Genomic DNA, 72,089 nt, shown 5'->3' with positions numbered 1-72,089 from the left:
TGTTTTCAAAGGAAACTTTCTTGTGGAGTTTATTTATTCATCTGAATTCTTTATTTCTTTTTCAACATAAAAAACTACACAACAATGAGCAGGTTTAAGAAAGGATTCATTTTGGTAGTTGCAAAATGTGCACAAATAAACATCATTGACAAAACAAATCATTTTTCATTCAAAATAATTTTGAGAAAGGAAATAATTTAGTTCCTCCTCCAAAAGATAAAAGCTTGCTGTGGTAGTTTATTAATTAATAAACTATGTTTTTAAAGTGGAAAAATAATCTCACTGTTGATGGATTTAGGTAACTTCACTTTACAAGTATTTGAAACAACAGTTAATTTCAAGATCAATACCTAGAACCACCCCCACCCCCCAAACTAATTTTTGTGCCTGTATGGAAATGTTTTAATTTTGTGTAAGTATAAATACCTGTTGTTGTCATAGTGTCCACACCCTAGATTCTTCCCTACTGTTTCCCACAGGTATTATCCCCACAAAATTTATAAGGCCTTAAACCAAAGTGTCTAATAGCAAATTGGTCATCAGGGCACCCCCTCTCCTTCTGTGGCTCATTTCTTTCTGTATGGGGCTGCTTTATAGGCATAACATAATTGTGTTTTGCACATTATCTACTCTTTTATTTAAAACTCGAAGAGGAGCGAACAAAAAGAAAAGCAAAGGACCTTTAAAGATGAATAATGCAGGCAGGTTCTTTGCTCACAGCCACATTTGTAGCTTGCCTAACAGGATTCTGTATTATAATGAAAACTTTCTGAAGTGCATTTAGTTTCTCATCACTGTATTCATTGTGGCTTCTGTTTCTTGAGAGAAAAGCCTAATTTTTGTCTTTTAGCAGAATTACCTAATTGCACAGTCATTTTCAACCACACAATAGGCAACATTAAAATGAGCTGATGGAAATAATTGCAACTTGCAGACTGGGAATAGGTAAATGATCTGATGTGAAGTTCTTGTGCTTGAGGGGTTGAATTTAACATCAACAGAACAAGTATTTTTCTGCAGAAGAAAATATCTTGTAATTTAATCCACATTGTCTTTAGCTATAGACAGTTCTATTAACAGAATTTGTTTAATGTTTTTCTGATTCATTTGGTGCTTGCAAATGGATTACTTTAGCTCTTGCATCTCTATTATTTGTTGTATGATTCATTAATCTTAATTTTTATTGACTAGTGAGATAAAGCAAAATAATTACAATGAGTGAATTTAGCATGTATATATCAAAATTGGACAACTCCAGGAGGAAATAAGTAAGTTAGGACATAAAGGAATTGAACAGTACAAAAAGTAAACTCGTACACATGCTTGTATGTGTGTACCCACGTGTGCACCTTTGTGTGTGTGTGTCTGTGCGCGTGCATAGGGACTTATGTTTATAGGAGAGAGAAAGAGCCTTATGTCACTTGGATAGAGAAGATGCACTCTCTTCTACCCCTCATATGTCCACGGAACATTAAAAATAGTTGATCTTATGTTTGGCCACGAAGAAATTCTTAATATATTAAAAAAAAGAAGTGGTATATTATAGGCCACATTCTTTGATCATAGTTAAAATTATAAGTTAACAATTAAAAAGGTATCTGAAAATCTTGACCACTTGGAAATAAAAAATTGTGCTGCCAGATAACTTTTGGATTATTAAAGTTATGCTGAAAATTACACTCTAAGCAATGAAAAGGCCAACATTTTATACAAAAATCTATAGATGCAGAAAAAGCTGTTCTCAGAATAAAATGTATTGATTTAAAAGCTGTTATTACAGTCAAGAATCAAAAGATAACTTACAGTCATCTTAAGAAATTAGAAAAAGAAGTATAAAACAAAAGAAACTAGGAAAAAGGAAGTTACAAAATTAAAGCTGAAGTTAATAAAATGGCAAATAAAACTGTATATCAAAAGGTTAAATGAATTCAAAAGTTAGGTTTTTGAGAAGAACTATCACTAACCAGTTTAAAGAAAAAAGACAGCAAAATTATATATTTTGAATGAGAAAAGAGACACAGAAATGGAAGAGATTAACTATTTGGAAAACTTGAGGAAATGGAATATTTCCTAGCAAAATATAAATGAACAAAAGTGACATAAAGAGAAGTAGAAAACTTGAACAGACTTACAACCACAAAGGACATAAAAGGTGATTAAAACTCTTATCATTAAAAAAGCATGGGTACCAGATGATTTCACAGCTGAGTTCTTCCTGACTCTTAAAGCGCAGGTAATACCAGTGCTTCTCCAACTTGACTGTGCGTGGGAAACACCGGGGGATCGTGATAAAATGGCAGATTCTGTTTCAGTAAGTCTGAGGTGAAGCTTCAAATTCTTTATTTCCAGTAAGATGCCGGGCGATGCTGATGCTGCTTGTCTGTGGACCACCCTTTGAGTTGCAAAGATTTAAAGTATTCAGGACTATAGAAAAAGATGGAAGGCTCTCCAAGTCATTTAATAAAGCCAGCATAGCTTTCCTATCAAAACCAGATACTGATAATGTAAAGAAAGGACACAATAGACCAATCTCACTTGTTCATGCATTCAGTAAATATTTATTAAGCCTCTGCTATGGGTTTTAGATACTGTTTTAAGGGCAGGGAATATAGCTGGGATCTATACAAATAAGTCCCTGCTCTCTTGAGATTACTTATAGATGCAAAAATTCTAAATAATTATTAATGGAAAGAATCAAGTAACAAAAAAATAATGCACTATATAGAACAGGATTTATTTCAGGTATAGGAGGCTAGTTCATTATTAAGACATCTATTATCAATTAGTATATAAAAAAAGGAAAAATCATATGAACGTATCAATATACGCTAAAGAAACATTTGATAAAATTTAACAGCCATTCCTAATAAAAATTTTATGTAAGAATATAAGGAAACTGCTTATTAAGGAAAAAAGACTATGCCCTCATAACCAGTAGCAAACGTTGTTCTAAACAGCAGAACACTAAAATCATTTCATGGAAATCAATAATTAGACAGGATGCCCACTTGCCATTATTATACTACTTTGTTGTAAATGTCTAGTAAGATAAGAAAATGATGTAATTGTCATAAACATTGGAAAAGAAGAGATTAACTATTTGTTTTTGCCTATTACTTGATTATTTGCCTAGAAAACCCAAGACTCTAGAAATAAACTAGAATTACAAGTGATTTTGGGAAAGTGGACAGGTTCAAGATAAAGACATAAAAAGCATCAACTTTTCTCTGTATTAGCAGGAAATACTCAGAAAAGGAAATTAGAAAATTATTTTAGTTAAAATAGTTACAAAATCTTAAAATACATGACATAATTTTGAAATACCAAATATATGCAAAAACAGGGAAAATAGTACCTACCACCCAGTTTCAATAATTGTCAATATTCTGCCATTCTTGTTTTGTTCTGCCTTGTCCTCCCTCTTTTTTGCTGCAGTATTTTAAAGCAAATTATTTTACCTAAATAGTAAATCTAATAAGGTACAGACCTATTTATATAAAAATATAATAGCTCAATGAAGGATATAAGTACAATCTAAGCAAATGGAAAGACATACCATGTTCTTAGAAAACTTAGTATTGTAAAATATCAATTTTTCCTAAATTGACCTATAAATTTAATGAAATTACAATTATCCTCACAGGATATGTTTTGGAAATGAATAATATAATCTTAAGTTTCATACTTCATTTTCCATTTAAGACAAATAAATGCCTAAGAAACCCAAGAAAAGTATGAAAAAGAGTAACGGGGAGAGGGGAATACTTTTCTAGCTTTAGAATATGCTATGATAATACTGCCATTCATTAAATATAGTATTGGCATAGGGATAGGAAAATAGATATGTGGAATAGAAGAGAGATATGAGTAATATATAAATAGGGGGTTTTTAATTAAGTTGGAAAATTATGCTTCATTTAAACAATAGTGCTTGCACAAATAACGGTCTGGAAGAAGAGTTTACTTCATCTTCCATGACTAATAAAAATAAATTCCAGGTAGATAAAATGTTAAAATATCTTCCTGTAGAAAAAGAAAATACAGAAATTTCTAGAAGAAAACCTAAGGAATTAATATTCAAGCTAAGGCTAGGAGAGACCTTCTTAATCAAGACAGAAATCCCAGAGGTAATTTTTAAAAAAGAAACATTTTGACTGAATAAAAATTTAAAGCATTTGTATGTTAGAAGATAACATAAACCAAAGCAAAAAGCAAAAGATGGATTTGGGAAATTTTTTTTTAATACAAATGACAGTTACAAGGTTAATCTTTTTTTTTTGGTTAATCTTTACAATATACAAAAAGTGCTTACAAATTAACAAGAAAAAGATAATCTAATTTTTAAAATGGGCAAAAGATAGGCAAATCACAAACACACAAATACAAATGGCCTCTAAACATAGAGAAAATGCTTGAACTCAGTAGTTAGGAAAATGCCTGTTAACTAATAATTACAAATCACTTTACATCCATATTTTCAAAATATAAAAAGAACAATAATACCACTGTGAGGAAGGGGAGGGAATTCTTGTATATTTCTGGTAGAAAAACGAATAACTGTAGACTTTTGGAAAAGCAATTTGGCAAAATCTAAAATTAAACCATTCATACACCTTGATTAAGCAGTTCTGCACCTGAGGCTCTATTGCATAGAAACAAAAGTACTAATAATTAAGAATATATATTCAAATGTATGTTCATACTGACAAAAACCTGGAAACAGAATGACTTCCCATCAATTGATCTTATATCTATTCAATGGAATTTCAGTGTTTATCATTAGAGTGATACAGTTAACTAGGAGGAATTTTCATGAGGTATTGCTGAACAAAGAAAGTAAATAATGGGTACCTATAAGATTCTTTTTGATGATTCAAACAGCCCCAAAGTCCCTATCTATGAATATGAGTATGTTTGTATGTGATTATATGATCATGGAGAAAAGTACAAGACACAAGCCAGGTTGTTAACAAGGGTTGCCTAGATTGGAGGAGAGATGCAGATGAAGGGGAAGGAACAGTTTATATGATGAGGATGGAGAGAGGGAGGAGGGAGAAAAGCAAAAAGAAAAAAAAATGATGTGTCTTTACAATCTTCTGGTACGTGTGGAATGACCTAATTTATGTTAAATATATATATGTGCATGTTTGTTGACAAATATTTGTATGTCATGTGAGTATGGAGAAGGTTGAGCAAGGGACCTTGCCTGGCTGTTAACATAGGTTACCTCAGAGGGATGGGGTTTGGACAGTGTGGGGTGTAGGGAGGTGGTGACTATCTTAAAAAAACACATATTTGCAGTGTTTCACCTTTTGCAACAATCATGTATGGCTGTTACAATACAATAAAACCCCACACCAAATAAAGACAAAATTTAAAAATGTGTTTGCTATACCTTGAACAGTGTTTGGCACGTTAGGCACTCTAAATGTTGGCTGTGTAAAGAAATGAATTTGTTAACATTTATTGATTACCAACTATGAGCTTGGCTCTGGACAGCAGATATTGTCCGATAGCTTTGTGGTATAAAGGCATTTGAGTTATCACAGATAACCATTTGGTATATCACAGAGCAAACCATGTGCCCTCAAACGTAGCTAACATATAAAATCTGCATTCATTCTTTCAGCCCATGATAGGGGCTACACCTGTTCTCCAACTGCACCATAAGGGATTCTACTAAAGTTGCTTATTCCATACCTTTGAAATAAACTTCAGGTGCACATCTTCCACTTCAGCTAATCATTTGCAGGGTGAGTGGGTGTGATAACGGTATATGGAATAGGGAAAGCTTTCTGACATTGACCATGATGAATGCACCTGATCTCTTTCCAGCTTTATCAAGAATAATTCTTCAATCCCAGAACACATTGGCTCTGTTGTTTGTTTTCTTCTGATTACTTTTTACTTACTACCTGGAAATGTTTTTTTTTTTTCCATTTAAAAAATATTTCTTCCCTCCTTTCAAACTGTTGACTCAATTAAAGGAGTTGTTCTGTTATAATTGCTGACTTAATTGTCACAGGCATCCCTCCTTAAGTACCACTGGCCATTGTGTGCACTCATTTTCTGTGACATTTTCAAGGAATCAAGGAGAAGGAAGAGCTCATAAGTGGATTCACTTTTCAAGTCATGTGACAAGGAAACCATCTGTTTCCTACTAGGTAGTTGTCTGCGATATGGAAAGGTTTGTTGACCATAGGCAAAATTAGCAGCAATTTTAAGCGTAGTGCATTTTTCTACCCAATAATGTGTGTATTGACAATCAATAGAGTAATAGGACATCCATGTTTTTTTTTTTAACTATCAATTATTGAGGGCTTACTATGTGCTGGGCATTGAACAAAGTTATTTACATAAGTTATTTCCTTTAATCCTCACAAGAATCTTATGAGCTAAGTGTGATGAAGAAACCAAGGCTACGTGAAGAGAAGTAATAAAACTAGTAATAAAAATTCCTCTGGCTCCAAAGTCCATGCTCTTAACCATAGTACTACCCTTCCCCTGTCTATTGTATGGTCATTTTTTGGAACTTGCCATCTTCCAGAACAGCCCCATCTTAGAAGACTCAAGTAAAACTCAGGTATCCTGATCCCTGACTCCAGACCCCAGCATTTCCATAGCTTTATTCCCTCTATGTTAATAAATAACTTTATAATGCTCTTCAGTATTATAAGACTTTCAGTCACTTGGGCCTTCCACTTCCTCTCAGTTTAGCAGCCCCATCTTGGGCTTTCTTTCTTTCCTCTCTGTGAACCTCATGGTTAATTATCTGGGATATTCTCCCACCAAAACCCCTTTTACTTCTACTGCCAAACCCACCCTTCTATATCCTGACCTTAAATCAGTGCCACAGTTTGCATCCTCTGACTCCTGTCTTCAGATTAGCCAATCAATGCTGAAAAAAATCAACAATCCTTGCAATAAATCTTGCAGACTAATACCACTATGCATTCATGAGCTTAAACCATTGATGGGCTCTTGGCACTCCCCTTTAGTTCTGTGGCTTGGCTGTGGTCAGTTTCCTCCTTCATTCCCCTCAACAACTATGCCGTGTCTCTTAAATTCCCACCTCCCTTACTCTTAACAGACCCAGCTGCTTCCTACTTCACTCCAAAAATTGAGGCCATTGGGCATTGTCTTGCTCAATTTTCCATTCCCCTTAGAGCCACTCATCTACATGTATACCATTCTTGACTTTCTTCCATAGGATGAGAGGTCCCCCAACTGCTCACACTATGTTCTTGACTCTGTTTTCTCCCTCTTTCACTTGCATCTTGATCCATAGGTTTCCCTTTCCTCCCCCTAGTTTTCTCTTTTATCTCCCTCTCTTCTGGCTATTTCCTTTTAGTCTATGAATATGTCTGGGTCTCTTCCATTCTAAACAATAACAGTAACAAAAAATATCCCTCATTCAAAGCTCCTTGACCCATGACCCTGTCCAGCTAACACTCAATCTCTCTTTTACTCTTTCCTTTTGGTATTATGAAAGAGTAGGTCTGTGGTGTCCTCCTCCCATTCACTGTTCAACCTATTGCAGGCTGACTTCTGCTTTCTTCATTGTCCTGAAACTGTTCTCACTGGGAATGGCTTAATCCAATGAACATTTTTAGTCTTTATCTCTCTGATCCACTTGTCACTTTTACTTGCTCCCTTTTGAAACTTTCTACTTCCTCAGTGTCTGTGACATTGCATCTTCTTGCCTCACCTTGAAACTCTTAAGTGCTCCTCTTTCTTTCATTATCTGAGCTTCTTTTCCCCCCTCAGAGTGTTTCTTAGTTTACCACTCTTTTTATTCTATGTACTCTTCCTATGTAATCAAATTCACCCATCCTCTGATGACTCTCAAGTCTACATCTCCAGCCTGGACTAACCTATGAGACTCAGGTCCATGTCCTCATCCTGCGAGGCATCTCCATGTACATGTCCCACAATATCTCAATCTTAACTCACCCCATACCTGACTTATTACTTTCTCCCCTACTCTGGCTCTAGCCTTGTATTTTCTCTCTTGATTTGGTGATTGCACTATCCTCCCAGTCCACCCATGCTAGAAATCTGTTGAGCAGATTAGATGAGATAATACATGTAAAGGATGTAGCCATGTGCCGCCTTGTGGTAAATGGTTCAGAGAATTTTAGCTATTTCCTGCCACTGATTCTGACTACCAGTGCCCTGGTTCATGGTCTTATTCCTCTTTGGAACTATTTCCACAGCCTCCTATCTGTTCTTTTTTCTTTATTTCCCCATCAAATCCATTGTCTACAGTTGCCAGAGTTGTTGTTTGTTTTTTGAAATGCAAATCTAAGCATGTGTGTGAGACACATCTCCTGCACCTCTGTAGATACTCTCAGCTTTACCTGTGTCCTAAACCCTTGAATTCTTGCTCTGTGCAGACCCTGCAGTTCCTCTTGAGGCAGATCAGCTGCACTCTGGGAGTTCCTGGCTCCTCCCACTACTTTTGGGTGAAGAGGCCCAGGGAAACAACCCAAAGGTACAAAGAAGTTAATTTCCCTGGGGTAAATCTGACTTGTGTGGGAGACAGGAGACTGGAGGGAGCCAGCGGATAAAGTCCTTTTCCACTCTTCCCTTCTGTGGTCTTATCTGAGGCAAGGTTTTCCCTTACAACCTGTCCGGGGATATCCTGCATGGTCTGGCAGTCACACCTTTTACCTTTAGAGTGATCGGCTGTGTATATTTGTAGTTTGTCATAAAGCAGTGATTATTACATTTGCTTGGGATTTTTCCCTGCACCACTTTCCTTTTCCCTTACTTCACTGCTCTGGAATTGTTCTTTACAATAGAACTTCAGCACCTTAATGCTAGCCCTAGACTCTGTTTTCTAGGGAACCTGGGCTAAGACATGAAGTTATTCCCCTGCTTAAAAATCTTTTGGTTTCGTATTGCCTACAGAAATGTTATGGAGATGGGGAGGAGGAAGGCAATTTGAAAACTAGTGGGACTTTTCTGTGGTCTTTTGGTGTGATTATGTCTTAGCAGTTACATTTTAAGCATATTATTTTATTTTAAATTTCTTTACTTTTTTTGTTTTTCTGTTATAGTTAAGATATATTGATTTTTTTTTTTTAAACTTGAGTGTACAGGTAGGTTATATTAGCCATGATTTTCATTTCAGGATTGTAAAAGGCAAGTTACAAAATATTTGAGTAAAAAGGGGGCATTGGGTTTGATGCCCTGACCTGTTTAGGTGTATTTTTTCCCCCACTAAATTGAGAGCTTCTTGAAGGCACACACTGGTCTTAATTATCCTTGCGTTCCCAGTGCTTAGCCTCATACAGGGTAGCTAGTGGTTTTTCAATAAATGTTATTGTTTTAGTTTCTTGGCTGCTAAAACAAATACCATACAATGGATTGCTTAACAACAGGTATTTATTGACTCACGGTTTTGAGGCTATGAAAAGTCCAAACTTGAGGTATTGGCAAGATGTTTTCTCCCTGAAGACTGTGGCATTCTGCGTCTGTCTGCCAGTGATCCTTAGTCCTTGGCTTTTCTGTCATGTGGCAAAGCATATTGTGGTGTCTTCTCCTTTCTCTTCTGGATTCTGTTGACTTCCAGCCTCTCACAGCACCCCCCCCCCCCCCAATGCCTTCTCTCTCTGTGGCCTTCTCTATAAGGCCTTCAATAATAGGATTATTGATGATTCAGTTGGGCCACACCTTAACTTAAGTAACCTCATCAAAAGGTCCTATTTACAATGTGTTCACACCCATAGGAATGGATTAAGATGTAGAACATGTTTTTCTGGGGCACATGACTCCAAGTCACCAGTTATGAATTCAGGTTACTGTCTCCAGTCCACTATCAAAGAAGTTACAGGTGGTTCTTTCCATCATTTGACTTTCCATTTTGAAAAGATGCTTGCTTACACCTTGTATCAGTTAGAAATGGTGGCAAGTAACAAAATTAAGAGTGGCTTAATCACATTTATAACTTAACATTTATAGTTTACTCAACCAGCAGTCTGTGTTTGTTGGCTCAGCAGAGTTATCAAGGACCTAGACACCTGTAGCTCCTCTGCTGTGTCATGCTTATTGTGTATTTCTTGTGTAAAAGCTTGGGTGGGTAGCCCAGTGCGGGTATGATGTTCCATGTTGGAGTCTTAGGCTTCTTCTATTTTGTTGCCCTTCACCTTGCATGGCTTTGATCTCAAGGTCCAAGATGGAAGCATCTGAATTCTGGGCAGCAGGATGGAGAAAAAGACAAAGAAGGGGGTAAAGGTGCACACATGCCATCTCTTATTTCCTTGCAGCTGCTACATGCATTTCTCCTTTTATCTTCATGACCAGAATTTAGTTACATGGCCACATGTGACTAAACTTCAAGGGAGGCTGGGAAATGTAACCTTTATTTTGGGCAGGTGTGTACCTAATTAAAATTTTAATTATTATGGAAGGACAAGATGAAAATTGGAAATATTAAATAGTCTCTGCCAGTGTTCCTTTGCACATTGAAAAAATTGGGTTGCCTCTCTTTTTCTTCTTGACTTGTCTATTGCTTGTATTGCAAATATTTTACAAATATTGTCTTTTAATTTTGTTTATGGTGTTTCTTATCATATTAAAGTTTAAAATGATTTTGTAACCAAATCAAGCATTCTTTCTTTTTTTCTTCATTGTTTTTGGAGTTTATATTTTTCTTAAGCAGGCCTTACCTGGCCATAAGCTCTCATATTTTCTTCTGGTACTTTTATACTTTTGTTTTTTTACTTTAGCTCTTTATTATATCTGGCATTTATTTTTTGGTATTAGTGTGAGGAATCCATCTTTATTTTTTTCAATTTTTAGCTAATTACTCTAATCCATTTATTAAATTAGTCTTCATTTCTCACTTACTTGAAATGTCACATTTATGGAAAACTAAATTCCAAAACATACACAAGTCTGTTATGGACTCCCTATTCCAACTCTCTACTAATGAACTCATATTGCAATTTTAATTACTGTAATTTTATAATATGTTTTTATTCTTTATTTTAACTTTTCTTTCCTACTCTTTCTTCCTCTTCCCTACTTCCATTTCACCTAGCCAAGTTAGTATGATGCTCTCATGAAGATGAGACAAACTGTGTTCTTCAAGCTCTATTTATGTCACCATAGATTCTTTAATCTCCTTCTTACCTTCCTCTCATTTCTTTGCTACCAAGTGTCGCACCTTTAAGGTGCCATCCTTTTAAGACCAGCTAAATGTGTAACAGAAATGTTACTCTGTTATTGGTAACAGTGAGCTAATGTTACTTTGGAAGATTGCACTATTGTTCCCAATTCTTTAGCCCTCCCTGTATCCTCACTCTTTGACATGTGACTTTGCATGTTCTCCCACTAGAGTTGGAATATATTTCCCTGTCCCAATGATGTTGGGCATGGCCATGTGACTTGCTTTGGCCAGTGGAATGTTAGTGGACATGATGAGGGCAAAGGCTTCAATTGTGCTAGTGGATTTTAGCTTGCCTTATTGTGCTTCTGCATTGTCATGAGAAGAACACATCTGTTTTTCCACTGGTCCCAGAAAAATGAGTGACAGGTAGAGCAGAGCTGCCCTGGCCATAGTCAAATTACAGACCCACAGCAGGAGGCTGAGCTGCCCCAGTAGACCTGAAACCCTTGAGCATGAAAATAGCTGCTTCTTGTTGCATGCCCCTGAGGGGTGTATGTGTGTGTGTGTGGGGGGGTGGTGGTGTTGGTGGTGGTGGTAACGTTATGTATAAAACATAAAAATTCAATCTCTTTACTCTTTACTCAGTTTAAGCCAACTTTTTGCTTTTACTTTAGATACAATTCTTATACCTTAGTATAAATCCTTAGGAGAAGCAAGACATTAGTGGGGGAAAGGAGTTGCCAGAAGCCTACATGAAGCCAGCAGCAAGAAGTGAGAGATGCTTCTCTGAGTCTGAGGACGGATTCAGAAAAAACATTTCAAAAGACCCAAGGTTTTTTTTAAAAAAAAACATAGCAATTCAGGGCTTTTAGTGCAGCCACAGGATCAGCAATTCCCCAAGAGTTCCTGAAGGTGGTCCCAGCAAGAGAGCTGATATTCTTTTTTTATTTTTTAATTGAGATTGTTCATGTACCGTACAATTATCCAAAGATCAAAAGTGTACAATCAATTGCCCATGGTACCATCATATAGCTATGCATCCATCTCCACAATTAATTTTCTTTTTTCAATTTTTAGAACATTTTCATTACTCCAGAAAAGAAATAAAGACAAAAAAAGAAAACTCCAATTCTCCCATACCCCTAACCACCCCCCCACCTCCGTTATTGATTCATAGTTTTAGAACAGTACATTTGTTACTATTGATGAAAGAATGTTAAAATACTACTGACTGTAGTATATAGTTTGCAATTGGTATATATTTTTTTCCTATATGCCCCTCTATTATTAACTTCTAGATATAGTGTCATACATTTGTTCTAGTTCATGGGAGAGATTTCTAATATTTGTATAGTTAATCACGGACATTGTCCACCACAAGATTCACTGTTTTATACATTCCCATCTTTTAACCTCCAACTTTCCTTCTGATGACATACGTTACTGAGCTTACCCTTTCCACCACATTCACACACCATTCAGCACTGTTAGTTATTCTCATAATGTGCTACCATCACCTCTGTCCATTTCCAAATGTGTAAGTCCACCCTAGTTGAACATTCTGCTCATAGTAAGTAACCTCTCCCCATTCTTTAGCCTTGTTCTATATCCTGGTAACATATTTCATGTCTATGAGTTTACATATTATAATTAGTTCATATCAGTGAGACCCTGCAATATTTGTCCTTATGTGTCTGTCTTATTTCACTCAATATTGTGCCCTCAAGGTTTCTTCATCAACTCATTTTTTTTTAAGATGGTTTTGTTCACACACCATACATTCCATCCTAAGTAAACAATTGTTGGTTCCCTGTGTAGTCATGTATTTATGTATTCACCACCATCACCACTATCTGTATAAGGACATCTCCATTTCTTCCACAAAGAAGGAGGAAGAGTCAAAGAAGGTAGAGGGACAAAAGAAAACGAAAAAGGAAAGAGAGAGAGAGAGAAAAAAATGACAGCAGGAAAGCAACAAAAGGAAAGATAGCGTTAAACTAAAGTAGAATAAAGAGTAAGACAACATCACCAAAGCCAGGAGTCCCATACCCTTTTCCTAGGTCGCTCCCCATATGCATTTAGCTTTGGTATATTGCCTTTGTTATATTAAAGGAAGCATAATACAATGTTTCTGTTAATTATAGTCTCTAGTTTGCATTGATTGTATTTTCCCCCCAATCCCACCCTATTTTTAACACCTTGCAATGTTGATGTTCATTTGTTCTCTCTCATGTGAAAACATATTTGTACCTTTTATTACAATCATTGAGCACCCTAGGTTTCCCTGTTACACAGTCCCAGTCTTTATCCTTTGTCTTTTGTTCTGGTGTCCCACATGGTCCCAACTTTCCTCTTTCAACCACACTCACAGTCATCTTTGTTCAGTGTACTCACATTGCTGTGCTACTGTCTCCCAAAATTGTTTTCCAAACCTCTCACTCCTGTCTTTTCTTGTCTGTCTGCAGTGCTTCCTTTAGTGTTTCCTGTAGGGCAGGTGTCTTGTTCACAAACTCTGTCATTGTCTGTCAGAGAATATTTTAAGCTTTCCCTCATATTTGAAGGACAGTTTTGCCAGATATAGGATTCTTGGTTGGTGGTTTTTCTCTTTCAGTATCTTAAATATATCACACCACTTCCTTCTTGCCTCCATGGTTTCTATTGAGAAATCCGCACATAGTCATATCAAGCTTCCTTTGTATGTGATGGATCACTTTTCTCCTGCTGCTTTCAGGATTCTCTCTTTGTCTTTGACATTTGAAAACCTAATTATTAAGTGTCTTGGTGTAGGCCTATTAGATTCTATTCTGTTTGGGGTACTCTGCACTTCTTGGATCCGTAATTTTATGTCTTTCATAAGAGATGGGAAATTTTCATTGATTATTCCTCTTTTATTGCTTCTGCCCCTTTTCCCTTCTCTTCTCCTTTTGGGACACCAATGACACATACATTCCTGCATTTCATTTTGTCTTTAAGTTCCTAGAGACGTTGCTCATATTTTTCTATTCTTTCTGCTATCTGTTCTTTTGTGTGTAGGCTTTCAGGTGCCTTGTTCTCCAGTTCCTGAGTGTTTTCTTCTGCCTCTTGAGATCTGCTGCTGCATGTTTCCATTGTGTCTTTCATCTCTTGTGTTGTGCCTTTCATTTCCATAGATTCTGCCAGTTGTTTTTTTGAACTTTTCAATTTCTACCTCATGTACGCCAAGTGTTTTCATTATACACTTCATCTCTTTTGCCATATCTTCCCTAAACTTTTTGAATTGATTTAGTATTAATTGTTTCAATTCCTGTATCTCAGTTGAAGTATATATAAGTTTGTTCCTTTGACTGGGCCATAACTTCGTTTTACTTAGTGTAGGTTGTAATTTTCTGTTGTCTAGGCATCTGGTTTCCTTGGTTACCGCAATCAGGCTTTCCCAGACCAGAATGGGCTCAGGTCTTGGAAGGAGGGAATAGTGTATGGTTTCCCTGAGGGTGTCTTAGAAGATTGGTGTACCCTGTGAGGCCTCAAGTTCACTGTGCTTTTCTGCCCAGCAGGTGGTGCCTGTCAGCCTGTAGCTCCAGACTGATGTAAGGAGGTGTGGCCCTGACTGTTTTCCCCCAGGCTCTGGGATCTGGTTCTGAATGGAAGGTGGGTAGTAGAGCTGGTCCCCACCTCTTTCCAATTAGGGAAGATATCCCCCCGGGGAGAGGTCATTAGCATTTGAATAGACTCTGCTTGTGCTATCTCCACCCTTTTCTGGGTCAGAGCACTGGGAACTGAAAATGGCTGAGGCTTTCTCCACTGAGCCAAAAAAGGGACAGAAATTCCCCTCAGGGCCAGTCTGCAGCCACCCTCTGGCTCTCCAAGGTCAGTCATCACCAAAAGCCTCTGTCTGCTTGTTGGGGATTCATATCTTGTAGTGAGCAGTCCATGCTTGTTAATTAAGACCCCAGTTGGAGCTCAGCTGAGCTATATTTGTTTGCTGGGAGAGTGCTGCTCCCTAGCACTGCGAGGCTTTGCAGTTTGGACCATGGGGGGCGGGGGCTTCTGGATTGGATCTGCAGTTTTTACTTACAGATTTTATGCTGCAGTCTCGGGCATTCCTCCCAATTCAGGTTGGTGTATGATGAGTGGTCAGTCACGTTTGTCCCCCTGCAGTTATTCCGGATTATTTACTAGTTTTTCCTGGTTGTTTATTAGTTGTTCCAGGGGGACAAACTAGCTTCCACTTCTCTCTATGCTGCCATCTTCTTCCATCTCTCCACTGATATTCTTAATGCTGTTCCTGAGCCATAGGAAACGGTTCATTATTGTCCACTGTGTTGAAGCAGGAAAATTGTTATGCATTTTAGGAAAAGTTTATCAAAATGTATAAAATTTAAAACTTGAGTGTTGAAAGGGCAAGCTCCAGTTATATGAAGAAGAAGATTGTGCAGCTCCCTCTTGGCCTACTGGGCAAACCCAATTGTCCATTCAATTGTAGGTTGAATTGTGTACCCTAGGAAAAATCATGCTCTTAATCTTGACCCCATTCCTGTGGGTGTGAACCTGAAGATGCTAATTTTAGTCAACATATGGCCAACCGAATCAGAATGGGTCTTAATTCTATTGCTGGAGGCCTTATAAATAGAAAGCCATGGGGAGGAAGCAGAAGCCAGGAGGTAGTGGGAACCTGGAAGAGAAAGGAGAGGACATTGCCATGAGATGGGAAAGCTAAGGAACCCCAGGATTGCTGGCCAGCCAGAACGCTACCAAACCCCAGAGGAGGCAAGCTTTCGAGCCTCTGAAACTGTGAGCCAATAAGTTCCTGCTGTTAAGTCAACCCATTGTGTAGTATTTGTCTTAGCAGCCTAGAAAACTGAGACAGGCTCTGAGTGGGCCTGGGTGGACTTCATTTGTACCAACTTTTGGACATTTCTCCAAATGGATTCAAATCATCCTTTATATCTTGTGGCACAGTTTTGTTGTTTCCTGTAAAGCTATTCCTCTATATTTTTTGCTTATTCCTAAATGGTAATTCTTTATATGTAAAGAGATCCTGTTGCTATTGTAGTGGGATTTACGTTTTTCATCTTATTTTTTGGCTTATTGTTTATATATAGGAGAGTTAGTTATTTAGATAATTGATTTTATAACCAGCCTTTTCAATGAATGTTCTAATTAGTTCTGTTAGTTTGGCAGTAGATTTCTTGATGTTTTTAGGTAGACTATCATGTTATAATTCCTTCTCCTTTCTGATAGTTACACTTTCTTTTTATTGCCTTTCTGTCCCATTTGCTAAAATATTTAAGACAATGTTAAATAATACCTTTGGAGGTATTGGATATCCTTGTCTTGATCCTAAAACTTATATCTATATTTGTAAGGGGTTTGGTTTATCATCTTCTGTTTTTCCAAGCAGTGTCATGTGAATTTTGTTAAATGAAGGCAATTTTACCCATAAATTTAATGCTCTGGAGTGGATGACAGAGCATGGAAATTATCTGTACCTTGGAAATGTGTTATCTTCAAATTATGTCAACTAGGGTGTGGAAGAAAAATATATAAATCCTTCCCTAGAAAGAAAATTAATAAGAACAGAAATATGATTTTCTTCTTAAGAATGGGGATCAACTTATCAGTTGTGCTTGTTAGCTAGTACTTGTTAGCTAGATTTTGAAGATTCAAAAATGCCTCCAAGACAAATTCATTTGCTTTGATTGAACTGTTCTCCAGCTTCTGATACCCAAGGAAAAAGGAATTTTTCTAGTACCAAACAACCCTGTCAGTTCCTTTCCTGTGGCACACAATAGACCCTTTGTTTAATTTACTTGTCTCAAATATTTATGAAATATTGTTTAGGTAAATTATATTATTTTTACAGTGGTTATTATGAAGATGAATAATGAATAGCTCAAATATTGTTTGGTGGATGTAAATGATTCACAGTAAACTTCTGAGGCCTTCTTTAAAGTTAAATTGTAATCAACATTTATATAAAAACATACACCTGATTTCTTCAACGATAGTGGATTTTAAAAAATAAAACGAGACAATTCTTGACAATTTTGCCCCATGAAACGTAAATACGATGTATTAAGTAGTGGAGTGAGATTATACAGTAACGGATAATCCCAAATTATACCGCAAATGAAACCCATTACGGGAATGCACAGAATGGATTTAATGTAAACTGATTTGGTGCATATTACCTCCAGAATTAGGCACACAATTGTGAGTTATGTGCATTACTCACCTTCCTCAGCCTGATGCACTTCCCTTCCTCCTTCTCCACCACTCTCTCTCCCTTTGAGAAATCCACTCGTGGAGGCACCCACTCCGCCTTCCTTTCCTGACTTCTTTTTTTCTTCTCTATTTACCCTTTCCGTCTCAGCTTGAAGGCAGCTGAGGCCACTCACAGGTATCAGGTTGGCTGAGTGGGGTCTTCTCTCTCTGTAGGGAGGGGAGCACTCCTAGGACCCACCTGCCAACTTGCCTGCCCTGCTCCAGCCCTTTTCTCCTTCCGTCCTTCACCCTTACCTCATCCTTCACTGTCAAGCCCATTGCATCAGTAGGTGAAATGAGGTAGAATAGAGGGAGGGATATGGGTAGTCAGCCTCCATCCTTTTTGGGTCACCCGTCCTGTCTCTGAAATGTTCCACGCCATGTGACTCCAGTGGATAGACTGGACACAGGGCAGTGTGAGGCAGGGGGAGCTGGAGCTCCACTAGGTCCTTGCTAGTGTCTGGACTTGAGCTGCTGGGAAGCTGTCGCACATGGGCTCCATTGCGGCTGGGCTTATGTGGGAGATGACAGGCTGCCCCTCTGATGGGGAGGAGGATGGCCATTCCACACTGGAGAGTATGCTGTGTGGCCACCTAAAGTATAGATTTTCATACCCTGGGCACAGTGATTTTAATTTTTCCCACAAATTAACTGTTATTATATCTTTTTTTTTTAATGGGCTGCTCCACTCTACTTCTCCACCAACAGGGAATAGATACATACCTCTCTTCACATTTCCTCCAGTACTTGTATCCCTCTGTTTATTTATTAAAGTTTTATTCACACACCATACAGTCCATCCTAAGTAAACAATCAATGATTCCTGGTATAATCACACAGTTATGCATTCACCATCACAATCTATATGAGGATATTTCCATTTCTTCTGCAAAGAAAGAGGAAGAGGAGAAAAAAATGAAGAATAAAAAAATAAAAGATAGAAGAAAAATAAAAAAGTCAGACAGCAACACCACCACCAAGAGTCCCATACCACTCCCTTCTATCCCCCTCTTATAGACATTTAGCTTTGGTATATTGCCTTTGTTACAGTTAATGGAAGCATCTTACAATGTTACTGTTAACTGTAGACTCTAGTTTGCATTGATTGTATTTTTTCCCCAGTAGCAATCAATTTTCAGCAGCTTGTAATGTTGACATGCATTTGTTCTCCCTCATGTAAAAATGTTATTCTATCTTAATGAAATCAACACTTGTTAACCTAACTCTGGATAATTCAGATTTTGATCTGTGTGTGTGTGTATATTTTTTATATATCCAATGTGTCTTCTCTTACAAGGATATGATTTTTAAAACAGCAATATTTATAATTAAACTTTTATGTTTATAGGCTTGCAGTGCTCACTGAAGTCTTTTTATTCTGTGACTTCCCATGCTTTGCCATTGGCTGGAGACCATCCGAGGAGTTTCCCAGGAAGTCTGTGTGGATGGTGTAGTTCGGAGGCCCTTGCACATCTGCATATGTCTATGCTGCATTCCGTGTGAAAGACAGCCTGACGGGTGTAGAATTTTTGGATGACAACTTTATTTCCCCTTAAAATTCCCCTTATGGAGAAGGTTAGCCTGACTTTTCTTTGATTTTCCTTGTTTGATGCTTCAACTATTATTTTCCTATGGTGAAGTTCATTAAATGCATCCTTGTATGTCTAGGGGTTGGTCTTTTCTTATCAATTTCCCCTGACTCCTAATAAGCCCTTTTTGTCTGAGGATACAGTTCTTTCTTTTTTCAATTCAGGAAATTTTTTAAAATGGCTATTGCTTCTTTTCTATTTGTTTTGATTCTTTCTTCAGCCTTGTAAATTATTTGTATATTGAATTGCTGCTTTCTGCTCTCAGTACCTTTTATATCCTTTCTCATAATTTTATCTCTGTTCACTTTTCCTTAGCATTCCAGAAAAGTGTCTAAATTTGTCCAAACATTATTGATTTAATTTTTTGCTGTGTTGATTCTGCTCTGCATTGCTTCAAATTCCCTTTAAGCTTCTGTCATCACATATCTAGCATCACAACATTATTTTTGTGTCTTCTTGGGTCTCAGCCAGATTCCTCTCCAACTCAGACAAGTGCCTTCATGTCTATTGCCAGACACGTCCATCCACGCCTGCCCTGCACATAGCCACTTCTGTTGGATCCTGGGAGGGCTGTCCAACATACCCGAGATGCCTCCCTCCCTGGCCATGGCTGATTGGACCATGGACCGACATTTGAACTAAAGAGGTTTCATCTCAGGAATTTTAACAGAGTCACAGAGGAAAATAGGCAGTTTGTTTAGGCACTTTTGTTTCATAGGATCCATTTTTCAAAAACTTAGTGAAAGCACAAAAATAGATATATAGTGGATCCTTAATCAAGTATGCCAGAAACATCACACTTAAAAATCTCTGTGCCTCGCCTCAGTTTTGACTCTGGCCCCCATCTTACTAGATTGGTGGGAAATTCCATTTCACTTTTTTATGGCCTTTTTCACCCCATGTTGGTAAAAAGGGAGTCTTACAGAGCTTTAAGACATTGGGCAGATGCTCCAGGCATGGGTTCTGGGTCTGCACTGATTGTCGCCGAGCCATCTTGCATGGTGCCTTCAGGTCCTGGATTCTCCTGTTTCTGTGTCAGAATTGGAGCACGGAGATTTTTGGCATGATTGGGAACCTCTCAACTATTCCCCTCAGATATCATCTCATTTCCCAAGCCCTGCTAGGGCGAGGGCTCTGGGTTCTGCTACACACAGAATCACTGACTCCTGTTCCCTGGAGGCTTCCAGGGGATCTTTTCTTGGTCTCAGGAAATGCACTCACCCTTCCTTCATGTCCCTTCAGAGCATCTGTTTTCCCTCTAGGACACTTGGCACAATCTCCCAGCTGTCTTAGGCTTTTGGAACAACAGCGAGGAAAGGAAGCGTTGAAGCGTCTTCTTTCAGCGCTGCCACAACCTCCGGAGGGAGGGAAGCACAGTTGCCGCTTCTGCTTGAAAGGGCGAAGAGAAGAGGAGGAAAAATAAATTTGTATTACTTGATGTTGTGTTATTTTATTTCATCATACTTCTGTGTTCTTCTTCTGTGTGTTAACTTTTTGAAAAATAGACCCCATCATATAAATATTGTTGTTCTTATTTACTCAGACTTGATCTACGAGAAGTCTATACAAGATTGGTGTTTATCCTCACAATAAGGTAAGTATATTTTTCTATATTTTCCACTTGGTTGCTTTCCTTCAACCTGGAGCTGTAAGGCTGTTTATCTGCTCAGCAACAGACAGCCTGAGAGGAGTGTGCAGTTTGCCATGCCTTGGGAAGTAATGGTGGGAAATACGACGTAACTGTCTCTGTTTGAGGAAATGACCGTGCTAGGAGCCAGACTTTGTGTAGCTGGACTTCTTCCTCACCCTTCTGCCCATTATATTAGGAAAGAGGCCTCCTTTTCCCAGGAAATACCCCTGATTCTTGCCAAGCCTCTTCTGGGCATTGCTCTTGGTGGTCCCAGAGCTGATCCGTGGTACATCAGGAAGATGTGCCTCCTCCCAGCAATGTGGATGCTCTGATGTGGAGCTTTTGTCCGTGGGCCCCAGCCTTCCTGCTTTCTTGGTCCACTAGTATGAAGTTCCTCCAAGGAAGAATGCTCCAAATTAGGGGATATCTAAGGGGTTCAGGTTGTTTTCTACTTCTCATCAAGTCAAACTAATTTCTCTGGCAAGTGAGTTGGACATTGGCTCTTGCCATCTTTCTTCAATCTGTTTATCACTCTCACTGACTCCTGAAGAAATTTCTGGCTCATGGGTGGTACCTTTCCTTAATTTTAAGCCCCAGTGAGGTGCATTCCAAGTTCCCATTTCCTTAGTCATTTCAAATATCTGTACTCTGATTCCCATTTGGTTTTTGAGTTGAATATCTTTTTTTTTTTTTTTTTTAGTTCAGTTTTATTGAAATATATTCACAAACCATACGGTCATCCATGGTATACAATCAACTGTTCACAGTATGATCATATAGTTATACGTTCATCACCACAATCTATTTCTGAACATTTTCCTTACATCAGAAAGAATCAGAATAAGAATAAAAAATAAAAGTGAAAAGAGAATACCCAAACCATCCCCCCATCCCACCCTATTTGTCATTTAGTTTTTACTCCCATTTTTCTACTGATTTTTTTTCAATTTTTTAACTTTGTTTATCAAAAAATTAAAAACAAACAGGCAAACAACAACCAAAAAAACCCCACAACATTTCAAACAAAGCAATGGATTAAGGAAAACAAATAACCTAAAATAACTACTTTGCTTCCAATATGTTCCTACCATACCCTGAATATCTTTTTAAAAATGATTTTTAGCTCATCTTAAATATTCACAAATGACTTTCGTCAGATCCATGTTTATACCTGGAAGCCCAAAGTAGACATGTTCATTTTCTTTGAGTTGTGCATTCAATCATTTATGGATTAATTTTGAAATCACAGAGCTAGTTCAGTGCCAGCATGCAGTCTTGGTGGAATGAACGTTGACTGTGGCCCTGTGCTTTGTATAGTGATGTTAAAGGTGAACTGGATGGCATTTGTGACTTCAGCTTTAAAACTTCCCAGTGAAATCATGTTCTTATTCTGGTGATTCCAAAGATAAGCTGTGAGGTTTTCCTATAAGGAGCACTGTTGGAGCAGTTGCTCTCCAGAAATTACATGTTGCTCTCAAGAAACTACTTTAAATAGGGAATTGACTGTGATAAATGGAAAATCCCATGAGCCAGTAATATTAACCTTTTAACAAATGGTGTAAACTTGGGTGGTCCTGGGAGAAGTTTTAGGTTTCAGGAAAAGTATTTTGAGAGTAAATTGATGGTACTCTTACATGAAACAAGGAGGGCACTGATATTTGGAGTAACATTTTACATTCAGTGGTTACCCATATGGTATCTCATTAAACATTCTCCACTCAAAATCTGATTATTCCATTTGGTGTGCACTGTGAAATAAATTATCCTTTTTGGCTCAATTTTCTTTCCAGGCTTCGAGATGGCCAAGAGATTCCTTGAGAGTGCGGTCAGTGCGGAACCCTTCAGCATGACCTGTGCAGTCTCTGCTTCTGATGGCTTTTGTGCCAATGCTGTCAGGGCTGGGATGCTCCCCCACAGGTGTGTTCTTATTCAGAGCCTCTCTCTGTGTCATCATGTTTACTTGTGCTGTGCCAGTACACGTCTTCTGCTAGTGAAAGAATAACCCACTTATAGAAAAGAAATGCAGAACGGGTGACAATTCAGTCTTCCCCCACAGGGCTGAATTGCTCCTTTGCATTCAGAGAACCTTGGTTGAGCAGTCGGAGTTCAGGGCTAGCAGAGACAGTGGTATGAACAGGGCATGGTCTTCATTATCCTTGGTTATGAGGACAATTTATTATTAATAGCAATTACAATCAACATTTATAAGTACTTACTCTGTGCGCTACTTGAATTATTTTCTTTAATCCTGACAATTTGCAACTTGGTACTATTATTATCCCCATTGTACAGATGAGGCTTAAGAGGTTCAGCAAGTGGATCAAAGTCCAGTAGCCAATAAGTGGATAGTAGAGCGTAGAATCGAGCCCAGACAGCCTGGCCAAGAGCCTGCATTCTTAACCACTAGGCATAGAGGGCACATGTCATCCAACATCATTTTATTTATTTGGACTTCAACATTCTGTCCTCTGACTTAAAACTGTACTTAGGGCCATGTTATCTCATTATCTATCTGCATATGTGTTTTTCCTTCTTGTTTTTTTTTTATTTTTTATTTTTTAATGTTACTATCCAGCCTGATAATCTCTGCCTTTTAATTAGTATTTGTTCCATTTATGTTTTTTATTCAGCTTTATTGAGATATGTTCACATACCATACAATTATCCGCAATGTACAATCAGTTGTTCACAGTACCATCATATAGTTTTGCATTCATCACCACAATCAGTTTTTGAACATTTTCCTTACCCCCCCCCCAAAAAAAAAGAATAAAAATAAAACTAAAAAAGAATGCCTAAGCATTCTACCCCACCCCCCATGGATGGAATTTTTCATTTAATTTTTTCATTTTTATTTAATTTTGTCCCCAGTTTTCTATTCATCTGTCTATACACTGGATAAAGGGAGTGTGAGCCACAGGTTTTCACAAACACATTCACACCGTGTAAACTACATAGTTATACAATTGTCTTCAAGAATCAAGTCTACTGGGTTGCAGTTCAACAGTTTCAAGTATTTCCTTTTAGCTGTTCCAATACACTAAAACTTGAAAAGGGATAGCTATATAATGCATAAGAATAACCTCCAGAATGACCTCTTGACTCTGTTTGAAATTTCTCAGCCACTGAAACTTTATTTTGTTTCATTTCTCCTCCCCCTTTTGGTCAATATGACTTTCTCAATCCCACAATGCCAAGTCCAGGCTCATCCCTGGGAGTCATGTCCCATGTTGTCAGGGAGATTTACACCCCTGGGAGTCATGTCCCACGTAGTAGGGGAGGGCAGTGAGTTTACCTGGTGAGTGGGCTTAGAGAGAGAGGCCACATCTGAGCAACAAATGAGGTTCTCTGAGAGTGACTCTTAGGCAAAATTATAAGTAGGCTTAGCCTCTCCTTTGCAGCAACACGCTTCATAAGGGCAAGCCCCAAGATTGAAGGCTTGGCCTTCTAAACTGGTATTCCCAACTGCAAATGCTTTTTGACCTTTTGTTTCCTATTTCTTTATAAATTGAGACTGCTGATCAATCTCTAATATCCTTTCTAAGACTAAGATTCTACAGTCTTCCAATGCTTGACACCACTCTCCAGGTGTAAGATGTCCTTAAAGTTGCTGCTGAGAACGTCAATAAACTTTAGGCTTGCAAAATAAAGACGTCTGGATGGTTGCTCAACAGACTGTTAACCAGGGTTATTTCTGGGTGGTAAGATGATTGTCATTAAAAAAAAAAAGATTATATGCCTTTTTCTGCTTGTTTTTGTATTCTAATTTTTCTCCAGTATATATTTGTATAATAGAGAAATATTAAAAGTTTTAAAAATTATGATCCTGTATTGTGGGCTGCTAGTTGAAATTCAGCCCTTGTCTTTGATGAGTGGTAAAGAATGAAATACAATGTTATTCCCTAGAAATAAGGTAAAAAAGCAGTTTTTATTGTTGTTTTAAAATTGGGGCTGGTGCCTAGTTCAGAAAAAAGAAGCATATATCTATGGTGGTTTGTTTGAGCACACTGGCTCTCCGGGAGTCCTCATGTGGATTGATTTAAATGACTGCTGGGGCTTTGGTAACATGCCCAGCACCTTAGTGGCACTCCCTGTGAGTGGAATCATAGCCTACACTTTAAATGGTATGATAGTCGTTGTAGAAAATGAGTAAGAGCATAAAAGTAAAGTTGAAAAAAGATTTTTGAAATAGCTTAATCAAGTAGTTTAAATTATCCATGAAATAATAGGCCATGTTCATACTATGCCACGTATCTTATAAATTCTTTCAGGTATTCTCTTTAGGTAAAGGAAGCACAGATTGAGAGGGAAGGTATTCTCCACCATAAATATTTTTAAAAACTTTTTATTTTGAAATAATTTTAGTTTTATAGAAGAGTTGTGTTCTAGTTTGCTAATGCTGCAGAATGCAAAACACCAGAGATGGATTGGCTTTTATAAAAAGGGGGTTTATTTGGCTACACAGTTACAGTCTTAAGGCCATAAAGTGTCCAAGGTAACACATCAGTAATCGGATACTTTCACTGGAGGATGGCCAATGGCATCTGGAAAACCTCTGTTACCTGGGAAGGCACGTGGCTGGCATCTGCTCCAAAGTTCTGGTTTCAAACTGGCTTTCTCCCAGGACGTTCCTCTCTAGCAAGCTTGCTCCTCTTCAAAACGCCACTCACAGCTGCACTGAGTCTCTTCTCTTTGAGTCAGCTCATTTATATGGCTCCACTGATCAAGGCCCACCCTGAATGGGTGGGGCCATGCCTCCATGGTAATATCCTATCAGTTATCATCTACAGTTGGGTGGGGCGCATCTCCATGCAAAAAACCTAATCCAAACGTTCCAACTTAATCCCCACTATTATGTCTGCCCCACAAGATAGCACCAAAGAATATGGCTTTTTCTGGGGGACATAATACATTCAAACCGGCACAAGTTGTAAAGATAATATGGAGAATTTTTGTATGCCCTTCATCTAGCTTCCCTTAATGTTAGCATCTTATATAACCACGGTGCATTGGTCAAAACTAAGAAATGAACATTGGTGCATTACTATTAACTAAAGTACAGAGTTTATTTGGATTTTACCAGTTTTTCAGCTGATGTGGATTTTTGCTCCCAGAGCCAATCCAGGATACCGAGTTGCATTTAGCCATAAAGGTTTTTAATTAGGGGAATGCAAGGAATACAGGATAGGCTCTCAGGTCTGAGAGATTGTTTTTCAGTGGACACAAGGCAGTGCTGGCCAGGGCAGGTTTAAAAATCGTCTTCCTTTCAAGCTGGTGCCCTACGCAGTTCTCCCCAGTTCTGTGAGAATCCTTTCTTTGGCACAATGTAGGCAGTCAAAGGAGCCCCAGGTCAGTAAAAGCTGGGAAGTGCTTGATTCACCCAAATGGCTTCTCTTCCATCTTTGAACTTCTTCTCACATACCAATCTGGCTATTTTCTTTTACATTTGCACAAAGTGTCTATGGCATGAGTCACGGTAAGAAACTCTTTATAAGAATGTGGCAGATTGCAAAATAGATTTCCTTTCCCTCCTAATGGCAGGTCCAAGATTTTAAAACTGCAGTGATTCAGTAAACTTAAGTAATTCAGTAAGCTTAAAAGAATGATTTTTGAAGCCCCATACTTAATTTTGCTAATGTAAACTGCATTTTAAACTATAAAAAATTAAGTAAAATTGTCATTTAATTCAGACATTCTCAAGTTTAAGACAGTTGCCCCCACAGAGATGTGTTCTTCAAATTTAAAATGAAAGGAACAATTACACCTTAAATGGATGCAGGGAGGGGATGACAAGCAGAGGCAGCACATGCTACTTTACTATTCAAAGGCTTAGCATATGTTTGTGTGTTTGTATGTGTGTGGTTTGTGTGGGTGTTTAGTGTATGTGTGTATACATGGTGAGTGTGTGGTGTGTGGTTTGTGTGTTGGGTGTATATGTGTTATGTAAATGTGTGTGGTGTATGTATGTTTGTTACGATGGGTTTATTTGTGTTGAACATGTGTGTGCTGTATGTGGGTGGTGTGTATATTGGGTGTGTGGAATGTGAGTTGGGTGTGGGTTAGGTGTGTGTTTGTGGTGTAAGTACATTGTGTGCATAGTATATCTGATGAATATGTGGTGTGTGTGGTGTGTGGTATGTGTGGGTTGTGTGCGGTACATGCCCATTGTGTGGTATATGTGGGTGGGATCTTGGGCAGAGAGCTGAGATTCAGAGCTTAGAGTTTTTGTTTTAAACACAGCTCTGCACTGAAATCAATTTGTCAGGTCTTTTCAAATGTTTTGTCTCTCCAGAAATCATTTGGTAGGTGTTTTCTGAAATCCAAATGTTTGTTTTTTAGGAGAAAACTTCAAATATTACAAACTAGATCAAAGTGAAAGTGCCGCAACACTGTAATTTAGCAAGCAAAGCTACTTGTTTTCAGTTACTATACTCAGAGCTTCAAGAGGGCCCATTTCCTCTGCCTCTGATGTGTAAATACATTTTTCCTGCCCAGTTGCAACCATTTCTTGTTCTTCAGAGGTGGTGCTATGGAATGATGTGCCTCATTTTGGCATCCCCCTCATCAGGCTCTGAGAAGTGTACCTGACAGGCTAAGAATTGGACTCTTGAGTCAGAGCGTCTGGGTCCAAGTGCTGGATCCACCAACTGGGTGAGGGCATAACATTGACAAGTTTCCTCATCTGTGAAGTGAGGGTAATAGTGGGACGGCCTCGCAGGGCTGTTGGGAGATTTACATGAGATGATGATGTAAACACAGTGCATGGAACATAGTGTGTCTTCCATAAACACGTGCTTTGATGATGGACAGGATCTTGTATGGGTATGCCTCTGCCTCTACAGATACAGAGAAGAGGGCTGAAGTCATTGGTAGACCATTTCTTCCAAGGTTTATTGTGAATTTATTCAATTTGACCTGCCTATGGTGATTAGATTCATGAGTGCCCTGTCAGTTCTTGTATCAAAGTAGCCTGCTTGGGTTGGTGGGGGTATCACCTATAAATGCTTCTGAGGGGTTTTTCAGATGTCATTGGGGCTAGGCCTGGTGCAGTTTTAGGGCAAAAGTCCTCTGAGCAAAAGTGCACTTCTTTACATGTTGAAACTGGTCCTATCATTAGTTTCCTGCTCTGGAATAGGTAAGTGTCACAGTGAAGGAGCACTGTACTCTGAGAGCATTAAAAAAGCTGGCATATTATATAAGCCACTGACTAACATGCAGTTATTTGGCACAATTTTCAGGTGAAACTTCACATTTTGTCCCTGCTATTTCTGGGCCTCTATGTAGAGTAATGTTTACATTTAATGTCTGAGTAAAGTGTCCATTAGAAGGCCTGGGTGCTGCAGCAGAGGCTGTGGACATGGGGTGTCTGCTGTGACTGTTCATTTGTTTTCACTTTTCTGTCCTGTTTGATGAGAAGGAACTTGAGGCCCTTTCCTGGTTTCAGGAATGCAAATTGTGAATTCAAGCAGTGTGTGTGGGTTGGGAAAACGCTTACAGAAACTCAAAGCCCTGCACTTCTCTAGAACTGCAGCTGATGCAAAAGTTTTGTGAGCTGTGCAGTGCCTGACCAGCTGGAAAGAAGCCAGCGGGGACAACTGCAGCATCCACCACACCAACATCCACTTCTCCCTGCTGGGCCTTCGTGGTTTGTGCTGGTCTTCAAAATCTCTGCGGGGCTTTTTGCTAAATGTCAAGATTAAACAGTGAGAAGGCAGTCCTGCTAGGTTCCCATTAGAATTCACCTCTCTCTCTCTTTTTTCTGTCTTTTCTGCTCTAACCTAAGCCCCACAGGTAGATTAAAGGGGCATCTTCAGGGTCTCCACCTCCTGTTCTCATTTAGTGTTAATGACAAAGCCTTCTACTGCAACCATCCCTTTAATCCCAAATTTATCCCACCTCTTCTCACTCCCATCTACTTTGCCAAGAGCTTGTCATTAATTCTCCAGCAAGGTCCGGATCAATATCTTCCCCTTATTTCAAGGCTTCCCTCCAGGCAGCCTCAAATTGCTTTCCCTTCCTTGTTTCATGTTCCCTCCAGTGGTCTTCCCAGGGGCATTTTCTTGTGGAACCCTTCATGCCTTTAGGTTTTTTGCTGCTAAACCTTGTGTCAGGCTTAGCTGTGTCTGCAGTGTCCTCCCTATAGAGCTCATCAAGTTAAGCTCTCATTCTCATGCACATAACTCCCACCCTCTTACTCTCTAACAAAACTTTGTCAAATTCTTGAGAGGGAGATGACAGTTTCTTTAAATCCTGACTCAGAAAGTGGTTATGCTGTTGATCAATCAATCATTCAGTGAAGAAATCAGTAAATTAATAAGAATGTTACTGAGTGAATGTAATAAGTTCTGCCCCTTAATATGTGCTGGAGAGGATATGCAGGGCCATTATACATAGGCCTGTTTTCATGAAGCTTATAATCTTGTTAGAGAGGCAAAGTTAACATATGTGAACCAATAAAAGAGCAGAAAATGTCAATTATAAATTTATTTTAACAGTTTGCCTATACCAAGGAATTGGGGAGGTTTACAATAGAATATAACTACATAGAGCACTGCAATAATGATAAAAGATCAAGAGCTATGTAATAGGGAGATAATAATAATAATAAAAGAAACCCAGTTTAAAGTAAATTGTTGGGTTTGAGTTAAAAATTTAGAGTTGAACTTCCTAGAAGTTAAGAAGAAAGAGAAAACATGGTGAGTTATATAATTTCCATGTCTCATAAAAGAATGTATATCAGTTTACATGCAACATATTTTTTTCATGACACCACATACTAAGAATTTATTCATTTCTTCTGCACATTTTGTGTTGGAAGCAACATGGACATGAAGGTATACAAGACACGCAAATTCTGTCCTCATGGAGTTTATAATCTAGTGAGGAGAGTAGTCAATAAATAAGCCAGTAAATAAAGTAGCGTTGGGTAATGAGTCCTCTGAAGGAAATAAAGTGGAGTAATGGTTTAGAAATGCTGGAGAGGCAGGAGGAAGGTGCCTGAGGAGATGACACTTGAGCAGACACACAGATGTGAGAGGGAGTGAGGCACACAGAGAACATTTCAGGAGAGGGGACAGCAAGCTCAAAGGCCCAGAGGTAGGAAAAAACTTGGTGTATATGAGAAACAGCCAGAAAGAGTGGAGAGGACTTGTGCGTAGTGGGGAGATACAGCGACAGGGGACTAGTAGGAGACAAGGCCAGAGAAGATAGCCATGGATGACTTTGTGGGGATTTGGAAATTTTTCCCAGGTATGACTGGGGAGTCACTGGAAATTTTGAGCATGGAGTTATGTGATCTTACTGAATTTCTAATTCTTATTCCCACTGGATGCTACCTGGAGAACAGAGTGCAGGGGGCAAGAGTGGAAGCAAGACCAATTGGGAGGCTACTGCAGAAGTCTGGGTGAGAGATGGTGGTAGCTTGGTCCAGGATCCAGGTGGCAGTGGTGGTAAGTGTTACAATAGAGACAGTAAGACTTGATGTTTAGCTGCATGAAGGGAATGAGAGAAAGAGAAAAATTGAGGTTGGCTCTAGGCTTTTGGGTTTAGCAAATGGATAAATGATGACATCCTCTGAGATGGTAAAGACTGAGCATAAGCTGGTTTGGGGAGCAAAGTCAGAAGTTCTGCTTTGGATATTTTAAATTTGAAACACTTATTAGATAACTCAGTAGAGATGTCAAGTGTTCAGTTGGATCCATGAGTAGGGAACTCAAGGAAGCCATGGGGCAAGAGATATTTTTTTCTTAGTGTTGGTATTTCTACTTCCTTAAATGGAAGAATTCATCAGTGATATCAGCTGGATCCGCAGGTTCCTTTGTGGAAATATTTTAAATTGAATATTCAGTTTCTTTAATAGCTAAATTAGTATTCATATTTTCTGTTTCTTCTAGCATCAGTTTTGATAAGTTTTGTTTTTCTAGGAATTTGTCCATTTCATCTAAATTTTCAAATTTATTGGAAAAAGTTATACTAATATCCCATTAGTATCTCTTTAGTGCTTATAGGATCTGTAGTGACGTCATCATTTCTATTCTTATTTTTGTCAATTTGTGCTTTTTTTCTTGATTAGTCTTGCTAGAGGATTATCAGTTTTATGAGTCTTGAAGGGAAAATCATTGAGTGTCAGGCTCTCTTCCTTAGGCTTCCCTTCTTCAGGAATTTGGCTATTTAAACCCTGGATCCTTGGGGGGTCCAAATATCTTTTGTCCCTCCCCAGCCACATGAGATTGCTGGCTTCTCTGCTTCTTATCATCCACTCTTGTCTGATTTCTCAGCACCCCACTCTCACTTCCCCCAACCCCCACTGCACAAAGAGCCTTGAGGGGGAATGGTACACAGAATATTGGGCTAAATTCAGTGATCTTTCCTTTTCTTTGGAATCTTACTCCCTCAAATCCTTGCTTATTTTGACAGCTCTCTGATGTTTTTAGGCAGATGGTTTAAAAAATATTTTAATCAGATTTTTTTTTAGTTTTTCTTGGTGGGAACATTAGTTTGCTTGAAGCTATTTCATTCTTGCTGAAGGGAGGAAGTCTGAGCCTTTCTCATTTATTTTTTTAGATGAATATTTTGGGGTTTACCTCATATCGTTCATCATTGCTAACATTGCTACTACTTGAGTTTTCAGTTTTAGGCATTATTTATGGACTTCCTGCTATTGAAGATGAAGATATTGGTCTCTTTCTTCCTCCCTGCCCTGTCACATATGCATACCTTTTCCATCCTCTATCCATTCCTCTAACGTAGTAATATATTATAATTTTCCATAAATCAACAGCAGTATTTACATTCTTACTATATAAATGCTAGTCACATCTGAGACATGTGGTATTATTACTTTTTCTTTCTGCACAGCTTTTGTCTTTCCTGGACAAAAGCTTTTGTATTTTCTAGAGTTTTAGCTAGTCTAGTTTTTTCTTTGTTTGTGTAGTCTTCTATCTTCTACTTTTAATTAATTAATTCAAGTCTATACATTTTTGCAATAATCTGAATCTCCTCTCAAGATGTTTAGATGCATCAGGCATTCTATCAAGTTAATTTTCTGTTACAGATCTCTCTAGATCTGCTCCATTTAGCATTCATTGCCCTCTTTGCCTGGTGCAGAGATGGCATCTTGGATCTCCATTTACCACCTTTCTGGGATTTCCTTTGCCTCTGTCCTGAGTTGGATCTTCTAAGCTCTCACACCTTCCTTTTCGTTTGTTTGTTTGTTTGTTTATTCCCTAATTTTGATGTGGCAACAGCCTCTAGGAGCATCCTGGGAAAGGGTTCATGGGAGTTAAATTTTTAGAGACACATTTCTGAAAATGCTTTTCTCTAACCTTATACTTGATGGATATTTTGGCTGAGTATAGACTTTTAGATTAGAAATAATTTTCCTTCATATTTTTGAGGTGTTTTGGTTTGCTAAAGCTGCCAGAAAGCAAAATACCAGAAATGGATTGGCTTCTATAATGGGGATTGCGCTGGTTTGAATGTATTGTGTCCCCCAAATGCCATTATCTTTGTGGTCTTGTGGGACAGACGTTTTGGTGCTGGTTAGATTTGCTTGGAATGTGCCCCACCCAGCTGTGGGTGGTGACTTTGGTGGGATACTCCCATGGAGGCGTGACCCCACCCATTCAGGGTGGGCCTTGATCAGTTGAGCCATATAAAACATGCTGACTCAAAGAGACCGGATGGAGTGCAGCTGTGAGTGATGTTTTGAAGAAGAGCAAGCTTGCTAGAGAGGAATGTCCTGGGAGAAAGCCATTTTGAAACCAGAACTTTGGAGCAGACGCCAGCCACGTGCCTTCCCAGCTAACAGAGGTTTTCCGGACGCCATTTGCCATCCTCCAGTGAAGGTACTTGATTACTGATGTTTTACCTTGGACACTTTATGGCCTTAAGACTGTAACTGTATAGCCAAATAAACCCCCTTTTTATAAAAGCCAGTCCATCTCTGGTGTTTTGCATTCCGCAGCATTAGCAAACTAGAACAGGGATTTATTAGGTTACAAATGTACAGTTCTAAGGCCATAAAAGTGTCCAAACTAAGGCATTAACAACAGGATGCCTTCACTGAAGAAAGGCCTATGGTGTCCAGAAAACCTCTGTTAGCTGGGAAGACATGTGGCTGGTGTCTCTCCCAGGTTTAGCTTCTGGTTTCTGTGGCTTTCTCCAAAATGTCTCTGGGCTTCTGTCTTAGCTTCTTTGTCAGTTCCTGTGTGCCCTTGCTTGTTTCCCCAAGGGCATTTTTCTCTAAGCGTCTGGGGGTCCTCTCTTAGCTTCTCTGGGGCAAACTCTGGATTTCATCTCTTAGCTTCTTTCCAAAATGACATTGTGGAGATTTGGAAATTTTTCCCAGGTATGACTGGGGAGTCACTGGAAATTTTGAGCATGGAGTCATGTGATCTTATTAAATGTCTAATTCTCATTCCCACTGGATGCTACCTGGAGAACAGAGTGCAGGGGGCAAGAGTGGAAGCAAGACCAATTGGGAGGTTACTGCAGAAGTCTGGGTGAGAGACGGTGGTGGCTTGGTCCAGGATCCAGGTGGCAGTGGTGGTAAGTGTTACAACAGAGACAGTAAGACTTGATGTTTAGCTGCATGAAGGGAATGAGAGAAAGAGAAGTGCCTGGGTCTTTGTTGGCTGTGAGCTCTCTCTCTCTCTCCCTGAGTTTTCTTAAGGACTCCAGTAAACTAAATAAGACCCACCTTGAATGGGAGGGGTCACATCTCCATGGAAACAACGTAATAAAAAGATTTCACCCATAATAGGTGTGCTGCAAGGGTGGATTAAAAGAACATAGTCTTTTATGGGGTACATAACATTCAAACCAGCACAGAGGGCGTTAATTCATTGTCTTATAGTTTCAGGGTAGCTGTCAGGAGATTCAAAACCATTCTGATTCCTCATCCTTTGTATGCAATTTTTTTTTCTTCTCTGGAAGCTCACAGAATTTTCTCTTTGTCCATAGTGCTTTGAAGTTACATGCTTGTATGCCTTTCTGTTGGTTTATTTTTGTCATTTTGCTGAACATTCATTGGTCTCTTTTGATATGGGAATTCATGGTCTTCAGAAAATGTTCTTGAATTATTTCACTGGCTATTTCCTCCCCTTTGTATTCTCTGTCCTTTTGCTGGAACTTCTATTACTTGGATATTGGACTTCCTGGACTAGATCTCTGTTATTCTGGTCATTTCTCTCCTGTTTTTCAGATCTTGGTCTTTTTGTCCTATTTTCTGGAATATTTCCACAACCTTATTGTTGACTCTACTATTTAATTTTTTAATCAAAATATAATTTATAGGAGGAGAAACTAAGATGGCGGCTAGGTGAGACAGGGCAAAAAAACACCTCTGTGAAAAACACTAGATAAAAACCAGAAAGTGACCCAGAATACCGGTTACAGCGATGCGCCAGCTGGATGAGGTCTGCTAGTTCCTCAGGGGCCGTATACTTGGTGAAACCGGAGTCTGCATTCTGAAATGAGTGAGTAAGCTGGCTGAAAGACCCGCAGCCACGTGGCGGTCTGGGGAAGCCAGTGTTTGGCATTTGGAGACTGACGGACTCTTTTAAAAAAAAAAGAAGGGAAAAACCCAGGAGCAGCTACAGTTGCGATAGAGGGAACCATGCAGTAAAACACAGCAAGAGGGGGCTGGGCCGGCTTCTAGGTGTCTGGCCTGGAAGATAGCCTGCTGCAGATACCCTCGGGGCTGGGGGATCGGAGGGGAGAGCCGGAAGCAGAAAGAAACCCCGCAGCTAGCAGCTGGCTCCCCGGAGGGCTGGATAAACTCCTGCCCGGGGCCGTGCCCACAGCCCAGAGCCCTGCCAGTTGTCCCAGAGCTGGGAAGGAGGAACTGTGCAAGGAGGGGGATGTTGAGACGCCCCGTTCAGCCATCTTTGCATCAGGCTGTAAGTGCCCCTGCACGGCCCGGTGGCCCAGGGCTTCCCTTGAGGGATGGCGCGCACTGGTGACGTAGCATGGCATTCCCTTGGCAGAGGTCCTGGAGGATCGCGTCTGGGTGGGGGGACCCGCTCGGAGAACCCAGGGACACTACACCAAGTCCGGTGGTTTGTGGGACAGCGAGAGAGAGCGTCTGGGGCTGAAATGAAATGAAGGCTTAGACTCTTGCGGTGGCCTTAAATCTCCAGGAACCTGGGGGATTTGAATATTAAAGCTGTCCTTCCTCCCTGGCCACCTGTACACACGCCCCACATTCAGGGCGGACTGCTCCAGCAACACACCCAAACTGAGTTCTCCAACCGAATCCCACAAGAATCATTTCCCCACACACCACGGGGACAAGGTGGAGAACTGACTTGAGGGGTATAGGTGACTCACAGACACCATCTGCTGGGTAGTTAGAGACAGTGTACGCCATCAAACTGTGTTTCTGAAAAATTAGATGGGTATTTTTTTTTACAACTTTAAAGAACCCTCTCAAGCAAAGCAAATGCCAAGAGGCCAAAAACAACAGAAAATCTTAATGCATATGATAAAACCAGACGATATGGAGAATCCAACTCCAAACACACAAATCAAGATATCAGAAGAGACACAGTACCTCGCACAATTAATCAAAGAACTACAATCGAGGAATGAAAACATGGCAAAGGATTTAAAAGACATGAAGAAGACCATGGCACAGGATATAAGTGACATAAAGAAGACCCTAGAAGAGCATAAACAAGACATTGCAAAAGTAAATAAAAAAATAGAAGATCTTATGGAAATAAAAGAAACTGTTGGCCAAATTAAAAAGACTCTGGATATTCACAATACAAGACTAGAGGAAGCTGAACAATGTCTCAGTGTCCTAGAAGTCCACAGAACAGAAAATGAAAGAACAAAAGAAAGAATGGAGAAAAAAATCAAAATGGATCTCAGGGATACGACTGATAAAATAAAACGTCGAAACTTAAGACTCATTCATGTCCCAGAAGGGGAAGAGAAGGGTAATGGTCTAGAAAGAGTATTCAAAGAAATTGTTGAGGAAAACTTCCCCAACCTTCTACACAATATAAATACACAAAGCATAAATGCCCAGCGAACTCCAAATAGAATAAATCCAAATAAACCCACTCCGAGACATATTCTGATCAGGCTGTCAAATACTGAAGAGAAGGAGCAAGTTCTGAAAGCAGCAAGAGAAAAGCAATCCACCACATACAAAGGAAACAACATAAGACTAAGTTGTGACTACTCAGTGACCACCATGGAGGCGAGAAGGCAGTGGCATGACATATTTAAAATTCTGAGAGAGAAAAATTTCCAACCAAGAATACTTTATCCAGCAAAACTCTCCTTCAAATTTCAGGGAGAGCTTAAATTTTTCACAAACAAATGCTGAGACAGTTTGCCAATAAAAGACCTGCCCTACTTCAGATGTTAAAGGGAGCCCCCTAGCAACAGAGAAGCAAAGAAAGGAGAAAGAGATATAGAAAATTTTAACAGACATGTATAGTACCTTACATCCCAAATCACCAGGACACTCATTTTTCTCTAGTGATCACAGATCTTTCTCCAGAAGGGACCTTAAGCTGGGACATAAAACAAGCCTCAGGAAATTAAAAAAAAAAAATTGAATATATTCAAAGCACATTCTCCAACCACAATGGAATACAAATAGAAGTCAATAATTTTTGAACTGTAACTCCACTATTTACTTCCTACATGATATAAAATACACAAACTCTAATGACAAATCAGTGGTTTTGAACTCAATGTAAAATATGTAATTTTAGACAACTATACAAAGGTGGGGGAATGGAGGAGTATAGAAATATAGTTTATGTGTCCTATTGAAGTGAAGGTGGTATCAAAGAAAAACAAGATTGTTATGGATTTAGGAGGTTAATTTTTTTTTATTAAATTCAGTTTTATTGAAATACATTCACACACCATACAGTCATCCATGATATACAATCCACTGTCCATAGTATGATAACATAGTTATGCGTTCATCACCACAATCTATCTCTGAACATTTTCCTTACATCAGAAAGAACCAGAACAAGAATAAAAAATAAAAGTGAAAAAAAAACACCCAAATCATCCCCCCATCCCACCCCATTTGTCCTTTAGTTTTTATCCCCATTCCTCCACTCATCCATACACTAGATAAAGGGGGTGTGATCCACAAGGTCTTCACAATCATACTGTCACCCCTTGTAATCTACATTATTATATAATTGTCTTCAGGAGTCCAGACTGCTGGGTTGGAGTTTGGTAGTTTCAGGTATTTACTTCTAGCTATTCCAATACATTAAAGCCTAAGAGGTGTTATCTATATAGTGCATGAGAATGTCCACTAGAGTGACCTCTCGACTCCATTTGGAATCTCTCAGCCACTGAAACTATTTTGTCTCATTTTGCATCCCCCTTTTGGTCAAGAAGATACTCTCAGTCCCACGTTGCTGGGTCCACATTCATCCCCGGGAGTCATACTCTGCATTGCCAGGGAGATTTACACCCCTGGGAGTTGGGTCCCACGTAGCGGGGAGGGCAGCGAGTTCACCTGTCGAGATGGCTCAGTTAGAGAGAGAGAGGGCCACATCTGAGCAACAAAGAGGTACTCGGGGAGACTCTTAGGCACCATTACATACAAGTTTAGACTCTCCTTTGTGGTAATGAGCTTCATAAGGGCAAGTCCCATGCTCGAGGGCTCAGCAAATCAAACCGCCAGTCCCAATGTTTGTGACAACATCAACACCAGTACAGGTGAGGATGTCCAACACATCCGCACCTTCCCCCAGATCCTCGGGGCTGGGGAGGGGGAGGCTGTAAATATATTTTTTATTATCTGCAGAAGGTTAATTTTAAGCCTCATAAACACAAAGAAATTATCAGAGAATATAACCATAGAGATGAAAAGTAGAGTATGGTTAAGAGAAATGGGGGAAGGGGCAATGGGGAGTTAAGAAATGAATGTAGGGTTGCTGTTTGAGGTGAAGGGAAATTTCTAGTAATGGATGGTGGGAAAGAGCATTACAACATTCTAAATGTGGTTAATCCCACTAATGGAAGGCTAGGGAGGGGGTGGAATGGGAAGATTTAGGCTGTATATATGTTTCCACAACTGAAAAAAAAAAAAAAGTCTAAATAGATGACAATTGAATGCCAAGGGTGAACTTGGATGGGATTGGAGGATGGAGGACAGGTGGCTCAAAGGGACACAGTTGAGACATAAGGAAAAGGAAATATAGAGTGTAAGGTTTGTATCATTGTTGAATCTCTTGTACTTCTTAGCTGCGCTTAATGGGATTGCATAAAAGAATGTTCTTGTTCATGGGAAGTGTGTACGTGAATTATAGTGTATGTTCAAGGATGTGTGCAGCTAGCTCTCATATGTTTAGAAGGCAGAGCAATAGATGATGGATGATAGATAGGGAGGGAGGGAAAGAAATAGCAATGTGACAGCATGTTGAAGTTGGTGGATTGAGCTATCAGGGGTGGGGGGTCAGGGTATAATGGAATTCTGTGTATGGGGTTGATATTGTTTTTGCAACTGTTCCTATAACTTTGAATTTATTTAAAAAATATATGTATATAATTTATATTCCATAATATTCACTCTTTTAATGTATACAACTAAGTAGTCTTTAGTATATCACAAAGTTGTGCAACCATTCCCTGTATCTAATTCCAGAATTGCCATGCCCATTAGCAGTCACTCCTTATTTCCTCCTTTTGCCAAGGGTTTTTTATTGCATTCTTAGCAATATTAAGTCTACTGATCCATGAACATGGACATCTTTCCACTTATTTAGGTTTTCTTTAATTTCTTTCAATGTTTTGTAGTTTTCAGAGTATAAGTTTTCCACATTGTTAAATTTATTCCTAAATATTTAATTCTTTTTGGTGCTATTATAAATGAAATTATTTTCTCAATTTCATTTTCAGATTGTTCATTGCTAGTGTATAGAAATGCAATCAATTTTTGTATATTGACCTTGAATCCTGTAAACTTGCTGAACTCATTTATTAGTTGTAGTAGTGTTTTAATGGATTCCTTAGGATTTTTTAAAAATAGTTAAGTCTTATTTGCAGTAGTTGTGTTCTATAAAGTCACTGTGAACACTGAATTAACAAATACTGAACCATTGCTCTGGTCACAACATTTTAATTAACTGATCAATGCATAACTTTGTTTTATGTGTGTTTCAGTGTAAAGATACCTTATTTAATATATATTGTTGATGTATTAACATTGAACTCATGGCCAACTATGACCCATGCCTGAACAAAGAGTATCTAACACGCATTTTCTCTGTAAGGCACATCACAGCCCTCTTGCACGTAGGAACACTAACTAGCATTTTAGTACTATGCTTGGGGGCCATTTTAAATAGCAAAATCACCAACAAAAAGCCCCAAAATGCAAAAAATGTGGCACTAAATATACTGCAAAAAGGACGCTTGTTTACATTACGAACACTGAAACAAGAAGGCAGTGTGTCATCTTGTTCGACCTCAGCTGGGAATGTGCACTTTGGGTGTCTCAATTTTTTTTTACTACTCTGCACATACCCATGAGTGACTGTGAAGGTGTTATGAGTATCAGTTTGGGGTAACAAGTAAATTTTAGTGAATAGATGAATTCACACAATTTGCAAATAACAAGGACTGACTATATAAGATCATGTCCTCTGTGTTTAGAGATAGATTTACTTCTTTGCTTTCTAGATGCAATTTATTTCATTTTCTTGCCTAATTTCTCTGGCAAAAACCTCCAGTACAATGTTCAATAGAAGTGGTGAGAGCACAAATCTTTGTCTTGTTCCTGATCTTAGGCATCCAGTCTTTTACCACTAAGTACGATGTTAGCTGTGGGTTTTTCATAGATGCCCTTTATCAGGTTAAGGAAGTTCCCTTCTATTCCTAGTCTGATGAGTGTTTTATCCATGAAAGAGTATTCAATGTTGTCAGATGCTTTTTCTGTATTTATTGAGATGATCAGTAAATCATTTTGATTTTTTTCCTATTGCTGTGGTGTATTGAGTTAATTGCTTTCCAGATGTTACACTCATATTACATTCCTTTGATAAATCTCTCTTGGTCATGGTATATGATCCCTTTTGTATGTTGCTGGATTTGGTTTGTTAATATTTTGTTGAGGCCATCTCCTTTTAAACGTCTAACGTTTTGTTATTTCCTTTCCAATTTCCCCATCCTCGTAGATTTATGCCTGAAATTAAAAAAAAAAAATCTTTTTACTCTCATTTTAGTGGAATTTCGGATGGGAATTGGGTTCAGTCTGCCATCTTGATGCGAAAGTTAGCTTCCTTGAGGAGCCATGGATCAGTCTTCCATACCTTGCCCTTGTGGTCTTGACCTGCTTTAGTTAAGAGATTTTCTTGTGACTCTAGGAATGTGATAGCAGCATTGTTCCCACTAATTCTTTTTTTAATCTTGATTTTTTTTTTATTGTGGTAAGATATTTTTAACATAAAATTTGCCATTTTAACCATTTTTAAGTATACAATTCAGTGACATTAATTACATTCACAGTTTTGTGCAACACTACTGTCCTATGCTTTACCAACATTTTTTTCATCACCCTAAACAGAAACTCTATACCCATTAAGCAATAACTTCCCATTCTCCCTCCCCTCAGCCCATGGTGACCTCTAATATGCTTTCTGTCTCTCTGAATTTGCCTATACTAAACATTTTATATAAGTGGAATCATGGAATATTTGTCCTTTTGTGTCTGGCTTATTTCAATTAACATGTTTTCAAGGTTCCTGCATGAAGTAGTGTGTATCAAAACTTCATTTATTTTTGTGGTTGAATAATACTTTATAGTTTGTATATACCGTATTTTGTTCATCCATTCATTTGTTGATGGACACATGGGTTGTTTCCACATCTTGGTTGTTTCCACATCTTGGTTGTTACGAATAATGCCGCTATGAACATTAGTGTATATATGTATCTGTTTGAGTCCTTGCTTTTAATTCTCTTGGGTATATTCCCAGGAGTGGAATTGCTGGGTTATGTGTTTAAATTTTTGAAGAACTGCCAAACTTTTCTACAGCGGCTACACCATTTTACATTCTCACCAGCAATGTATGAGAGTTCCAATTTTCTATATCCTACCAACACTTGTTATTTTCCTTTTTTAAAAAAATAGCCATCCTACTAGGTGTGAAGTTCTCACCAATTCTTGCTCTTCATTTGGGGAGAAAGTAATTGCTCTTTCAGTATAGCTCTGTCAGTTTTCCCTAGTAGATGAGTTTGAGAACCAGGGAAATTTGTTCTTAGGGAACTGGAAGCTCCTCTGACTCCACTTTGCTGGTTATTTTGATGTAGATAAAATGGTGGTGTGTGGGTTTGGATATGTTATGTCCCCCTGGAAAGCCATATTCTTTAATGCAATCTTGTGGGAGAGTAGTTATTAATCTTTTTGATTAGGGTGTGACCTCTTGATTGAATGATTCCATGGAGATTTGACCCCGCCCATTCAGGGTAGGTCTTGATTAGTTTACTGGAGTCCTTTAAAAAGAGCTAACACAGACCCAGATGCTTGCTGACACTTAGAGATGCTTGGAGTTGCGGACAGAAAGATGTTTGGAGATGCTGAGCTAAGAGATGAAACCCAGAGTTTGCCCTGGAGAAGTGCAGATGTCAGCTACGTGCCTTCCCAGCTGACAGAGGTGTTCCAGATGCCATGGGCCTTTCTTCAGTGAAGGCATCCTCTTGTTGATGCCTTAGTTTGGACACTTTTATGGCCTTAGAACTGTAAATTTGTAACTTAATAAATCCCCTTTATAAAAATCAATCCATTTGAGATATATTGCATAATGGCAGCATTAACAAACTGGAACAGGCGGCATTTGTTCTTCTATTAAGACATCCATTAAAAATATTTAAGTGAATTAAAATGAATTTGATTTTGGAAACTTTATGACATATTTTAGAATAATATTGTTCTGTATGGAGTTGAAGCTATAGCCAGCCCTTGCTTTGCTGGTAATGTGGATCATAAAAATGACTGTGTAAGCAGAAACCATGCAAAGCAATATTAATAATCAATGTGAAAAATTTGGATTGTTCCATAAGCTTTACAATTTTTGTCAAAACATTAAAAACTCTCCTAAAATGTAAAGGAAAATGAATAAAATACTAAATAAAGCTAATGTTTATTGTATTAATAATGTAATTAAAAGATTAGAAACATTGAGGATTATTGCTTTACTTCTTTGTAAAAAACTTATCAAGAATAGTTTGAACAGTGCTTGCCTCCTTGTTGTATAACTTACAGTTCAGAGTGAGAATCTTTTCTATGCTTTGCTAAATTGTCTTAAGCATTCTAAGTTTCTTAATGTTTCAGCTTCCAACATTTCATCCTTTATGACTTTAATGTGAAATATCTTTGACAGTTCCTTTAACGTGAAGTTTTTGCCAGCATCACTTCCTCTAGAACATTTTGTTACTACCGCTTTTGTATTTGAGATCATCATAACCACCTATCTTAACAATTCCTTGGAATCTGCATTTGAATTTCACACCACCATTATTATTTGTGTTAGCCACTTCATCAGATAGCTTAACATTAATCAATTCATTCTGACTTCGGAAAGGATGGACACCAGCCTTTACTGGCAGTAAAAGGATGTTTCTGTCTCCCTGCAATTACTGTGTTCTTAAATGTGGCAACTAACTTTAGTCCTTTGGCCTGAGTGCTAGCCAGACTGAATGGGATTATTTTTTATTGTAGCCTTCTATCCAAAGTAGAAATAAATGTTCCATTTCAACCATAAGTGGCTTTCTGTTCCTACTGCAATTGAAACGAAAAGCTGTTAAAGTGAATTTACCTTGTATTTTAAAATATTCATCGAACACTGTCTATATATTTGAACCAAAGCTTCATTAGGGACCAGGTCTTATCCTATTGTCACTTTGCTTCTGCCATTTTTCAAATCTTCTAATATCCAATTTCACTTTCAGTGTTACCACTTTTCACTTCTTTGCTGCACTTTAATCTTTGGTGGCTAATGCCCTTTTTTGGTTTTCCATTTTTGGAAAATGTTACATAGGTTTATTACTGGGAGACAAAGAGGCAACACAACTGTATGCTTTACTGTCTGTTAATTACAGATGGGCAGTGACCAGTGACTATCTTTGAAAGAAGTTATGTGGTTGGTCACTGATCAGGTTGTGCATCTGTTACTTATGCAGCAACTTGTGGACTGAAGAGTTAGCAGCAAAATTTGCACTTGATGTGATTACTCACAGTTCATATACTGTGGTAACTGAAATTTGAACTGTGTTGGTGGGGGGACAGGTGGTATTTTACTAAATTATCATAACTGAAATTCATATCAGAACTATGTAAAGTGAGGACTGCCTATTATCTATTTCAGAGAACCACTTTTCTTTAAACAGAATACAAATATCCAAATACACCCTCCGACTATACTCATCTAGTCAGTAATCTTAGGTTGCAGGCTAACTCTGAATAGTTTGAGTCAGAGTCTTGAGGCTGTATCATTTTGACCTTTGTGTTTAAAAATTATGGCAGCTACTCTGATCCCTCTGCTTGTCTTCACAAAATGAGGTCTCCTCCTTACTCCCTACCTCCACCGATGAGGCCTTGAGCAGCTCTTCCTCTGATAGCTCTCATTTCTTTTTATGGACAAAATAGCAAAGCCTTCCCTGTCTGACTCTCTCCCTCCTCTCTTTTTCTCTATGTTCTTGTGATTTAGAACTTCCCTCCAGAAACACATGGCAGCCCACACCTGGCTTTATAATAGCTCTTGCCTTCCAGTCAGGATGCAAGTTTTGCCTTGACATCACAGTCAGCCTGCTAGACCCTGCTTTTCTAATAAATAACTCATAAACACTGAAAGCACTATTTTCCCTGAAGAATGCCTCATTGTCGCTGTTAGAACCTCCTTCAAACTTCAGGCCAACCTGTTTTGTTTTTTTCCCCTTTAAGAATCTAAGTTTTGGAAACTCTTTTGTAGTGTGCTGGTTTCTTTGAACCCAAGAGTTCAGTTCTAAGTTTATCTCTCTCCTCTCCCATTTTACTATAAGCTGCAAGGAGAAGCCAGGCCACACTTTTGATATTTAGTGTAGAAATCTCTTCAGCTAAGTATCCCAGCTTGTTGCTTTCAAATTCTTTCTTCCATCCAACTCCAGGACACAATTTTGCCAAATTCTCTCCCACTTCAAAACAAGGATCACCTTCCTTCCAGTTTGCAATGACAGTCAACATTTCTGTTCAAGGCCTTATCAGAGCTATCTTTAGAGTCCATATTTTTGTCAACAGTCTCTTCAAAGCAGTCTAGGCCTTTTCTATCAAGCTCCTCACAATTCTTCCAGAATCTTCCCCTTATCCGTTTAAAAAGCCATTCCAACATGTTTGGTATTTGCAAACTCAGCAGCACTCCACTTCTCTGGTACAAAAATCTGTTCTGGTTTGCTAATGCTGCCATTTTGCAAAACACCAGAAATGGATTGGCTTTTATAAAGGGGGTTTATTTGGTTACAAAGTTATAGTCTTGAGACCATAAAGTGTCCAAGGTAAGGCAGGGTACCTTCACTAAAGGATGGCATCCCAAAACCTCTTTAGCTGGGAAGGCACATGCCTGGCGTCTGCTTGCTCCCAGGTTGCATTTCACAATGGCGTTCTCCAAAATGTCAGTGTCCGCTTCCAACAGCCATCTTCAAAATGTGTCTCTCAGCTGCAGCTAGCAGTGAGCTCCTCTGTCTGAGCTTTTATGGGCTCCAGTGAAGTAATCAAAGCCCAGGCTGAATGGGTGGGGCCATGCCTCCCTGGAAATTATCTAATCAGAGTTATCACCTACAGTTGGGTGGATCACATCTCCATGGAAACAACCTAATCCAAAGGTTCCACTTTAATCAACATTAATACGTCTGCCCCCACAAGATTGCATCAAAGAATCTGGCTTTTTCTGGGGGACATAATATATACAAACCAGCACATGTAGTATTTTAACATGAGCTTCAAAGACACGCAAAGGAAAAAGTTTCCTAAACAGGCTCTATCTCTCTTTTTTGTCCAGAACCTTTGACACATTTTCAATGAAATAAAATATATTTTAAATGGATTCAGCAAGATTCTTTGTTCTTGTTTGTCTCCAAGCACTAAGAGCACAGGAAGCATTTAAAAAATGCTTGTTGCATTATTGATTGAAATAACAAGCCATAGGTTTACCTTGATTTACACATAGATTTATTTCTGAAAATTGATTTTTGAGGAGGAGGAGGGGAAAGTGATACTGGATTGGGAGGAGGAGAAGAAAACTTGTTTTGAAAAGATTCCCACTGTGGATCCTTCTAATAGATTGAAAAATATAGCCATCCTTTTGATGATGCTTTTAATGATGGGTAGTTTTAGATAAAATGTTGTTTGTTTAAATCAGTATTTTAAATATTTGCCTTAAATTTGGTAGCCATCTATTAGTAGAAAACTTTCAGTCAAAACAAAGGATTCATATTTAAAAAGATAAAGCAATGAGACATGGGAAAAAGTATTTAATATGAATTTTTTTTTACATTTATTGAATGGACTTTCACACTCTGACATCACATAGAATTTTTTAAAAATAATTTTTTTATTAGAGAAGTTGCAAGTTTACAGAAAAATCATGCATCAAATACAGAATTCCCATATACCACCCCATTATTAGCACCTTGCAATAGTATGGTACATTTGTTTCAGTTCATAAAAGAACATTTTTGTAATTGTACTATTAACTATAGTCCATCACTTACAATATGGTTCAATGTTGTGTTATACAGTTGTATGTTTTTTCTTTTACATTTTTATTCTAGTAACGTATATACAACCTAAAATTTCCCTTTCAGCCACATTCAAACATATGAGCATTCTTGTGACCTGTTCTCTGGAGGGAAAAGCATGCAAATTAATGGGATTATCTTCTGGAGACATGCTTATGACTAGTTGGAAGTAAGGGCTACTTTTCTTTTCATTTTGTATCATCCGCGATACCTTTGCTCACCTGCGAATTTAGTAGACACCTAATCATAGTCACTACACAGTGTGGGTAGCCTCCTCCCTTCTGCTGTTATTTCTGTGTAGCCTGGGGCTATTTGAAAGTAAAGAAAAATCCATGTGAAAGTCTTATTTCTGTTTCCTACAGTCCCTAGCAGAGAAGGGCACTATGCATTCACGGAGTGAGTAGCTCATGCTTTCTAAAATAGCTGCTAAGGTCCCCTCTGGGAGAATCAAAGGTTAGTTACAAGATCAGGTCAAGGCCTAACAGGAGGGATCCAAGAGCTCATGAGGTTGGATTTGGGAACAGAAAAGCAAGGGTTCTAGGAACTCCTTTGTGATGTGGTGCATTACATGATTCAGATCTCCTAAGGGTAAAATGATGGCAGCTGCTCATGAAAGTCTCACGTAATGCTAGAGTTAATTCCACCCCCAAGCAGCACAATCCAGGGGTCCCGTGGTGCTTTCTTCATCCATGTTAGTTCATGTTTTTGATGAAAATCTTCCAGAAAGAGGGTTCAAGTCTATTTAATTTTTTTATGAATAGTGCCCAGTCTCAAGACCATATTAAAATAGATGCATTTAACATGAAGAAAAATACACCCCATCATATACTGATTGCACTTATCAAATGCAAAAATAAGGAGAAAGTTCTGAAAGCTGCAAGAGAAAAGCAGTGTGTTATGTACAAGGGAGTTCCAATTAGATTGAGTGCCAATTTCTCATCAGAAACTATGGAGGCAAGAAGTTAGTGGGTTGAAATATATAAAGTGCTGAAGGAAAAAACTGCCAGCCAAGATTTTATATCTTGCAAAACTCTCTTTCAAAAATGAGGGACAGATTAAGACATTTTTAGATAAACAAAACCTAGGGAGTTTATCACAACTAGACCTGGATTATAAACAATGCTAAAGGGAATTCTTAAGACTGAAAGGGAAGGACACTAGTCATTGGTTCAAAGTGGCATAAAGAAATAAAGACCTGAAGTAAAGGTAACCATTTGGGTAATTATAAATGCCAGTATTGTTATATTGTAATTGTTTGCTATGTAACTCCCCTTCATACTTCCTACAGGTGTTAAAATGCAAATGCATAAAAAAGTAATGATAAATCTATATTTTTAGACATACAATGTACAAAGATAAAAGTGGTAACAAATACAAAAAATGGTGGGGGGATAGAGGGGTACAGGAAAAGTATATGAGCATGCTATTGAAGTTAAGTTGGTATCATACCAAATATGATTGTTATATATTTAGGATGTTAAATTTTAACCCTGTGGTAACCACAAGGAAACTAGATGAAAAATATATACAGATAGAAATGAGAATGAACTCAATATGGTACAACACAAAAAATCAAGTAAATATAAATGTAGGCATTAATGGAAGTGAGGGACAAGGAAGATATAAGGCCTACAAAGGCTAAATAGCAAAATGACTGAAAAAAGTCCTGTATTATCAGTAGTGATATTAAATATAAATGGATTAAACTTTCCAGTCAAAAGACAGAGATTGGCAGAATGTTCAATTCAATCCCAATCAAGATTCCAATTACCTTCTTTGTAGAAATGGAAAATATAATCAAATTTCTATTGAAGGGTTAGGGGCTCCAAATAGCTGAAGCCTTCTTGAAAAAGGAGAAATTGGAGGGATCACAGTTCCCAATTTTTAAACATATTACAAAGCCACAGTAATCAAAAGAGCATGGTACTGGCACACAGAAAGACATATAGACCAATGGAATAGAATTCAGAGCTCAGAAATCAACCCTCACAATTATGGCCAATTGGTTTTTGAGAATGAGGCAAAGATGACTCAGTTAGAAAAGAGTAGTCTCTTCAACAAATTGTGCTGGGAAAACTGGATCTCCATTTAAAAAAGAGAAAAAAAAAAAGAAAAAAGAATGAGGACCCTTACTTCATACCATATACAAAAATCAACTCAAGATGGACCAAAGACCTTAATAAAAGAGCTGGAATTACCAAACTCCTAGAGGAAAATGTAGGCAAGAATTTTCAGGATCTTCGGCAGTGGTTTCTTAGACTTTAAAACCAAAGCACAAGCAACAAGAGAAAAAATAGTTAAATGAGACCTCATAAAAATTAAAAACTTTTGTTCCTCAAAGGACTTTATAATGAAAATAAAATGACAACCTACACAATGGGAGAAAATATTTGGAAACCACATAACTGATAAAGGATTTATCTCCAGAATGTATTAAGAAATTCTTCAACTTAACAACAAAATGACAAACAATCCAATTAACAAATGGACAAACAGAAATCTATCCAATGAAGATATACAAATGACCAGAAAGCACATGAAAAGATGCTCAACATCATTAGTCATTAGGGAAATGCACATCAAAACCATGATGAGAACCCATTTCATGCCCATTTGAATGTCTTCTGTTAAGAAAATGGAAAATAACAAGTGTTGGATAGGATTTGGAGAAACAGGAACACTCATTCATTGCTGGTGGCAATGTGAAATGGTGCAGCCACTGTGGAATATAATTTGGTGGTTCCTCAGAAAGCTAATAATCCAACTACCATATGACCCAGTAATCCCACTACTAGGTATATACCCAAAAATTGAAAGGAGGGACTCAAACAGATATTTGTTCACTGACGTTCATAGCAGCATTATTCACAATTTCCCAAAGATGGAAGCAACCCAAGTGTCCATCAACTGATGTATGGATAAATGAAATGTGGTATATACATAGAGTGGAATATTGTTCAGCCATAAAAAGGAATGAAGTCCTGATGCATGTGATAACATGGATGAACCTTGAGGATATTATGCTGAGTGGAATAAGCCAGACTCAAAAGGACAAATATTGTATGATTTTACTGATAGGGACTAATTATAATAAGCAAATTCATAGAGTTTGAATCTAGAATATAGGTTACAAGGGGATAGATTGGGGTTAGAGAATGGGGAGTTGATGTTTAATTTGTACAGGATATCTATTTAAGTTGACTGTAAAGGTTTGGAAATGGATGGTAGAACATTATTGGGAGTGTAATTAATAACACTGAATTATGTAGGTGAAAGGGTTTAAAAGGGAAACTTCAGGTCCTATATGTTATTAGTATAAAGATTAAAAAATAAACCATAGGACCATATAATACAGTGAAACCTATTGCAGATGATGGAGTATAGTTATAGTACAAATGCAAGAATGTTCTTTCATGAATTATAGCAAATGTATGGCACTAACACAAGGTATTAGTAATAGGGTGGTATATGAGAAAGTACATATAATGTAAACTATAGACAATAGTTAATGGTACTATTTTAATAACTTTTATCAATTACAACAAAGGTAACTACTGTTAAAAAATAGTATAGTTACAAAAAAGTGCTACCATCAATTGTAACAAATGTTCCACACCAATGTAAGGTGTTCGTGGTGGGGTGGTGAATGGGAGTCCTGTATTTTAAGCATGATTGTTCTGTAAACCCACAACTTCTCTAAAAAAAAAAAAAGTGTGTGTGTATATAGATATATATATATATACACACACACACACACACACACACACACACACACACACACAAACACACACACACACAAAACAAAACAAGTAGATGCATTTATTGGTGCAGGCAGAAGTACAACAGATGGGCAGAACTCGCTTTTAGTATTTTCCCTTTTAGTGGCAGGTGTGGCATTTAAAGACCAGGAATAAATCAGGCAGAATCAGACAGGATCTTAGATTTGTTATCCTTTATTTAACTTCTGAAGATCTCTAGGCTGTCTTACTTACTTAGGACCAAGTCCTTGGTGGGAGGCAGGGCAGGGTTGGGGATGGGATAGGATGGGATGGATTCCTGGGCCACTGGATGCTGTTAAGAGCTTGGTAGAGATTATGTTGAGACTTTGGAGAGATTTGGAAATGACTGCTGTCTATTATTGTCTAGACTAAGCAGTGATGTTAAATAGCATAGTCAGTAGTTTCACCTTGGCTTCATCAGTATTCAGGTAAAAAGGCTGCAAAAAATGGAACAGGCTGTCTGTATCTGTTTTGCCCCCATCTACTGTTGTAGGACTTCCAGCCCTGCTATGAGCCTCTCTTCCCCTCTTCCCTATTTCAAGTGATTCCCAGGCGAGTCTCCTATGTCCTCATGAACACAGGCTTCTAATGTCTCTATGATAGATCTTGTGATCTATTTATCAATCTATATGTCTATATAACATGTTAAAGAACTATTTAATAACTTTCATAAGTTTTAAGTTAGTGTGGATATTTTTATTTGTACACATGTATTTTGTGATAGGACTAAAATAACCCCAATAAGAGAAAATTTGGAAAATAGGTAAAAGAAAAAAAACACCCATGATCCCATCATTCTAGGGCAACAATTGTCAGCATTTGGTTGATTTTCCTTTCAACTTTTTATCCTATGTATAGGAACTTTTCTCCAAAGTTGCAATTCTAATGTATACATGTTTCTATACTCATTTTTGAAAAGACAGTATCATATCATAAGCTTTTGTAAAGGCTGCAACTGAATTTTCTCAAACATCATTTTAATGGTGAATAAATATATCATTGAGTTGACTTACAATAATTTCTATATCAATTTCTTATTTCCTGGGCATTTAGGTTATTTCTAATTCTTTACTTTTATAAAGAGCATGACAATGGACATATTTGGTCTTATGGTTTCTCCGTGCTTTGCTCTTATTTTTTAGAACACATTCCCACCAGTGGAAATACTGTGTCAAGGGGCATGCTCATTTGTGTGCAGAAACTTAGAATATGTCATACTCTTGGCAATAGGATCTCTTAAAGAGCACTGATATCTGGGACCACTCTTCTTAGTCTGATCCTATGCCAAAATCCCTGATGGCTTGGAAGCACTGCTGCTGCCTCTGGGGAATGATCTATGTAGTTCATAGCTAGAACATTTGCCTTAATAAGTTTGCAGGATTGGTCTGATGAAATTCAGGAATAAAGATGGGTCCAGACAGTGTGTGTCTAAGGCTTACATGAGGAGTTAGTTGAAGTACCTGAAGATACTTCATGTCCTCAGTGATGCCTCACGTATCAGTGAAGGGAGTGTGAGCATAGGAAAGCAGGTGCAGAGAAGCAGCTTTGTCACTCTGGCCAGGGAGGAAACACTGTACGCGGGGAACTCAGTAACTGAGCCCCTGGGGTTATGAACTTTGCTTGAGGATGGAGACATCAGGTTTTCTAGTTTAGAGGAATGTTTCTCCCTAACCTATTGTATTTCCTTTGCTCTGAGTAGTCTTCTGATTGGGCTTCTCTTGTATTTTGATAAAGGGATGGTGGCTGCTCTGGATTGTTAAAACAGTTCAGTGAGACTGGATTCCTGTAGAAATACTAAGAATGTAGTTACACTGTCCTCTCTGTGAGTACCTACTTCTCTAAGATACTTCTCTTTGGTCTCAGTACATGGAAGAGTTGTACTTTCCTTACACAACTGGCCTGTTTTAACCTTATGGACAGAGCACACCATGTAACTCACTGTTTGCCTCTTTTTTCCAGCTATGCTCAAGCAAAAGCATAGGAACTCCTGCCATACATCCCTTTACTCCCAGCTCTATCTTGCTTTCTTATTTTTTATTTCTCCTTTGCCTCATCTTTCTTCTTGTTTTGGATATATATTTTTCCTTGCAATCTGTTTGCATCTTTCTAAGTAACCCTAATTTTATTTTGGTATGAGGTGTAGTTTGAATGAAGAATGAAAAATTCGCTTTCTAGGTTTAGGAGTTAGTATGGTCCAGTCCGTTTGAGCTGGTCACTGAGAGGCTGCTCATCTCGGGTCCAGTATCTGGACCTGACTGATTCAGGATGGGACAGCATGTCCTGATGGTTCAACTTGGTGCTGACCTTGAGGGCCTGTCATTAAAGAGCTAGCCCCTCTTAGAAAGCATCCCGCCCCCACCTTTGTGCCTCAAAATGACAACCACAGAATTAGATAATATTTATTAAAGGATCAAAAGCTCAGTTTACAGTTAAGTATACTCACCCCGTTTACTTGCCATTTCTATCTCCTTACAATTTTACTTCTGTACTTTCAACCTATAGAAATTTTAGTTTTGATTGAAGGAGAATAGTAGAGTTAGCTTTTAGTTTGATATTTTAGAATTGTGGGACTGAGCCTTTTAATAGATAGTGACTCCCATAATGTTGAGCTTGCCAGCATCACTCTGTTTTTTGTAACGATCATAGCTCTTCTTCCCCAAGGAGGCTCTTGAGGGTAGGGATCTCTCATCTTTGAAGCCCACACAACTAAGACCAAGTCTGCTGAATTAAATACTCTCACCTCCAAACAGGCTTGAGAAATAAAGAGTTTTAGGCCTCCTAGTCTGAGAAACAGAAATATGCTTACGAAATATACAGTATTGATAACCTTTGCCAAAGACTACTTGCTCAGTGATGGCATGGCATGGCCAAATCACCAGGATGGTCGCTCTATGTTCTGGTTCAAACCTGAGACCAGAGAAGCTTTGTTAACTTAAGATTAAAAGGTATTTCTATGAAGATTGCAATCGTGCTCACTTTTTTGAAGAATTATTAAGTTTATTAATTCCATCCGATACAAAGTTACACCAACAGCAAGCTTACAACTGCTGATTAGTATTTTATGATCGAAATGTTGATACCACACTGGAAAATCTTAAATCTAAATCCTACTTAACCAATATAACATAGCAATTAGAGGATTTAACAATTATTTTATACCTCTATGTATACCCAAAGATGGTCTGGAATATGACACCCTTTGAACAGGACCATTAAGTTCTTTATGAAGAAATGGAAACTGAAATTATTACATTTTGCTTTTTTTATTCCAAAAACCACAATCACATTAAAATAATTAGAATAAAATCACTATTCTGCTGTCTACTGCTATACTACTCCAATTGTATATTTATACACACACACCCATGCACACATACACATATGTGGTATCTGATTACGTAGTAATTTTGGAAAAATTGGAAATTACAGAAAATCATAATTCCTATAATCCTGCCATCCCAAAATATCCAGCTATACACTATTATATTTATGGGTTTTTTAATACTAAGCCTATCTCTGCAAACATGGATAAACCAAAGTTGGTTTAGTGTTTGCTCTCTTTTATACATGGTTGGATTTGATTTGTTAATATAGTTTTTTTTTTTAAATTTATATACTCATAACTGAAATAGATCTATAATTTTTCTCTTCGTAGTGTTTCTGTCTGGTTTAAGTATCAGAGTTATCCATGACTTGTAGAATGAACTGCAAAGTATTTCCTCTTTTACTGGAAAAGTTTTTTTAAATTGGGATGATCTGATCCTTGAAATTTTGGTAACCCTCATCTTTATAACCATCTGGGCCTAATGTTTTCCTTGTGAGAGATTTTTTTCTTTACCACTGCTTCAATTTTTTTTAATAGTCACAGGATTTTTCAAGCTAATTATTTCTTTTTTTTTTTTTAAATGCAATCTTATTGAGATATATTCACACACCATACAATCCATCCAAAGTATACAGTCAGCGGCTCACAGTATCATCATATAGTTGTGCATTCATTGCCACAATCAATTTTAGAACATTTACATTACTCCAAAATAAAGAAAAAAAAAAATTAAAAGGAACACCCAAGACATCCCATACCCCTTATTACCCTATTATTTATATATTTTTACCTTTATGTTATTACTCATCTAATTGTGCTCATTTTTAACTTGGTAAATGTCACTTATGTTCAGCTGTTTGATATTAAATTTCAATTTTTTAAAACAGTAAGAAGCATCTAAAATATTTCATATAAGTTGAAAATAAGAGTCAAAACTTGCAGTTATGTCAGATCAACAGTCTCTGATTTGAGATGAAAATGATTCCTTTAGATATCCCTTCTAATACCCTGGTACATTTTCTTAATTTCCTTCAACGTATCAAATAATTTTCAGAGCATATACAGTCTGAGCCATTTGAGCATTTAAAACTAACAACCCAACTTTGGGAATCCACTAATTACTGTGATATTCCTTGAGAACAAAAGACATAGAAAATAAATTTTTTAAAAAAGGATGAATTTTTTCCATTTGCATTATTAGATCCTAAGTTTGGTTGCTGAACTAACCCATTTTCAGAGCTCTTCAGAGTGATTACAGGACATTTTGCTACAGAGTAGCCTTGAGTAGGAGAAAGGGTTTACATAACTCCACCACTGATAATTTTTTTTCTCACCTGCTTTTCACTCTGCACTTTCCTGTGATGTTTTTGACTGTCCCTCTTTTAATAAAGCAGCTGCTTTCTGCTTTCTTTTGTTGAACAGGAAGGGTGGTACATGGCCCGTGGATTCCTGATGATGGATAAATATTCACTCACACCTTGTCTGCTGCTGCAAAATGACCCAGCAAAACTGGACGTCCGAGGTATGAGGCATCAGTGCTTGCACATAGCACAAAGGCAATGCAGCTGTCAGCCACAGTCACAAGGGGAATGCCTTCTTTAAAAAGACAGTGTTTTACGTGTAAATGTAACCACACCGTTAGTTACTATGGTTGGAATAAAATATAATTCTGGGACGAGACTAGAGAGTTAGCTCCACATGTGAAATTCATTCATTCTGTTATTCAGGAAAAATTGAAGCCACATAGATATGAAGTGCTACAGGAGGTCATTGTCATGGTTAATTTCATAAAAATATTCCCACCTTCACTGATGTCAATCACTTCTTGCAAACTTATCAAACCCATTGACATGCTTTACTAAAAATATTTAAACCAGTTAGAAAATTCTGTTTTGAAGTACAGAACTATTATGGTTTTTATGGGTGCTTTAATTAGTAGAATCATCCTAATACTTTGCTAAAAGAAAAGGAATGACCATGAAAATTTTTTTCATCACAGAAAGTTTTCATTTACATGTGTGGCAAAGTTCAAAGAAGAATGGTCCCTGTTAAAGATGAGTTCCTTGTGTTTATTTTTTCAAAGAGAAAAGTATTCCAAATTCACTGACATTTTCTGTGGTACTAATGGCTATTAGAAAAGTATGTTTTTTCTGTTTCTTCAAAGTCAAGGTGACATTTTATCAATAAGTGAGAAAGTATCTGCTTTTTGAAAGAATTCTTACTGTGGAGAGAACATCTTGAAAATCACATTTGGTGATGTTCCCAGTATTATGTGATTTTGCTGTTGAAGATAATGGATCTCACTCATAAAAACTTTGATAGTTTCCTGCTGTTCTGGTTTGCTAATGCTTCCATTATGCAAAATACCAGAAATTGATTGGCTTTTATTAATGGGGTTTATTTGGTTACAAATTTACAGTCTTAAGGCCATGAAAATGTCCAAATAAAGGTATCAACAGGAGTATACCTTCACTGAAGAACACCAATGGCGTCTGGAAAACCTCTGCTAGCTGGGAAGGCATGTAGCTGGTGTCTGCTGATCCCTGATTGTGTTCCAGCTCCTCTCTCAGCTCCTGTTTATTCTTCAAAATGTTTCTCTTGGGGTGTTTTGTCCTCTCTTAGCTTCACTGGAGCAAAGTGTCAGCAAAAGTCTGCTTTCAAAGGCCACCTCCAAAATGTTTCTCTAAGCTGCAAGAGTGAGTTCCTTCTGTCTGAGCTCTTCTAGGACTGCAGTAAATAATCAAGACTCATGCTGAATGGGCAGGGCCACACCTTCAAGGAAATAATCTAATCAAAAGTATTACCCACAGTTGGGTGGGTCACATCTCCATGGAAACAACCTAATTCAAAGATTCCAACCCAATCAACACTAAGATGTCTGCCCCGACAAGATTACATTAAAGAACATGGCGTTTTGGGGGGCATAATACATCTAAACTGGCACACCTACTTCAAAAACAGAATTTTCTAACTGGTTTAAAAATTTCTAGAGAAACACGTCAATGAATTTGATTCATTTGCAAGAACCAATTGACATCAGAGAAGGTGGGAATTTATCAGCTAATATCGACAAAAGCCTTGGCATAATTGGTGAATTAAAAAATTGTTCTGTGGAAAGCCCAATCACTAATGTGTCTTTTTTTTTTTTTTTTCTCATTTGAATCTATTTGTCATTATGGGTTAGGTTCCAGCTGTGCAGCCATTAAAACCAAGTATTGGAATAAACTGAAAGTAGCATCAGACATGTGCATTTTTGTGTCACAGTGTTGAATGAGGTCTTTTAAAACAATAAATAGTAGATGAATAATAAAAATTAAAATATTTAAAAATTTTAGAAGAGATTTTAAAAGTATATTCATATAATTCCAAATAAATATAATTTATGAGTTAGGCAGAACTCCCCACCCCACCATACACACAACCCACAACAAATGTGACTGTTTGCATGGAGACCACCCTTAGCTGATGAGACAGTTTGAGCTCCCTGCACCCACAATGAACGTGACTATTTGCATGGAGCCCACCCTTAGCTGATATGACAGTTTAAGCAAGAGCAAAAATTTTCCAAAACATAACAACCTTCCTGCTTAAACTCCAGACCTTGAGCAAACCAATCCCCTGACGTCAGCTCCTCACTTATTCCCCACGCCCCTCCCAAAAGCTATAAAATTATACTCCTGCCTTTGTTTGAGGCTTTCTCCATTTTTTGGCTTCAACCCGCCTACACATAAATAAAACTCTCTCTGATTGAGTTTTGGTCTCGTCTCTTCCCAGTCAAAAAAAGCAAAACAAAACAAAACATTTTGGTGCTGAAACCCGGGAAAGAAAAAAGGGACAAAATCTCCATCAGACAGGTCGGAATCCACTTGCCTGACTTCAGCACCAACACTGGCAAATCACTTCAGGGTAAGGAGAAAGTGCCCCGTTTCCCTTCCAGCACTCTCTTTTTCTGTTGTCCGGGATGACAGACATTCCTTGCTGAGGGAGCATTGCCTCTGCCGGGTCCTGGACCTGGGAGTGAGTGAGATGGTAAAATGCCTCCCTTTACCCCGCCACCCACTTAACTGAAGTTTCTCCTCACCCTATCCACCCTCGTTCTAATATTACAATACTACCTAGCCACAGTACAATTACTGTCGGCGTCTCAGCAAGTGGAGTCGAGTCCCATATATTCAAGCTTTCTTCAACCTGCGCAGGTGCACCTTTATCAAACTTGTTTCACTTATCAAATCCTTTTTCTCTATTCCCCTCTTCCAAAACAGACTATCCCCAAATCCAGCACTCCCTCTCCTCCTCTTCCTGACTCGTCTTTCAAACCCTCTGGGGACCTTCTCCTCAATTCTCCTCCCCCTCCTCCTTACTTAGCCCCTAACATCCACCAAAAACTTGAAAACCTTTAAGGTCTTTAACAATAAAAATGTAGAAAAAGCCTAGCAGGAAAAACTTAAGAAGAGAGCCAAAGCCAAATCTTGCACTTAAGCTTACCAGGTTCTTGCTCCAGCGCTGAAAGAAACCCGAGGCCCTACCAAAACCAAAAGAAAAACACTCTGAAGAGCCTGCTCCAAATGTGGACAGCCCAGGCACTAAACACTGCCCAAATCCCCAACCCTGCCTGGGGCCATGTCTGCTCTGCAAGCAGGAGGGTCATTGGAAGTCCAGCTGCTCCCGGGCCTCTCAAGGCACAGGGACATCGGTTACCCACCTGACTGAAACCCCGGGCTTTAGCCTCCCGGAGCTCCTGGAACTAGAGGCAGAAAACCGAAGGTGTCTGAGAACCACGCAAGGCCCGGCAATGATCACTCACATGGAACTTAAGGTAACTCTTTCAGTAGCAGGTAAGCCAGTTTCATTTCTCGTAAACACAGGGGCCACATACTCTGCTCTCCCTGAATATGAAGGCCCAAGAAACAAATCTTCAGTCTCAATAGTTGGGGTTAATAGCATAGTTTCACAGCCTTTATTACCCCACTCCTACCCTGTTCACTTAACAACCACGTATTTACCCACTCATTCCTTATCCTCCCACGCTGCCCCACACCAATCCTAAAAAGAGACATCCTAGCTGAACTAAAAGATCTATTGTAATGCATCTCATCATGCTCATTTTAATCCTTCCAGGACCCTGTCTCTTACAACTTTTAGTTAAATTCATTTGCAGGATAACACAAGCCATGACCAGTTAAGCCACTGGCTACATGCTACTCCTCCAACGAAAACACCTTTACTAACCACAACCCTGCAACAAACCGTAGGGACAACTCTATGACCCCCATCAGCCAGAAGCAGATACAGAAGAACAGATCTGCACCTCTCAGCACCCCTAGAAAATAAAAGAAAAAGCCTGGAATTTTAGGCAGAACTCCCCAACCCCAACCCATGTACAACCCGCAACAATTGGGATTAGTTTGCTGTTCTTTTTCTAGTTCCTTCAGATATGCTATTAGGTCTTTCTTCTTCCTCTTTTTTTTTAAGGCAATATTGAGCATTTTATTTCACAGAGCACATTCTGTCATCTTTGTTTGCTTTACCCCCCTCAGATTATGAAGCTGAAGATGCTGACTCTCATTCAAAAAATTTTTAAATTTTTTTTACAATTTCATTTTGTATTCCAAGGAACATCAAACTAACTACATTTATAGTTCTTGTCAATAATTTTATCCTAAAAAGTTTTCAAATTTGTTGACTTTTTCATGATTCCAAATCCATTGGGGGGATTCCACGATAAAACCTGTGAATGCCCATTCTCTTTTACTAAAATAGAAGATTAGGGAAAATCTAGGATTGCTAAATTGCAGTAAGGATTTGGACCCTTCTGCAACTGTCCACACTGTAAAATTTTCTATGCCTTGTACAGATGTAGGAAGTTTATTAATTTACATCATTCTGTAAATAAATACATATATATATTTGATTTAATCACATTCCATAGGTTGGATTTGGGGGGTGTCTTTAAAGTATGGAGTGTTTAGCATTTATTTTTGTAATCCAATAACTTTATCCAAAAATGCAGAAAACTTTTCTGTCTGGCCAGGAGGAAAACATTTCAGTGTTGATAAGTTCATTGACTGTAACGGCCCAGGAAGTGTACTACAGGTGCAGTAGAAAAGGTGCCCCTCTTTGTGTAACTGCTTTACTAATTCTAGCTGGTGATTGCTCATCAACTTTTCACCTATAACCATGACAAGTGGCTTTCCTTTTTTCAGACTCTCCAATAACTTCCTGCACCTGCATGACTAATAACAAGATCTGCTTTCCGCAGGTCTTCTTTCAATGAATTCTTGTACCTGTAAATATCCAGAGAAAATGATTCAGTACTGAATGGTTCAGATACCACCATTCTTCTACCAATTTATAATATAAGAATGGCTGTAACTAAGTCTCTTGATTATTTGGAGACTATTGTGCACCAATATACATGCAATGAGGTTATCAAAGCGGGTGGTTCCTGCAGTAACAAACAGGCACTTCATCACAAGAGTTCTACAAGGTCGAATCGCAAGGACCAGATCTCTTTTTTTTTTTTTTAACTTCTAGCTTTCCTTTTGTTAACACGAATGACTCTAAACAACAACTTTCAAACACATTCATGTAAAACTCAGCACTATTAATTATACTCACAATTATGTGCTACTATTACCTCTGTTGATTTCCAAACATTTATTTAAGTTCAACCTAGTTAAAAATTCTGCACTTATTAAGCAATTGCTCCCCCTTCTCTACCCTCATTCTGTCTTCTGGTAACCTATATTCTACATTTTATGACTGAGTTTACATATTATAATTAGTTTATACTGATGAGATCATATGTGTCCTTTTGAATCTGACTTGTTTCACATAGGATAATGTCCTTAAGGTTCATCCGTGTTGTCACATGTTTGACGACTACATTCCTTTTTACTGCTGAATAATACTCTATCATAGGTATAGTCTACATTTTGTTTATCTATTCTTATGTTTATGGACACTTGGATTGTTTGCATTCTTTTGGGAATTATGAATAAAGCCGATATGAACATTGGTGTTCAAGTGTCTGTTCATGTCCCTGCTTTCAGATCTTCTGGGTATATACCGAGTAGCAGGATTTCTGGATCGTAAGGCAACTCCATACTTAGCGTTTCTGAGGAACTGCCAAACCATCCTCCACAGTGGCTGTGCCATTTTACATTTCCACCAGCAGTGATTAAGTGTTTCTATTCCTCCACATCCTCTCCAACACTTGTATTTTCTTGTTTAATAGAAGGCATTCTGGTGGGTACGAAGTGATACCTCTTTGTGGTTTTGATTTGCCTTTCCCTAACAGCATGTGAAGATGCTTTTTATTTATTTATTTATTTTTATTTTTTTCACCTCCATAGCATACTTTTTTTTTTTTTTTAAACATTTTATTTTGGAATAAATTCAAAGTTATAGGAACAGTTGCAAAAACCATACAAACCCCATAAGCATTCCCTGACCCCCCCAATACCCCCAATCCACAAACTTTAACATGTCCCACCGCTATTTCTTTCCCTCCCTCCCTCCCTCCCTCCTTCCCTGCCTAACTATCATCCATCATCTATTGCTCTGTCTTCTGTACACATGAGAGCTAGCTGCACACATCCTTGAACAAACACTATAATTCTCATATACAATTCCCATGAACAAGAACATTCTTTTACTCAATCCCATTAAGCGCAGCTAAGAAGTAAAAGATTCAACAATGATACAAAGCTTACATTCTATATTTCCTTTTCCTTATGTCTCAACTATGTCCCTTTGAGCCTCCTGTCCTCCATCGTCTGATCCTATCCGGGGTCATCCTTGGCATTCAATTGTTGTCTATTTAGACTTTTTTTTTTCTCAACTGTGGAAACATATACAGCCTAAATCTTCCCATTCCACCCCCTCCCTAGCATTCCATTAGTGGGATTAATCACATTTAGAATGTTGTAATGCTATCACCTTCCCACCCTCCATTGCTAGAAATTTCCCTTCACCTCAAACAGCAACCCTATACTCATTTCTTAACTCCCCATTGCCCCTTCCCCCATTTCTCTTTGATACCAGCTTAACTTCTATAGGACGCATAAACCATGTTCCTATTCTCCTCCATTCCCCCACCTTTATATAGTTCTTGTCAAAAATTACATATTTTACATGTAGTTGAAAACCACTAATTTGTCCTTAGAGTTTGTGTATTTTATATCATGTAGAAAGTAAATAGTGGAGTTACAATTCAAAAAATTATTGACTTCTACTTGTATTCCATTGTGGTTGGAGTATGTGCTTTGAATATATTGAATTTTCTTTTTTCTTCTTAAATTTATTGAGGCTTATTTTATGTCCCGGCCTATGGTCCCTTCTGGAGAAAGATCCGTGATCCCTAGATAAAAATGAGTGTCCTGGTGACTTGGGGTGTAAGGTTCTATATATGTCTGTTAAAATTCTCTATATCTCTTTCTCCTTTCTTTGCTTCTCTGTCGGTAGGGCTCTCTTTAGTATCTGGAGTAGGGCAGGTCTTTTATTGGCAAAATCTCTCAGCATTTGTTTGTCTGTGAAAAATTTAAGCTCTCCCTCAAATTTGAAGGAGAGTTTTGCTGGATAAAGTATTCTTGGTTGGAAATTTTTCTCCCTCAGAATTTTAAATATGTCATGCCACTGCCTTCTCGCCTCCATGGTGGCCGCTGAGTAGTCACTACTTCGTCTTATGTTGTTTCCTTTGTATGTGGTGAATTGCTTTTCTCTTGCTGCTTTCAGAACTTGCTCCTTCTCTTCAGTATTTGACAGTCTGATCAGAATATGTCTTGGAGTGGGTTTATTTGGATTTATTCTATTTGGAGTTCGCTGGGCATTTATGCTTTGTGTATTTATATTGTGTAGAAGGTTTGGGAAGTTTTCCCCAACAATTTCTTTGAATACTCTTTCTAGACCTTTACCCTTCTTTTCCCCTTCTGGGACACCAATGAGTCTTAAGTTTGGACGTTTTATTTTATCTATGGTATCCCTGAGATCCATTTCAATTTTTTCGATTTTTTTCTCCATTCTTTCTTTTGTTTTTTTCATTTTCTATTCTTTGGACTTCTAGGACTTTGAGTCTTTGTTCAACTTCCTCTAATCTTGTATTGTGAATATCCAGAATCTTTTTAATTTGGCCAACAGTTTCTTTTATTTCCATAAGATCTTCTATTTTTTAATTTACTCTTGCAATGTCTTGTTCATGCTCTTCTAGGGTCTTCTTTATGTCACTTATATCCTGGGCCATGGTCTTCTTCATGTCCTTTAAATCCTTTGCCACGTTTTCATTCCTCAATTGTAGTTCTTTGATTAATTGAGCCAAGTAGCCAAGTACTGTGTGTCTTCTGATATTTTGATATGGGTATTTGGACTTGGGTTCTCCATATTGTCTGATTTTATCATATGCATTGAGATTTTCTGTTGTTTTTGGCATCTTGGCATTTGCTTTGGTTGATAGTGTTCTTTCCAGTTGTAAAAAAAAAAAAAAAAAAAGCCAATCTAATTTTTCAGAAACACAGTTTGGTGGCATACACTTTCTCTAACTAACCAGCAGGTGGCGTCTGTGAGTCACCTATACCCCTCAAGTCAGTTCTCCTCAACCGTGTCCCCTCAGTGTGTGGGGAAATGATTCTTCTGGGGTTCAGTTGGTGAACTCAGTTTGGGATCAGAATAAAAAATAAAAAAAGAACACCCAAATCACCCCCCCATCCCACCCTATATTTCATTTGGGTTTTATCCCCATTTTTCTACTCATCCTTCCATACACTGGATAAAGGGAGTGTGATCCACAGAGTTTTCACAATCACACTGTCACCCCTTGTAAGCTACATTGTTATACAATCATCTTCAAGAGTCAAGGCTACTGGGTTGGAGTTTGGTAGTTTCAGGCATTTACTTCTAGCTATTCCAATATATTAAAACCTAAAAAGTGTTATCTGTATAGTGCATAAGAATGTCCACTAGAGTGACCTCTCGACTCCATTTGAAATCTCTCAGCCACTGAAGTTTATTTCGTTTCATTTCGCAACCCCCTTTTGGTCAAGAAGATGTTCTCAATCCCATGATGCCAGGTCCAGATTCCTCCCCGGGAGTCATATCCTGATTTGCCAGGGAGATTTACACCCCTGGGTGTCAGATCCCATGTAGGGAGGAGGGCAGTGATTTCACCTGCCAGGTTGGCTCAGCTAGAGAGAGAGGGCCACATTTGAGCAACAAAGAGGCATTCGGGAGGAGGCTCTTAGGCACAATTATAGGCAGGCCTAGCCTCTCCTTTGCTGCAACAGTCTTCCCAAAGGCAAGTCCTGTGGTAGGGGTCTCAGCCCATCAAACAACCAGTCCCCTATGTCTGTGAGCACAACATCTGATTATCTTGATGAGATAACTCTGAAGGACAAGTTCTCCGTCTTGTCTAGGGTTTTATCATTGACTGGCTTTGTGTTAAGGCTCTTCTTAGTTCTTGGTCCAAATTATTCTAGACCTTTTGAATTGCTTGTGTTTCTCAGCTGTTCTTTATCTGATTCTTATCCTGGATATGTGGTACAATTTTAAGATTGTACTTTTCGTGCATTTGTTTCACCCCAGGAGACTTTCCTTTTCTCTGTTCATTCTCTGGGAATTTTGATTTGTTCTGTGTGGTTTTATGCAGAATCCTAACCAGATCCTATGGTTTATTTAAATTCTTTCCCTCATCCACTGTCCCATTTTCCTTATACTTTTCAAATCTGTGATCCTCCTGAATTATAGCAGTTCAGCTTAAACACCCTCTTTTTTTTCCTCACTGAGGCTTTTCTGCCCCCAGTTTCTTCCCTGTTAATGTATTCACCATGGGTAGCTAGATGGAGTCAATCCAGAAAGGTGGTTCACTCCAGAAAAGTCTGTTTTAGGTTTAGGTGGTCCAGCCAACTGAAACTGGATTGAGTGAGGGTGCCACTTGCCAGCTGTTCTACAATGGTCTCTCTTATTTTCCCTACCTGGGGGCCTTTTTGTATGCAGCATTCCTTAGTGACTTGTTTTCTACTGTTGGTCTCTGTGGACTTACGTCTCTGTGCCTGGATATGCATGGGGTTCTGACTTACTACTGTAAGTGGCTCAGTAGTCTGTGTCCACTGTGGGAGGAACATTTGCTGCTGTCTCTGAGTGACTCCCCAGTGCATGGGACCAAGTGATGGGGAGGGGAATGGACTGGCAGGTCCAGGATGGAAATTTCTTTCCTGATATTTTTCTTTTTTCTTTTTTCTTTTTTTTTTAATTCAGCATTTGTGGAGTCCTTCCCTGTCTGTACCATCTTCCAGAGTTCTAAGCAAGTGGGATTTGTCCTTTTATTCACTGAGTCTCTGGGGAGGTTTATTCAGGGAATGTCTTATGTCGCCATGTTGATGGCATCACCCAAACATTTCTCTCTAATATTTTTTTATTCTCTATTTTATTTCTCTGCTATAATCCCTGTCATTTCCTTTCTTCTCCTTGCTTTGGGTTTCATTTGCTCTTTTTTCCCCTAGATCTTCTAGTTGCGAGGTTAGATCTCTTTCTTCCTTTTTCAGTGTAAGCCTATACAGCTATAAATTTCCCTCTCATCAGTGCTTTTGCTGTATCACATAAGGTTTGGTACATTGTATTTTTGTTTTCATTCACCTTAAGGTATGTCCTCGTTTCCCTTGTGATTTCTTCTTTGACCTATTGGTTATTTAAGAGTGTGTAGATCAATTTCCACATATATGTGGGTTTTCCATTTCTCCACTTGTTATTGATTTCTAGGTTCATTCCAGTGTGGTTGGAGAAAATACATTGTATTATTTAAATATTTTTGAATTTACTGAGATTTGTTTTGTGACATAACATATGGTCTATCCTGGAGAATGGCTCATGTGCACTGGAGAAGAATGTGTATTCCACTGCTGTTGGGTGAGGTATTGTATATATGTCTATCAAGCCTAGTTGGTTTAGAGTATTGTTCAAGTCTTCTATTTCCTTATTGATTTTTTGGTCTATATGTTCCATACATTATTAAAAGTTGTGTACTGAAGTCACTTACCATTAATGTGTAACCATCTATTTCTTCCTTCAAATTTGTCACTATTTTCTTCAAATATTTTGGTGCTCTGCCACTGGGTCCATATATATTTATAATTGTTAGATCTTCTTGTTGAACTGACCCATTTTTGGTATATAATGACCTTCTTCGTCCCTTTTAAGAGTTTTTACCTAAAGTCTATTTTATCCAATATTAGTATAGCTACCCCAAGTCTCTTTTACTTACACCTTGCATTTTATATATTTGTTCATCCTTTCACTTTCAATCTGCTTATGTCTTTGAATTTAAGGTGAGTCTATTGTAAACAGCATATAGTAGGGTTATGCTTTTTATCTATTCTGACAATCTCTGCCTTTTGACTGAAAAGTTTAATCCATTTACATTTAAAGTGACTATTGATAATACAGGGCTTTCTTCTGCCAATTTGCTCTTTGCTCTTTGGTAAGTTGTTTTGGTTTGCTAAAGCTGCCATAATGCAATATACCAGAAATGGGTTGGCTTTTACAATGGGGATTTATTAGTTTACAAATTTACAGTTCTAAGGCCATGAAAATGTCAAATTAAGGCATCAATAGGACAATGTCTTCTCTGAAGAAAGGCCACTGACACCCGGGTTTCCTCTATCAGCTAGCAAGGCACATGGCCAGCGTCTGCTTGTCCTTCTCTCCAGGTTCCACTGCTTTCAGCATTTGGCTTCAGTGGCTCTCTCACCTCCTCTCAGAGCTTTTCTCTGTAAACTCCCTCCAAACTTCTCAGGGTATTTCTCTCTCTGAGCTCTCTGGGCTGTTTCTTTTTTTTTTTCTTTTTCTTTTTTTTTAAATTTTATTTTGAAATAAATTCGAGGTTACAGGAACAGTTGCAAAAACAATACAAATCCCATATACAGCCTACCCTGACCCCCCTCCCCCAATACCCTGATCCGTCAACTTTAACATGCTGTCACACCACCATTTCTTTCTTTCCCTCCCTCCCTCCCTCCCTCCTTATCTGTTATCCATCATCTATTGCTCTGTCTTCTGAACATATGAGAGCAAGCTGCACACATCCTTGGACAAACACTATAATTCATATATACAATTCCCATGATTAAGAACATTCTTTTATGCAATCCCATTAAACGCAGTTAAGAAGTTCAAGAAATTCAATATTGATACAAAGCTTACATTCTATATTTCCTTTTTTTTTTTTTTTTCTTATGTCCCAACTGTGCCCCTTTGAGCCTCCTGTCCTCCATCCTCAGATCCCATCCAGGATCATCCTTGGCATTCAATTGTCATCTATTTAGACTGTTTTTTTTTTTTTCAATTGTGGAAACATATATACAGCCTAAATCTTCCCATTCCACCCCCTCCCTAGCATTCCATTAGTGGGATTAATCACATTTAGAATGTTGTAATGCTATCACCTTCCCACCTTCCATTACTAGAAATTTCCCTTCACCTCAAACAGCAACCCTACACTCATTTCTTAACTCCCCATTGCCTCTTCCCCCACTTCTCGTAACCCATACTCTACTTTTCATCTCTATGGTCATATTCTCTGATAATTTCTTTGTGTTTACTGTAGGGCTTAAATTTAACCTCTTAAATCCATAACAATCTTGGTTTTCTTTGATACCAACTTAACTTCAATAGGACACATAAACTATGTTCCTATACTCCTCCATTCCCCTGCCTTTATATAGTTCTTGTCAAAAATCACATATTTTACATTGAGTCCAAAACCACTGATTTGTCATTAGAGTTTATGTATTTTATATCCTGTAGGAAGTAAATAGTGGAGTTACAAATAAAAAGTTATTGACTTCTATTTGTATTCCATTGTGGTCAGAGAATGTGCTTTGAATATGTATATATTTTTTAATTTATTGAGGTTTGTTTTATGTCCCAGCATATGGTCTATTCTGGAGAAAGATCTGTGATCGCTAGAGAAAAATGTGTGTCCTGGTGATTTGGGATGTAAGGTTCTATATATGTCTGTTAAAATTCTCTGTATCTCTCTCTCCTGTCTTTGTTTCTCTGTCGGTAGGGCTCCCTTTAGTATCTGAAGTAGGGCAGGTCTTTTATTGGCAAAATCTCTCAGCATTTGTTTGTCTGTGAAAAATTTAAGCTCTCCCTCAAATGTGAAGAAGAGTTTTGCTGGATAAAGTATTCTTGATTGGAAATTTTTCTCCCTCAGAATTTTAAATATGTCATGCCACTGCCTTCTCGCCTCCATGGTGGCCACTGAGTAGTCACTACTTTGTCTTATGTTGTTTCCTTTGTATGTGGTGAATTGCTTTTCTCTTGCTGCTTTCAGAACTTGCTCCTTCTCTTCAGTATTTGACAGTCTGATCAGAATATGTCTTGGAGTGGGTTTATTTGGATTTATTCTATTTGGAGTTTGCTGGGCATTTATGCTTTGTGTATTTATATTGTGTAGAAGGTTTGGGAAGTTTTCCCCAACAATTTATTTGAATACTCTTTCTAGACCTTTACCCTTCTTTTCCCCTTCTGGGACACCAGTGAGTCTTAAGTTTGGACGTTTTATTTTATCTATCATATCCCTGAGATCCATTTCAATTTTTTTGATTTTTTCCCCCATTCTTTCTTTTGTTCTTTCATTTTCTGTTCTGTGGTCCTCTAGGACACTGAGTTGTTGTTCAACTTCCTCTAATCTTGTATTATGAGTATCCAGAGTCTTTTTAATTTGGCCAACAATTTCTTTTATTTCCATAAGATCTTCTATTTTTTTTATTTACTCTTGCAATTTCTTCTTTATGCTCTTCTAGGGTCTTCTTTATGTTCTTTATATCCTGTGCCATGTTATTTTTCATGTCCTTTATATCCTGTGCCATGCTCTCATTCTTTGAGTGTAGTCCTTTGATTAATTGCACCAAGTACTGTGTCTCTTCTGATCGTTTGATTTGGGTGTTTGGGATTGGGGTCTCCATATTGTCTGGTTTTAGCAAATGCTTTAAGATTTTCTGCTGTTTTTGGCCTCTTGGCATTTGCTTTGCTCGATAGCTGTGATCTTCCAGGACCTCTGCTGAGGGAACGCTTTGCTACATCACAAGTGCATGCCTTCCCTCAAGGGAAGCCCCGGGCCACTGGGCCGTGCAGGGGCGCTCCCAGCCTGATGCAAAAATGGCTGAATGGGGTGTCTCAACCCCTCCCTTTTCGCATAGCTCCGCCTTCCCAGCTCCGGGACAACTAGCTGTGAGTGCACCCAAGACCACTGTCCACTGCCGATATTGTGGCGTGTGCTTGGTGCCGTGGGATACACTCCCTCTCAGACCGGGTTTCCTGGCGTGTCTCTGGGCCGTGGGTCCAGCCCCGGGCAGGAGCGTCGCCAGCATGCCGGGAAGCTGGCTGCAAGGGGTGTGGTTTCTTTCTCCTTTTGGCTCTCCCTTGTGTCCCTCTGGCCCTGGGACCATCAGCGGTGGGTGTGAGAAGGGCTATCCTCTACACCAGACACCGAGGCATTGGCTACAGCCCGCTCCTGCAGTGCTTTACTGCACAGTTCTCACTGCCGTATCTGCAGCTGCTCCCGGGTTTTTTTTTTTTTCTTTTTTAAAAAGAACTAGTCCATCTCCAATGCCAACCCACAGTTTCCCCCACACCACAGCACGGCCACGGGACTTTCAGCTGTCCTTACTCACTTGTTTCAGAATGCAGACTCCCGGTTTCACCAAGTGCACGGTCCCTGTAGTTTTAGCAGACCTTGTCCGGCTGGCGCATTGCTGGAAGTGATGTTCTGGGTCACTTTCTGGTTTTTATCTAGTATTTTTCAAGGAGGTGTTTTTTTGCCCTGTCTCACCTAGCCGCCATCTTAGGTTCTTGTCTCTGGGCTGTTTCTGTGTCTTTTATCTTCTCATAAAGGACTATAGTAAAGGATTAAGACCAACCTTGAATTGGGTGGGTTGCATTTCAATTGAAACAACTTAATCAAAAGGTTGCACCCACAATAGGTCTGCACTTATGAGAATGAATTAAAGAACATGGCATTTTCTGGGGGTATATAACAGCTTCAAACTAGCACAGAAGTCATAGCTTTTTTGACCATCAGGTTTTCTGTTAATGCTTACTTTCATATTTATTTGATTTTTTGTATTGTACTATTTTGAGTCCCTTCCCATTTGTTTCTGAATATATTTTCCATATATTTTCTTTGTGGTTACAATGGGGTTAAAATTTAAAATCCTAAATCTGTAACAGTCATATTTGATTTGATACCAGTTTAACTTCAGTAGTGTATACATACGCTGTTTCTGTATCTTTGCATCCTCCCACCTCTTTTTTTTGTACTTGCTATTAATTATATCTTTGTACATTGTATGTCCAAAACCATAGGTTTATCATTACTTTTTATGCATTTACCTTTTAGCACCTGTAAGAAGCAAGAAGTGGAGTTACATACCAAAAAAATACCATATAATATTACTGGCATTTGTATTTAACCATATCATTACCCTCACTGAAGATCTTTATTTCTTCATGTGCCTTCATTACATTGTCTATTGTCCTTTTCTTTCAATTTGCAGAACTCTCTTTAGCATCTCTTACAGAGCTGGTCCAGTGGTGATGAACTCTCTAGCTTTTGTTTATCTGGGAATGTCTTAATCTCTCCCTCATTTTTTTTAAAGCAGGTAGAAAATTTATTAAGTACACATGCAGAGAAGGAACATGCATGCACTCTTGCAAAGAAGGAGGTGAGAGGTGAGAGGTGACACTGTCGGGCAATCTGCTTTTATAGATTTTTGTTCTTTTTGTAATTTTTATTAACTGTTTTACTATCGTCCCCTTTTTCTTCCTCTGTTGATGCTTGACCATAGATGCCTTACTCAGGTGGGGTCGGTTGGGTCTACCCTTCTCTGTATATGATTCACTTAGGTGGCGTCCATTGGCCCCCAGGTGCTGTTTATTGCTGTTCTTCCTCCTGTGGACTGATTGCTGTCTGGAATTTTCCATTTGCTCATCAACCAGCCACTGCCCTAATTTCTCCCTCGTTTTTGAAAGACAGTTTTGCTGGGTAATGAATTCTTGGTTGGCAATTTTTTTGCTTTCAGCATTTTAAATATGTCTTCCCACTGCCTTCTTGCCTCCATGGTTTCTGATGAGAAATTGGCACTTAATCTTATTGCAACTTCCTTGTAATGACTCATTGCTTTTCTATTACAGCTTTCAGAACTCTCTCCTTGTCCTTGGCATTGGACAGTTTGATTGCCGTGTATCTGGGCATGGATCTCTTTGAATTTATTCTGTTTGAGACTTGGTGGGCTTTTTGAATGTGCATGTTCATGTCTTTCATTAAACTTGGGAAGTTTTCTGCCATTATTTCTTTGAATATTCTTTCTGCCCCTTTCTCTCTTCTCCTTCCTGGGACTCCATAATGCTTATATTGGTATGCTTTATGGTGTCCTGCAGGTCTCTTAGGCTCTGTTCACTCTTTATCTTTTTTATTTCTACTTTTCAGCCTGAATCATTTCAATTTTTGTCTTTGAGATCAATGATTCTTTCTTCTGCCAGCTCTTGTTTGCTGTTGAAACCCTGTAGGGAATTTTTCATTTCAGTTATTGTGGTTTACAACTCCAGTACTTCTCTTTGGTTCCTTTAAAAATTTTTACCTGTTCACTGAGATTTTCATATTGTTCATTCATTGTTTGCCTCAGGTACTTCAGTTCTTTCACTGTTTACCTTTATCACCTTGAGCATATTGAAGATCATTTTTTAAAAAGTTTTTGTCTGGTATGTGCAAATGTGGTCTTCTTCATTGGTGGTTTCTGGATTTTTATTTCATTCCTTTGTATGGGCCATAATTTCCTGTTTCTTTGTTTGTCTTGTCATCTTTTGTTGTACACTGTACACTTTAATATTTTGAAGTATTAACTCTGGGATTTCATCCCTGAGCTGTCTGTTCCTTATGTTTGTATCCAGTTAATGATTTGATAGAGACTTTCTTGAGTGCTAGGAGCTAGCAAAAACTAGCAAACCATTACTAAAATCACCTTTCATAGTTGTTGCAAATTGGCTGTGCTTTGGCTAGTGGTCTCCTTCAGAGTTTAGCCCTCCTATCAAGAGGATCAGTAGGGGGTGAATGTGAAGTGCAGGGCCATTTCCATCTTTTTTGAATCTGAGTCTTGTTCTGGGATTGTGCTCTCTTGTGGCCTTAGGAATTCCCCCATTTACAGAAATTTGAATGCACACTGTGTTCCCTGTGAAATACAGTTATCCTTCCACATCATGAGGGTTAGGGACATGGTGCCTCTGTGATCTGGAAAATCATGTAAAATTTTTTGGCCCTGCCTTCACACCAGAGAAGAAGTCTGATTTTTTTCTTTTAGAGGGTGTTTACAGTACCATATTGTAAAATTTGGGTTAAGTAATTGGTCATAGGCTATATGTAGGTTAGGTAAAAATAGTATATTTTGTGCATTTCTGAGTTTCTAAACTTTTTCTGTGTTATCTCCTGGCTTTCATGTGTCATCTGCAGCTTCTGCAAAGCTCCCTCAAAATTTCCATTTCATTTCTGATGCCAACTCATGATATATCGAAACTGTGATGGGGAAAGTCATAATATGAAAGGGATAACTGTAGACTTTGCTCTATTATATGACTGAAGCAGATAATTCTTTGTCCCAGGCTACTTGGACTGAATTGTTTTCTTACACTACTTTTGCTTCTGTCTGCAGGGCATGTTCTGGGAGGATGAGCCAGAGAGGATTCTCCTGGTTCAGTCTTTCAGGTTGCTACCCAATAGATCAGCACCTGATGTATAGGCACCACAGATGGGCATAGGAGTTACCCTTTTCCCTGTGAAACAGGGCCAGGGACCCACATTGGGAGTGTTGGATGGTCCCACACCATGCTGGGGAATTTCTGGGGGCAGGGCCAGCAAGGGTGCCATGAACTTTTCCTACTGATTTTTAAAGTTTAGTTTTCTTGAATTGGCACTCACTCAGTTACTGAAGCCCTTTAACTGTCTTCCAGGATTGTGAGGAAGATGACTTTGCCTATTTTTGCTAGTTGTTCATGATTCTGTGTAGAAATGGTACCTTGCAGTTTTTCTCTGCCATCTTGGTCCAAAGCAAATGATTTTGACATCAAAGTATATTGATATTTGTAATTTAATAAGCCCTTAAATATTTTTGCAGAAGTGACTCTCTTTTTTTCATGGTGCAAAAATCAGGCATAAAGCAAAGGATATTATATGATGCTATTATACCCTTTTTGTTGGAAAAATTGTGTCCCTCCAACAAAAAGTATTTGAGTTGTTTAAAGATGTAGCCACATGGTTGTGGCAATCATAACCTAATTAAAAAGATAAAATAAAACCAACTTATTTCATAAATTTAAATTTCACATTTAAAAGACACAGCCCCAATGAAATGTTTCTCACAGCTATTTGCTGTGGGATTTTGTTCTTTATTTGAGGATCCTCAGTTTATAAATGAGAACATTGTGGCCACAGAGCTGACCATTCCTAGAACTATAGGTGGGTAGTGAGTGGTGTTCTGCACCTAGGGCTTGCCTCCTTCTTGTATTTATCCCTGATAACTTGCCCCTTCAAACCCAACCCAGCTTGAACCCCAGTCTTTCAGGAACTGATTGGTTGTCTGGTTTGTTGATGTGAAAACTAATT

General features: G+C 38.4%; 1 long non-coding RNA gene and 1 pseudogene across 1 annotated transcript; one reads left to right on the top strand and one right to left on the bottom strand.

The window, feature by feature from the left end:
• The first annotated feature begins 22,383 nt into the window (after positions 1–22,383).
• On the top strand, positions 22,384–55,743 carry LOC119545584. Its single transcript, XR_005219114.1, has 3 exons — positions 22,384–22,495; positions 53,867–53,966; positions 55,629–55,743. It is a non-coding gene; the product is annotated as an uncharacterized LOC119545584 (long non-coding RNA).
• Positions 55,744–58,416: 2,673 nt separating this feature from the next.
• LOC119505747 lies at positions 58,417–58,914 on the bottom strand (annotated as a pseudogene).
• Between the last annotated feature and the right edge of the window lie 13,175 nt (positions 58,915–72,089).

The sequence above is a fragment of the Choloepus didactylus genome, chromosome 10 (genome assembly GCF_015220235.1).
Source record: "Choloepus didactylus isolate mChoDid1 chromosome 10, mChoDid1.pri, whole genome shotgun sequence".
Classification (NCBI taxonomy): Eukaryota; Metazoa; Chordata; class Mammalia; order Pilosa; family Megalonychidae; genus Choloepus; species Choloepus didactylus.
This window is presented reverse-complemented; position numbering and strand designations above follow the sequence as displayed.